Raw genomic sequence first — 72,089 nt, 5'->3', positions numbered from 1 at the left:
GTTGGACGTAATGATCCAAAATACATTATAATATACTCAGTAGATAGCGTTGGTCATATCTTCCATTACACACTACTAATGCAAACTGAACGAAGAAAACAAAACGAAAATAAAAGAAAAAGAAAGAAAAAAGAGAAAATTGAAGAGTGCTATTTTATTGCTAAATATCTATCAGATATAACCTATATTAAAAGTTTAAACTGTATGGTAATGGAAAGCTACAATGTTGGAAAGGAAAAGTTCATGTTTCTCATAGACGTAGCATCTTTCAAATTTAAACGTGAATAAAACACATTGAGTTATAGGATGGGAACAAATATTGTGTTGAACTAGTAAAATAAAATTTTCTTTTCAAATAACCAGAGAGGTACCATTTTCTAGTCTTTTCCGCAGAGTTATCTGTTCCGAACATCCAGCATTGATTTCATCTCTTCCGAATATAAGGTAATTTGCACAGAGAGAAAGAACACGCTAAGAGCTCATACGCATCATCGTGTCAGTCGTATGATGTTGGTTGAGTTATAGACCACCACTGGATCGAGGAATTTAAATCCGTAGTGAAGCGGTAATTCCACTGAGATTCGGTAACCCAGAGGACAAAAAAGAGATTTTACTTATTTCCTTGCATTTAAACAGTATTTCTGTCAGAGATGACTAGGACCGTTGATGTTATCCCCAGAGCACGAAAAACCCGACGTCGAAGTTAACAGTTAATTAGATTCCCCGGACCAGGTATATCGGGCTTCTGCTCCGTTTTAACTTTGGAATATGAACTGCATGTATGTGTGAGAGGGAGAGAAGTTAAAGATGCAAAGACAGATAGGGAAACGTCAAGGAAGAGAGAGAGGGATGGGACGAATATAAATCTGAAGCATACTTACAACTGCAGTGTATGATATAGAACGCGCACACTATTTACTCGAACTATCGCCAGTGATGCCTTGTAAGTTCTCCATCAGAAGATGAATCTCTGTTTGCAGCCATTATTGTATGCGAAAAATCATACTACCTGATGGGCTATCGAACCAAGATTTTTCATTTGGAAGTCTGACACGTTACCACTACTCCACCAATTGCTTTAGCCAAACTTTGCTTAACAAACGGTGTAGTGTTTCTTTCTGAGAACGATAACACGAAAAGTGCATACTGCAGATCAATGATGTCTTTAGAATGTTTTGGTAATTCCTTTTCTCTTTCCCATCCAACATTCGTAAATCGTCATCTCTGACAGAAATACTGTTTAAACGCAAGGAAATAAGTAAAATCTCTTTTTTATTCTCTGGGTTACCGAATTTCAGTCGTATTACCGGTTCACTACGGATTTAAATTCCTCGATCCAGTGGTGGTTTATAACCTAACCAACATCATACGACTGACATGATTATGCGTATGAGCTCTTAGCGTGTTCTTTCTCTCTGTACAAATTACGTTATATTCGGAAGAGATGAAATCAATGCTGGATGTTCGGAACAGATAACTCTGCAGTAAAGACTAGAAAATGGTAACTCTCTGGTTGTTTGAAAACAAAATTTTATTTTACTAGTTCGACACAATATTTGTTCCCATCCTATAATTCAATGTGTTTTTTTCACGTTTAAATTTGAAAGATGCTACATCTATGAGAAACATGAACTTTTCCTTTCCAACATTTGTAGCTTTCCATTACTATACAGTTTGGACTTTTACTATAGGTTATATCTGATAGATATTTAGCAATAAAATAGCACTCTTCAATTTTCTCTTTTTCTTTCTTTCTCCTTTCTTTTCGTTTCGTTTTCTTCGTTCAGTTTGCATTAGTAGTCTGTAATGGAAGATATAACCAACGCTATCTACTGAGTATATTAGAATGTATTTTGGATCTTTACGTCCAACGAACACTACCGAATTTGCAATCGAGTTTAGTAGATTTTGAGTTTAACGTCCCGTTCAGCAGCGAGGCTATATGAGACGTGGACGTACTGATTAACGTGGAATACGAACCACATGATCTCCCGCCGGGAATCGAACCCGGGTCTCCCACGCCATAGGCGCGTATGCTAACCGAAATTTGCAATCGAACTACGCGGAAACAGAGCACCTGTGTTAAACCTTTGACATTATGCTAGATGTGTCTCGGAGATCTACAGTTCTACTTAAAATTGAGTGTGCTATCCATTATGAAAGTAACATAATAAATATTTAAAGTATCGTCTATATATTCGAATAGTTCTGAAAAAACTATGTAAAAACAAAAGTTATTTCTATATTACTGTTGTATTTCTGGGAAAAGTACTTTATAATTTTATGTTATTTTCTTACTACATTTGAATTCCATAGTTTTATCTGTTCTCCCGTTACTTTTTCTTGTTCTCCTCTCCTTTCTTCTTCTCTCTCTCTCTCTCTTTCTCTCTTTCTGCTCATTTATGAAACCTTGTGTAATTGACATTCATTGGTTTCAATTTTTCATTGTGGGTGTTTCAGTTTCTCCCTACATCAACCTATGAATGTTGTTTTGTCTCGGTTTTGTTATTTCTTTTTATCTATACTAATGCATGTATAGTTTGAAATAAGAATTGCGTTCATGTTGTTAGCTAATTTTAGTATGGATGAGAAGAAAGGAGGTGAGAGAGGGGTCTCTTTACCTGACACGACTATGTGATAAGAAGATGAATATTTGGTGGCCTAACTGCACCGCGTTACCTGTCGCAATTTTTGATGCGGAGTTTACCATTTGAAAGGCTGCTGTATTGTGATAAAACAATTCCAGAAGCATGACCATACGATAAATGGGGATGATGCTGATGCCGCTTTACTGAATGTCTGTAATTTACTTTTAAAAATCGGACACTCTGTACAACAGAGCATACTCTGTCTCAAACAGATGATGTGTCACAAACCAGTTCACATTCTCGTTTGTAGGAATATTAAGGTATAAGTTAGTCTAAAATCATAACCTTTTATATTTAATAATATTTTGTGATATGCAATATGGCGGAATTCAAGATCGGTTCGAAGGTGACCCCATTCCAAATCAATGGAATAATGCCAATTGTAACATTTTTTGCCTCCATCCACGGACGTCGTTATTATTGTTCTGTCCCAAACCTTTTGACTAACCCTGTATACAGCTCCACATGTGTCTTCTCACTGCAAAATTAAACTAATTGTCTTCACAGAATATTTTTCATACTATACTTTGATCCAGGGCTAGAAATCGAATTTTAGAACTAAGGGGAAAATTAATAACATATAAAGTTTGATTGGGCTATGTAACGAGAATACAAACTCCGAAAGACGGGAGTGCAACCTTACTTTAACGGAGAAGGTCTTAAGCAATAGCATTTGTTGCAGAACAATCAACAACCAAACAAAACTTATATCACCATTCAAATTTCCTATTTGTTACTAATAACTACAGATATCTCTCCTTCTTTTGCACAAAACCTTCTACTTACCAAAGGAAAATATACAATTATGCATGCCTGATTTTCACTCATGCTTTGATCTCAGGCTTTTAGTCGTGGAAACGGGCCCTTTTGGCGCGGAGCATTTTTCACTCGGGACTATTTTACGCGTGGCACTTTCGACTCGAACCATATTGGCGCGAGGCCGTTTTGACTCCGGACCTTTTGACCAGAGCACTTTTGAAACAGCACCCTTTTGACGCGGGCTCATTTGTCGCCGACTCCTTACCCGGGGCCGTTTTGACTTGGACCCATTTGACTCGGCCCCTTTGGTAACCGAGCCCTTTTGGCAAGAGTCCTTAAGACGCGGGACCGTTTCTGACTAGGGCAGTTTTGTCATGGGGCCCTCTCAATCGGGGCCCTTTGACTCGGGCATTTCGGTCCTCGCAATTCTGGCATATATTCACCAGCTGAAATGCGTTGGGCAGGGGGAATTATGAGTAAATAGATGATCAACGGTCCAGGGCGCAGTAAAATTACTTATGCAACTGGTCATATATCTTTCTTTCTCCTGATATCCACTCTTGATCTCTGGCTTTTTAGCCGGGGAATTGTATTTACCGGGCCTTTCTTCGATGGGCCTTTTTGACCCGGGGCATTTTGTAGCGCGGCCCTTTCGACTCGGATCTTTTGACACGTGACCGTCTTCAGCCGTGCCCTTTTGATGCGGTGTCCTTTTTCACCCGGGTATTTTCAGATAGGGCCCTTTTGTCTCGGGCCCTTTTGTCGCGACGACCTTTTGACTTTGGCACTTTTGATAGCGGGGTCTTTTTGACTTGGACCCTTTTGTCGCCGGTCCCATTCGACCGGGGTCCATTTTACTTGCGCATTTCTGTTTTCGCCTTTTTGTACGTGTCCCTCTGACAGAACTATATATATATCAACTCTGCGTAGGCCAGGGCAGGGGGCAGGTATGATTAAATAGATGATCAATGATCTGGGCGCAGTAAAATTAGTTACACCACTGGTCATATCTCTTTCTTTATCCTGATTTCCACTCCTGATCGCAGGCTTTTTCGCCGTGAAATCATATTTGCCGGGCCCTTTTGACGCGGAGACTTTTGAGTCGGGCCTTTTTAACGGAGGCCTGTTTGACTCGGGCTTTCTTTTGCGCTGCCCTTTCGCCTGCAACCATTTTGACACGGGACCGTTTTGACCCGTGTCCTTTTTGAGGTGATGTCCCTTTTGGCTCGGACATTTTTGATAGGGCCTTTTTGTGGTGACGTCCTTTTGATTCTGGCCCTTTTGACAGGGAGGCTGTTTTGATTCGAATCCTTTTGTCGCAGGGCTCTTTCGACCGGGAACATTTCGATTCGGGCATTTCTGTTCTTGTCCTTTGTCCGTGCCCTTCTGACATAGAAATATATATATATATATATATATATATATATATATATATATATATATATATATATATATGTATATATATATATATATACCAGCTGAACTGCTGGAAGGCAGGGGGAAGGTAAATAGATGATGAACGATCAGGGCACCATAAAATTAGTTACGCCACTGGTCATATGTATCTTTCTCCTGATTTTCACTCCTGATCTAAGCTTTTTAACGGTGGAATTGTACTTGCCTACCCCTTTGACGCGGGGCTTTTTTCAGTTGGCTCCTTTTGACGCGGGCCTTTTTGAATCGAGGTCTTTTGTTGCGGGGTCATTTTGACGCGGGACCGTCTTGACCTGTGCCCTTTTGCGCGAGGTCCTTTTTGACCCGGCTGTTTTGACGTAAGGCCCTTTTGACTCGGCCTCTTTACTCGCAGGGATCTTTCGACGCGTGTCCTTTTGAGGCTGTGTCCACTTTGTCCGTTTTTTTACATAGGGCCCTTTTTTCTCGGACTCTTCCCGCGATGATCTTTTCACCCGGGCCCTTTTGACGAGGGAACATTTTCACGCTGTGCATTTTCGACTCGGGCATTTTTGTCGTGGGGCCACTTTTGACCTTGATCTTTTGACGCGGGGCCTCTTAAAACCGAGCCCCGTTTTGGCTCGGACCTTTCTATCCCGCCCTTTTTCGGCCTCTTCTGGAAAGGAACCATAGTATATAACGTAGCAGTTGAAAGGTGTGGGACAGGTGGCGGGTATGAGTGATGGATTATCCAGGGCGCAGTAATATTAGTTACGCCACTCTTCATATCTCCTCCCTTCTCTTCCCTCTACATTATATCTGGAGACGTATGTTCTGACTAATAGGTTACAGTAGCGATTTTAAAAAGTAAGAGGATATAGGCTATCAATGATAAACTATCATTTTTAATATATATATTTCAGTAAATCGAAAAACTCTATATCGGTGTTTTGCGCCCTCCCGCCCCCGTCCGAAAAAATCCTGCGGGCGTTAGTAATTATCATGTTGGTTAATTACTGTAATATATTGTGGTATCCATGGAATATGTACTTCTGTGTTTTATTTAAGAATAAGAACCTTATTTACATTTATTACGACCCTTGCTTGACGACGGCGAAACATACTTACGTTCAGCATATTCAGTTTCCATTCTGAAATAAGGACAGTGAGACAAATGAAATAATTCACGCATACATTTAGGACTTAGAAAAGTGTCCTGCGAACATGTCGTGTTAAATTCCTGAAGAGTGAAAAGCGCTAGTAGCAGTTGTCAGCAGTTATTAACTTAACATATAAGAGAATAAAATGAAAAACTGAGAATACGAATCTTTTCAAAGATTATATTGTACTGATGCTTCAAATCTGTGCCTTTACTTCCTATATCTACGTTATTTCGCTAGTCAAAATGAAAACTGTTCAAAATTAATCACAATTTCTTATGCAACCATCCCTTCCTTGGAGTTCTGCGCGGTCACATACCCGTCACGGCGATATAAAGGCACTTTTGGCGACGAGGATACATATTTATGCGCAAATTTTGACAAAATGGTAGGACATGTGTGTTCTGGCAGTTACCCAACCTAATTTGTTTATAACATTTAAAAATTTATAATATCAGTAGTTTTAGAAAATCCACTAACATGTAAATTTATACTGTTTAGCGATTTAAAGTTATATGGACTTACTATAACATTTTTGAAACATATTTACTTTCATAGAACATATTGTAAATAAGTATCCATTTTGCGTACTCTCGAAATATAATAGAATATTAATAAAATAACATAGAATCGTTCAGAATATACATTCCAAAGGCTCCCATGGGGAAAAAGTAATAATATACTGTGATATAAAAACGAATTCAACTTTGAAATCATAATATAGTAATAGAATGCAATTTTCTCTGTGATTGTGCATAAATTCCCAGAAAATAACCCATTTTTGGAAATCTTCCCGGGAATTTACCCATCAGTATACCAGAGTTAGTACAACAGCTTATATTTGTTGATAAAAATCGTAATTTCGCAGTTATCACAAGCAATATTTGTGTGTCTAGAGGTAGAAGAGACGGGACCATGGAAATTACTATTGTCACGTTTAGAAATGAAACCTGTGTTCAACACTGACTATGTATAAATCAAAGATGTTTTAAATAAAAAAAACGAAATGGTTACACCTTACCAAAAGTAAAATTAATACAATTACTGAAAAATGCATTTATTGAAAAACTCAGTGGTAGCAAGTGCACCCCCTTAAATCAGCTTGAGAGCGTTCGAGTCCAAATTCAAGTAAAGTTGAAGCATGGGAGGCCCCGGTTCGATTCATGTGGGAGTCCATATGGTTCGGATTCGACGATAATTAGTGGGGCCACGTCTCATATAGCGTCACTGCTGAAAGGGACATTAAGCTCAAAATCAACTCAAGGAAAGTTAAAACAATGTGAAAGTTTTCAGCTGTTTTGGCGTATGCAATTTTATGTTAAATAAACTACATACACTATTTGATAATGAAGGCTTCGCCAGAAATACAATATCCAATAAAGCAAACTTTTCGAGGAGGGTTTGTCTGAAGATACATACACATATTGAAAATAGTTTTAAAATGTGCGTAATGCAGAAATACTATTTTATTGCGTGTGAACTTGAGGTTTCTAGAACAGTAAGTTCTGACCACATACTAACACCCTTGATCATCATAATATTGAAGCTCGGCAGCAGAACCAGGATATGATCAAGGGAGGGGCTGAACCACAGTTTCCTGCTTTATCCAGTGTAAAGAAAGTAGGATTGAAACCCATTTCATCAAGTGTATACCTGAGTGTCAAGGGTGGCTATAGCCCCTATGAGCTTCCACTTGGATCCTGTTGAAAACAATTCATATTTCGTAAATTCATTCGCGGCACGATCAAGCACTGAATCTATTGAAAACTTACTAATAATTATCGATTTTCTACACTCTTTTCTATTAAGGCTCATAGTATATTCTATCACGACACAAATTGTCACCCATGTAGTGTGTGCTAATGTAATTCATGATAAAAATGTTTTGTTTTAAAACAAAAGTAGACGGTTTAGGTAGAGTCTGCCGAGAAAACGACACAGAATTTATTAAATCGCCTTGCAACTCACTTTGCCACACACTTAGGTTACTCTCTTTACCATTTTTCATGCTATCTAAAGTATCGGCTAATTTTAAATAAACATTGCCGATTCGGGTTTTCTATCAAGAATTAATCTGTTGCAACTTAATTTGGATGTATAATCCCTACTTAATTGCATTTAAGAATTTGCTGTGTGCATTAAAATAACAAAAATATAGTAAAATCTCAATTTCAAATGTCATGTCTACCTTGAATCAAAATACCTGTTATGCAATTTCTTTCAATGTTGATAAGAGCCGAAAGTTGCAACTGATCTCAATTTTTCGCTTATATCATCTTTAATTTCCACTATTTGTTCATAACATTTTATATAAATATTGGTACCTAAGTTCTTTCTTTCATGAACACTTAAAGAAAATACCAATCAAAGTTATTCCGGAATAATGTAAGTTACAGTATATGCGACATTTATTTTGAACACTGTTGTGTATATACGAATTCAATTTCAGAAGCAACCCCATGCCGTAAAGGTGAGAGGACCACCGATGAGAAACTAGCGACACCTCGCCAAATATTGGCTACCCAGCAGCGACGATCAGCGGTGACCCCACTTCTGTTTTGAAAATTATACCACGAGTCTCCCACTAGCGGCAGATACGCGGCGAAACACCAATCAACCGAAAAAATATTACATCCAAAATATGTTAAACTGCCTATACCCGTGATTTGTTTACATTAAGATAAGTTTTAAGAAACATTATGTAACAGGGGAACATGTATTATCTCCTCTCTCTTTTACCTCTATTCTTAATTTTCTGTGTGTTTGAAATAAGGCATAGTTACTGGCGAACATGTACTGCCATTATTTAAAAGAAATGTTAAATTTTAATATTTTAAGACGTAGAAATGAAGTAGAAGTGATTCGAAACCGTGCCTTCTTACTCGTAAATCGAAACACTACGTAGTGTGAAACGAAGCCAATATGAAATAAGAACCACAAAGAATTTACAGTCTCTGTTTCTGTGTGTGGGTATAATAAAGTATCTAATTGAAAAGAACGTAACAATTAAGCGTTCTTTCCAGCTCGACTGCATTACACATACCTAGCTAATTTCTGCAATATTTCTGGGCATTTGTTAATCTATATCAGTAAGGAGAATGGTTTGTATTACGAAAAGGTACCATAAACATTGCAGAATGGATTAGGTAAGGCTAGAACTGCCAACAGTACGAAATAAACATTCAGAAAGTAATAAGTTACTTCCTTACCAATACGCTAAGAAGAATACGATAGCTAGAGAGTGATTTTGAAGGTGTTGGTGTGACGCGTAGAAAACATATGCTTAATGCTTGTCTATGTACAGCAAGCAAGAAGTGACATTACAATAGGAGAGTTATATATCTCTCTGGAGATCTATAATCTGCGATACTTGTTTCCACGAACAATTCAGCTTGCCACAAGTAAAGACTTTAGTCCAAAAACCCAAGTCCAAGAAGTGAAAGTGTAAAGGGGGTAGCTTCACAAGGAACCCTCTTCATCGGATTTTCTTCAAACTTGGCACACATATACTAGACTGAAAATATATCGACAGGTATTTTTTCGTTTCTTTCGGAAAAATGGGTTAAGTGGGGCAACGGGCCCCTTTACAAAAAAGGGTTCCCTATATTAAAAGGGTCACATTAAAGAAACGAAACTCTGCTGATGCAAAGACGACTTCAAAGTTGGAAATACGTGCTTTGTCGATCTTGCGAGAGAAGAGTTGTAAGGTCTATAGCTCCTTTCGAAATGACAAAGGACTCCCCACAATTCTTACGCAAATTGGATTTCGGTGAAATTGTTTGAAACTGTGATATATTGTAGATATTGTGTTTCTGACAGAAGAATTCAACAACGGGCACAGCCACAGTCAACTGACTGTTTGGCCACTACAGGGGCATTTTTAAGACGACGGAAGATAACTGCATTGTGGATTTCGGTAAAATTGACTAAAACCGTGATGTGTTGTAGATATTGTAATCCTGAGAAAATGAATTAATAGGCACAAACATCTATTACGACATTTATCTGATCATCTGGCCACTACAGGCCAATTTTGTTTTTGAAAACAGCAGAAGATAGTGATATTCTGGATGTCGCTGAAAATCACAAAAAGCTGTTATATGTTGTAGATATGAACCTGAGAAAAAGTCTCAATAGACACAACCACCAATCATTGACCGTTTGGAAACTACAGGGTATGTTTCTTTAGAAACAGAAGGTAACGGTATTCTGGATTTCGGTGAATTTGCTTGAAACCGTGATATGCTGTAGATATTGTGATCCTGAGAAAAGGTCTTAATGGACACAACCATTAACCACAGATCTTTGGTCACTACAAGTCCACTTTTCCTAAAGCAGCCGAGCAGAAGATAGTAATGTTCTGGATTTCGGTCAAAATGACAGAAATCATGATATGTTGTAGATATTGGTATCTTGAGAAAAAGTCTCAATGGACACAACCACAAATCACTATTTGTTTGGTCACTACAAGCCCACTACCTTGAAAACAGCCCAGTATAACGATGTTCTGGATTTCAGCAAGATTGAGTAAAATTGAGATATGTTGGCGATTTTCTCAGCATGAGAAAGAAACTTAATGGACACGACCATCGAATTACGACCGTTTGGCTACTACAGATGGAGATTTTTAAAAGAGACGGGTAAAACGATAAATTTGATTTCGGTGTAAATTAATAAAACTGTGATATGTTTTAGATATCGTGATAATGAAAGAAACTATCTTGAGTTTCCACGGCTTTCCTTTATCCCGTATGATAAACATATTATTTTTGTCTATGCTTAAATGATGTTAGCCGCTTTGCTCCCCATCCCTTTTCCGGGTTGTAGGATATGATTTTTAGGGTTTCAGACAATTCTACCAAAATTCCAGAGTATCCTCACTTTCTGCAGTTTTAAAAATGTAGACCCGTAGTAGTAAAATGATCACTGATTGGTGGTTGTGTGAATTGAGACTTCTTCTCAGGATCACAGTATCTACAACATATCACGGTTTCAAGTAGCGATGGGCAAAACCGTTTTTGATATAAACCGAAAACCTGTTTCTAGAAAAAAATGAAATCAGGAAAAACGACACTTCGGTTTTCTCTAAAAACTGGTTTCGGTTTCTTCCGAAAAACGACTCTGTTTTTCGCCGAAACCGGTATCAATTTTCTTCAAAATCGGTTGAGTTTTCACCAAAACTAGTTTCGGTGAAAACGTTTGAAAAAGAGAGTAAACTATTTCTGTAGAAACGGAATCGGAGTCCGGAGAACAAGGAAACACTATTCTGGTTAGAAATAGAACCAATTTTGAAAAAAAATAAATCTGAACTTATTTTGAAGCTGACTGAAACAAATACCGGTTTTGAAGAAAACTGTTTTTTCAAAATTTTCAAAATCCGGCTTCGTTTTTTCCTAAAATCCGGAAACCGAAAACCCGGATTGTGTGCCCAGTACTAGTTTCACGCAATTGCATCGAAATCCAGAACACGATTACCTTCTGTTCTTTGTTTTCTTTTTTTTTAGGAAAAAAGTTACGCTGTAGTGGACAACGGTCATTGGTTTGTGGCTGCGCCTGTTGAGACTTTTTTTTCAGGATTATAATATATATAACGTATTAGGATTAAAATCAAGGACACAGTTGCCTTCTGATCTTTTTTGACAAAAAAGTGGTCTAGCAGTTTGCAAACGGTCAGTGATTAATAGCTGTGACCATTGCGACCTTTCCTCGGGATCACAAAATCTACAACATACCACTGTTTCATTCATTTTCATCGACATTCAGAATATCACTATCTACGGCTGTTTTCAAAAAGTGCCCCTGTAGTGGCAAATGCTCAGTAGTTTGTGGTTGTGCCCTTTGAGATTATTTCTTAGGAACAAAATATCTATAATATATCACGGTTTCAAGCAATTCCACCGAAATCCAATTTGCGTAAGGATTGTGCAGAGTCCTTTGTCATTTCGAAGAGGCCCATTGCCCCTGCAACCATTTTATCGCAAAAACGATTAAACACGTATTTCCAAATTTGAAGTCATTTTTGCATCAGCAGAATTTCGATCTTTAATGTGACACTCCTAATCAAGAAGACCCTTTTTTGAAAAGGGGACTTTCACCCTGCTTAACCTATTTTGCGGAAGAAACAAAAAATACGTATCGATGTATTTTCGCTCTAGTATATATGTGCCAAGTTTGTAGAAAATCGGATGAATCCCCTTACACTTCCACTTCTTGGACTTAACGCGTTTTGCCCTAAAGTCTTCAATTGCAGATTGCAAACAAAGAAGATCTAAAACCAGAAAGGATCAGAATTAGTCGAGTTAATGGTAATTTATCCGATTCGAGTTGCAAGCCAATTCATTGTTTTTTATGTTAATTTCGGAGTCGAATCGAGTTTGATATTTAACTCGTCTGTACAGCTCGTTTTCACCGGTTTGACATCTGTGATCACCAGGTTATTTGGAGAACGAAAGCTAAAATAAATGTAAGAAGTAATGTGGAATAGTTTTAATGGTGTTCACAAGAGGGGACAATTCTTGCTTCTCAGATTGTTTCGATAACGAAAGCAGAAAAAATTTTATAAGACGACAGCCTCGTAAAAGCTTGTCTTGTGTTCATGAATATCAGTATTTACTTACTATCAAGGTAGAGACGGTCATGGTCAAATGTTTCACCGCAAGCCGAATTCCAACCCAGGCCGATAAGTTTCGAACTTGTTTGGCCGGCGCGCGATAAGTTTTAACCATTTTTGGCTCGAGCCGGAATACATGCTTCTTCGGAATTCAAACCAGGAACCTCGTGAATGACATTTTTGAATCCTAAACTTCTAGACCACTGAGTTCACCCGTGAACGAGTACACAAATACCGTACTTTTTAGTATTCGCAGAAGAAAAGCAGCCCATTTCTTATCTTTATACGCATTGTTATAGGGGATATGTGAAAGAAAATCAAATGAAATCTTTGAGTTTTACGTCCCAGGTTTATGCCGGTTAGGCTAAAGAAAATGATTATTATGACAAATGAATGAAAGGTTGGAATGAAGAAAATGGGTTGAAACTCGAAAACACCGAGGAAAACCAATCGCATGGTGTTTCTCCACCATAAAGTTAACTTGGCGTCAGCTGGGTCGAACCAAAGACTACTTGCTTCAAAGGTGAACGGTCTACCATTGAGCTACCGCGGCCCGATATATGAAATAGACAGACACGAAGTTAAAAGAACTGTTAGAAAGAAAAAAAACATTTCAATTTTCTTCTTGTTATAATAATAATAATAATAATTTTATTATTATTATTATTATTAATAATAATAATAATAATAATATTCTTATTCTTATGGTTATTGCGTCTCTTTTAGCCTAGCAAGCATAATCGCAGGGCGTAAAACTTAAAGAACTTAATTTATCATTATTAGTACACTGTTCGACAAAATTCAACTTCAAATTTTTTTCTGCATGAAAGCAGATGTTCTTTATAGTTTTCGAGGTGCTGATAACGAATCTGGTCTTAATTTTGGTCCTGCAAACTCAGATTTTGAAATAATGTCAGTTATAGTAGATTTTGGTTAAAATTTTAATGAAATCGCAGAAGGGTAGGTTTGAAGCCTCTCTACTCCTTTTCTAACTATCCCAGAATGACAAATGATACCTCGTTGGAAAGGGCATGGATCACACATTACGACGGTATGCATTTGTTACCCATCCCTCTCAACGTGTAGAAAAAGAAGAAGAAAATATTGAAAAAAACTGGCGAATAAATTGAATAAATTTATAGACGTTTGCCACACTGACAGTTGCGGTACGCAAACATAAGCTCAGTAACCCATATCCCATACAATCAGGTGTGTTATATTAAAAACTCAAACAGATATCTCAAGCACAAACGGAGTAAAATAGTGTGAAAGTAATTTAAAATGGAGAGAACATTTAATATTTGGACAAATTGAAAAAAAGTTTGCAACACATACACTTGCGTACTCACAGATAAGCTCAGTAACACACATCCAATACATTCATTATATTAAAAGAGTCATAGAGATTGCTGTTTACTGGGCGAGTAAAAAATGATTAACTCGAAGTAAACAAATAAATGTATGTATACACGACTCCAAAAGTGCATTACCACCTGCATTTCTCGTTTTCCTGCAATAGCAGGCAACCCAGAAAGCTCGGTGGTTGGGTTGGTTCCGAATTCGAAAGGCGTTGGACCAAATCTCAATTTTGTAACAAATATATCAGTGTGGCAAACTCCAAGAAAGAGAATAAAACAAATTGTTAAAAATGACAATTTTATAATGGTGACGGAGTTGGATGAGATGAAAAGTTACAAAATGATCTTACTTAAGCAGTTCAAATAAGATGAATGGCAAGAAACAGATATCAGAGGAAAGCATTTCTCTCCTCCCCACCCAAAAAAGAATCTCATAAAAAAAGAAAAAAAATTACATAATGTAAAGTTTTAATATAAAAACCCCACTCTAAATGGTGAAAGATAACACCCGAAAGGCAAGAACAACTGAATCAAAGTCAATGAAATTGTGCACAGATATTACAGACGTAAAAGAAGGGAATACGAGTTTCGTATTTTCTTGAAAAAAAAACAGTTGGGTGGGGCACGGACCAGTGCAAATCTTTGATCACGAAATATCAAAAGTGCTACTAACGGTATGTCAGAACTGCACAAAAGACATGAAGTATTGCAACGAAACTTTTTGTATAGACAATACGCAAAAAATAAAGGAATACGGGCTTTTTTAGTTTTCTGCGCAAAAACGGATTTAGGGGCAAAAGTTCCGACCCAAAATTTTGAAACTTGACGCCCGAAAGTTAAGAAGTGAACCGAAGAGAATGAAATTGTGCACAGATAATGTAGACATAAAATGAGGGAATACGGGTTTCGAATTTTAATGCAGAAAACGGTTGGGTGGGTCACGGACCCGTCCCAAACTTTGATCACGAAAAATCAAATGTGCTAGTAACAGTATGTCAGATGTGTGTAAAGGACATGAAGTATTGAAATTAAACTTCTTGTATCGATAATACACAAAAAATAAACGAATAGCAATTTTTCTATGTTCTGCGGAAAAACGGCATTAGGGGCCAAAGACTCCCAAAAAATAATTCGAAAATTGATGCCCGAAAGGCAAAAAAAGTGAACCGAATTGAATGAAATTCTGCACAGATATTGTAGGCATAAAATGAGGAAATACGGGTTTCGTATTTTCCTGGAAGAAAAGTTGGGTAGGGCACGGAACCCTCAGAGCCTTTCATCACGAAATATCAAAAGTTCTAGTAGCAGTATGTCAGATTTGTGTAAAGGAAATGACGAATTGAAACGAATCTTTATGTACGGGCAATACGTAGAAAATAAATGAATAAGGGTTATTTTCTGCAGAGAAACGGTTTTAAGGGGCAAAAGCTCTGACCCAAAATTATGAAAGTTGACGCCGGAAAGGCAAACAGAAGTGAACCGAAGTGAATGAAATTATCCATGGATATTGTAGACATAATATGAGGGAATATAGGTTCGGTATTTTGCTGGAAAAAAGGGTTGGGTGCCGCACGGACCCCCCCCTAACCTTTGATCACGAAATATGAAAAGTGGTAGTAACAGTATGTCAGATGTGTGTAAAGAACATGAAGAAGTGCAACACAACTTTGTGTATGGACAATACCCAAAAATTAAACGAATACGGGTTTTTTAAATTCTGCGTGAAAACGGTTTTAAGGGGCAGAAGCTTCCACCCTAAATTTTGAAAGTTCACGCCCGAAAAGCAAAAAGAATTCAACCGAAGTTAATAAAATTTGCACACATTTTGTAGACATAAAATATGGGAATACGGGTTTCGTATTTTCCTGGACAAAACGTTTGGGTTGGGCACCAACCCCTCCAAACCTTTGACCGCAAAAAATGAAAAGTGTTGGTAACAGTATGTCAGATGTGTGTAAAGTACATGAAGAATTGCACCGAAACATTTTGTATGGATAATGCGCAAAAATAAAGGAATACGGGTTCTTTTATGTTCTGCGAAAAACGGTATTAGGGACAAAAGCTCCGACCCAAAATTTGCAAATTTGACTCCCGAAAGACAAAAGGAAGTGAACCGAAGTGAGTGCAAATGTGCACAGATATTGCAGACGTAAAATGCGGGAATACGGTTTCCTATTTTCCAGGAAAAAGGGTTGGATGGGGCACGAACCCCTCCAAACCTTTGATCATGAAATATCAAAAGTGCTAGTAACAGTATGTCAGATGTGTGCACACGACATTAAAAATTGCAACAAAACTTCGTGTATTAACAATACGCAAAAATAAAGGAATACGTTTTTTTGTTCTGCGGAAAAAACGGTTTCCGAGGCAAAAGCCCCCACCGAAGTGAATGAAGTTGTGCACAGATATTGCAGAATAAAATGATGATACGAGGTTCGTAGTTTCCTGGAAAAACGGTAGTGTGGGGCACGGACCCTTCCAAACCTTTGATGACGAAAAATCAAAAGTGGTAGTAACAGTATGTCAGATGTGTGTGAAGGACATGAAGAATTGGGACATAACTTTGTGTCTGGACAATACGCAGAAAGTAAATGAATACGTGCTTTTTATGTTCTGCGGGAGAACGATTTTAGCGGGCAGAAGTTCTCAAACAAAATTTTGAAAGTGGACTTCCGAAAGGCGAAAAGAAGTGAACCAAAGTGAATGAAATTGTACGCAGATATTGTAGACATAAAATGAGGGAATATGGGTTTCGTATTTTCCTGGAGAAAACGGTTGATTAGGGCACTGACCCCTCAAAACCTATGATCAGGAAATTTCAAAACTGCTACTAACAGTATGTCAGATGCGTATAAAGGACATGAAGAATTTCGACGAAGCTTTGTGTATGAACAATAGGCAAAAATAAACGAATACTTTTTTTTAATTTTCAAGGGAAAAATGGTTTTTGGGTCACAAGCCCTCGTTCAAAATTTTGGAATTTGGCCCCAAAAGGCAAGAAGAAGTGGACCGAAGTGAATGATATGTGCACTAATATTGTAGAGGTAAGATGAGGGAATACGTGTTGCGTATTTTCCTGAAAGGAAAAAAAAAACTATTGAGTGAACCGAGTCTTTGAGTGGCGGTATCAGTGGACCGAACCGAATGAAATTGTATGTAGATATTGGATATGTAAAATATGGCCTTCCGTGTTTCACAAGTGTCATGTCTCCATCCGATTTCTTCAAATTTGGCAGTTCAAGTAACAGCAAGCGCAAACAGTGTAGCGTATTTTATAGTATTTCAGGAGGCAGCTTTAACCGTTGAAATGTTTTTCCGCATAAACATAAACACATGTCGATTTATTTCCATATTGCTGTTGATCTGTCAAATTTGAAGCAAACCGGATAGAGACACTTGAGAAACACGAGAGGACTTATTTTACATATGGTCTATATAATATGTGCCCACAAGTTTGATTTGCTTGGGTAAACTTCTTCCTGCTCTATTATGGTAATATTTCCCATTTATTGCGGATGGGGCTTAGGCCCCAACACGGCTCTTCCGCAAAAATTAAAACACGTTTCATATATTGTTTTAAAAATAGCCTTTACGAAGTTTCGTTGCAATTCTCCATATTCTTTAGGAACTTCTGACATATGCTTATTTGCACTTTTGATATTCCGTAATCAACAGTTTATAAAATCCGTGCCTCACTCAACCGCTTTTTGTTTGGAAAATACGAAACCCAATTTTCTTATTTTACATCTACACTATATGCACACAATTTCATTCAATTCGGTGCACTTCTTCTCGAATTTTGGGCGTTAAATTTCAATTTTTTGTGGGGGTATTTGCCCCCTAAAACCGTTTTTCCGCAGAAAATAAAAGAAAAGCCGGAATCATTTTTTTTTGCGTATTGTCCCTACACAATGTGTTGTTCCAATTCTTCATGTCTTTCAAGCACTTCTGACATATTCTTATTAGCAGTTTTGATATTTCGCAATCAAAGTTCTGGAGGTGTCTGTGTCCAATCTAAACGGTTTTCTTTTTCTCCGGAAAATAAGAAAAACGTATTCCCTCATTTTATGTCTGCAATATATGTACCCAATTTCATTCACTTCGATTCACTTCCTCTTGCCTTACGGGCCTTAACTTCTGTTTTGGAAGGGTCCGTTCCCCACCTAACCGTTTTCTTCAGGAAAATACGAAACACGTGTTCCCTCGTTTTATGTCTGCAATATGTGTGTAAAATTTCGTTTACTTCGGTTTACTTTGTTTTGCCTTTCCGGCGTCAACTTTCAAAATTATGGGTGGGGGCTTTTGTCCCTTAAAACCATTTTTTCCGCAGAAAATAAGAAACCCGTATTCGTTTATTTCATGTGTACTATCTACCTTTCAAATTTTATCGAAAACGGAGTGCAATTCGGAAGTGTTACTTGTTAGTAATAATATTTCTTTAAATTTTACGAACAAATAGACGGAATTAAAGCGAAAAATTGGGATCAATTGGAACTTTCGGCTCCTACCAACATTGAAACAAATGACAGTACAAGCATTTGGATGCAAGGTTACATGAAATTTGAAACTTAGATTTAACTATATTTCTGTTATGATTTTAATGCACACTGCAATGATCTTAAATGCTAATTAAGTCAGGATTTTACATCCAAATTAAGTTGCAACATAATAATTCTTGTTAGAAAACCAGAATCGGCAATGCGAATTTAAGATTAGCCGATACTTCAGATAGCTTGGGAAAAAGGTTAAAGAGTGTAACCTAAGTGTGTGCCCAAGTGGGTTGCGAGGCGATTTAATATATTGCATTCTTCTACTTGGCAACATCCACCTTAACCGTTTCATTTTAGTTGAAAACAAAACATTTTTATCATGAGTTACATCTAAGGATGCGCACGATACGAATCGAGACAGGATTTTCCTGACAAAATTCAAGTCGAGACACGGCTCTTCCAATAGAGAAATATACATTTTTCGAGTCGAGACATCAGTTTTACAACACATTTTCGAGACGAGACAGACACAAATCTTGTCTCGTGCGCATCCCTAGTTACATTAGCACACACCACATGAGTGACAATTTATATTATGATAGAATATACTAAGAGATTTAATAGAAAAAGTGTAAACACTCGATAATTATTGCGTAGTAAGATTTCAATAGATTCAGGGTTGGTCGTGCCGTGTGTGAAGTTATGAAATTTGAATTGGTTTCAACAGGCGTGGATCCAAGGGGAATTTAAAAGGGTTACAATCCCCCATGACACTTAGGTATACACTGGATAAAATGGGTTTCAATGCTACTGTATTTACACTGGGTAAAGTTGGAAATTACGGTTTAGTTCATCCCTTGATCATATCCTGGTTCTGCGATGCTAATGTCTGGTCAGAACTTGCTGTACTAGAAGCCTCAGGTTCATACGCAATAAAATAGTATTTCTGCATTATGCACCTTTTTAAACTATTTTCAATATCTGTATGTATCTTCAGACAAACCCTATTCGAAAAGTTTGCTTTATTGGATATTGTATTTCTGACGATGCTTCCATTATCAAACACTGTATGTAGTTTTAGTTAACATAGAATTGAATACTCCAAAACAGTTGAAAACTTTCTAATTGTTTTAACCCTTCTTGAGTTGATTTTGAGCTTAACGTCCCTTTCAGCAGCGAAGCTATATGATACGTGAACCTACTAATTAACGTCGAATTCGAATCACATGAACTCCCAACGGGAATTGAACCTGGGTCTTCCATGAGTTAACTTTACTTGAATTTGCACTCGAATGCTCTGAAGTGGATCTAAGAGGGTGCACTTGCTAACCATGAATTTTTCAATGAATGTATTTTTTAGTAATTATATTAATTTTACTTTTCAAAAGGTGTAAGCATTTCGCTTTTTTTAAAAAAAAAAACTTGAATGATACGTAGTCAGTGTTGAACACAGGTTTCATTTTTATACTTGACAATAGTAATTTGCATAGCCCCCTCTCTTCTACCTCTAGACACAGAAATATTGCTTTTAATAACTGCCAAATTACGATTTTTATCAATAAAGAGTAGCTGTCCTACTAGGGTGGTCTTTATTTATATGGGGAAAAATAAATTTAGGAATTTCCTTGGACGAGCCCTCTAAAATGGTTTCATATGGGACTAAATTAAGCAAAAAGAAAAACTAGATCCATTGAATAATTTTAAATGGTGCCTCAAGCGACCTAAAGTTTTGAATCCGATTACAATACGTAGCATATGGAGAAAATCTGGAAGAATCCTTTGTAATTTAGAAACGGTTTAAGGAAATGGGAAGATATCTTGAATAATGGAACTAGAAAAACAGACCAATGTAATCCTGTATAGTATTGTTATGACGGCCATCTTGAATTCAGGTAAAAAGTTTTAGACAGGAAGAGGGTCACAGGACATGTCGTTTTGAGGTAGCGTTTTACCAGAAGCACAAATCTGGCATTAGTTTCAAGATACCTATAATCATGTAAGAGTCATTACACATGAAAAACGAAATGCTTCTTATTGTAGTTATAGGCAACATATTTGTAAGAATTTTGAATTTTTTTTACATAAAGTGAAATAAACTGCTAGAAAAACCTAAATCTTTGTTTCGCCATGAACTAAAAATAAGTTTTCATCATGATGACTCATAGTCCGTTATGAGGAAAGAGAAAAATTATAACTTGGAAGAAGTTTTTAATCTAATTTGCTACACAGTTCACTTCGGACACATCTAAGAAAAGATTATCTGTGGACCTTTACTATTCGCAAACGAAACTATTTCTGTTCCTCATTTTTCGTAAGAACGTTGTTGTAATCTTCTATTAGTTTCCTTCTCTTTCTGCTCCATCGTTTGTTACGTGAATCATAACTCCCACAGAAATGGACAAATCTCCCAAACGCAGGAACGATCAAAATCCCCACAGCCAAAACTCCAACACTCAAGAAATGTCAAAACGCCCACACAATCGGTCATAACTCCCATAGAAATGGACAAAACAGCCACACATAGCAACGGTCATAATTAGCACATAAATGAACAAAACTTCCACACAAATGGTCAAATCTCCCACATGCAGAAATTGTTACAACTGCCACACAAATGGACAAAACCCCCACACAATCGGACAATTCCCCCTCACTCTGAAATGATCGTGATTGCACGTCTTTGTTGCGGCTCTTTATGACGCCAACTTTAGTATTTCTTTCGTTAGAAAACAATGCAAGAAGAATAGTTGCAACATCAGTTTAAGTGGAATAAAAATGTTATTAAAAGTACAAGGGCAAGACATGCAACCAGGATCTTTTCATAGTGTGGAAGATTTTTTCGATTGTGTGGGTTTTTTTGTCCATTTCTGTGGCAGTTGTGAAAATTTCTGCATGTGGGAGTTTTGTCCATTTGTGTGGGGGTTCTGACCGTTGGAGGTTATGACCGACTACCAGTGTGAGGGTTTTGGCTGTGGGAGTTATGACCGTTCGTGCATTTGGGAGATTTGTCCGTTTGTGTGGGAGTTATGACCGATTGTGTGGGCGTTTTGGCATTTCTTGAGTGTTGGAGTTTTGGCTTTGGGAGTTTTGACCTGTTCCCAAAACTTTAGCTTAGGTTACATTAGCAAACGATTGGATTAGGTTACATTGAATGGCATTACCGTACTTCTTATCTTGAGTACCGTTCTGTATATTACGAATTTCTAAAGTTCTTTGGTTTATATTTTGAGAATTTCTGCCAGCTATGAAGTTATCAATTTCGAGGAAAATTAGATATACTGTTTGCCTGATTAAATGCTGTACGATTACCATTTCTGTTTTTTCTGGAATTGGGTTCGGTTCTAGTATCGGAATAATTGAATCTATCATTACTTCTTACATTAGGACTACACTCTTCACGCACATTGATATTTCGGATTGGAATACGATTGGCTTGGATTCGGTTATTACTAGTTTGGTTTCGAGCTAGTATTATTTTGCACCATTGATTGATTTTCAAAATTTTGCACTATTATAATTAAATGATTGAAATTAATGCATTGTACATAAATCAGTAGTTGCTGCAACCTAAAAGATAACAATATTCGTATTGATGCTATAATTCGAGATGGCTTTTGGTATAGATTAACTAACTTCGACTCATTATATACGGAAATTACAAAATCAGTAAGATTCTTATCAATTCTTGGATCATGACGTCTGTTTCGAACCAAAGTGTAAGCAGTCGAACTTACATCATCATCATCAATTCCTGGAAGAAAGTTAGTGCAACTTATTTTAGACCACTCGTTCTGAGAAACGCTTAAATAGAGGAACGTCCTGTCCAGCTGCAAACCAAACACAATACTTATCAAATACAAATTTTAAAACTAATTCATAAATGTGGTGTCTACAAGGAAGGTATAGAAAATTTTTTTGGAGCTTCTGCTTTAGCAGAATGCAAGAACCGTTGACCTCGTCCCTTCTATCTTTGAGACAAAAGAAACTCTCTATCTTTTTTGATATCAATTATACCTATAGCATTAGTGTGTGCTATATCAAATAAATCAGGCAAGATATTTGAGAAGACTACTTCTTTTTGCCTTTGCACTTCACTCGACGTTTCATTGTTCTTCTGTAATGCTCACCATTTCTCATACAATATAATAAGTTTGTCAACACTGCGTTGGGCATCCTTTACCGAGATCTTTGCCTTTTGCCAAAATACCTCAGTTTCTTTAACAGCTAATCGTGCACTTTTCTTCACTGTCAGATTTACCGTTCTCAAGTTGTAGAAAAAGACACTCAACACTTGCTTGTTTGATGGTAATTTACTTCCCAAAATCTGCTCATTGGCACTAACAATTATATAAATTCATTTTCGACATATAATATGGTTGTATCCGCAGCTTGCATTTTTCCATTAAAACTAACTAGAAGATTGAAATATTCAAATGTTAACCCTGACATTTGAATTAAAATAATATTTGGAGGGGGGGGTTAAACAAGAGTTTCATTTCCGAAATCATTTCATAGGTAATAATTCTTACACGATTAAAGCAATCTTAAAATAGTGCCAGATTTGTGTTTCTGGTAAAACGCTACCTCAAAACGATATATCACATGACCCTCTTCCAATTTAAAAATTTTGATCTGAATCCAAGATGGCGGACTTCAAGATAGCCGCCATGCCAATACTATACAATATTAGGTGTGTCTCTTTTTCTAGTCCCATTATCTAGGGAATTTTCGCATTCCCTTAAAGGTTTCTAAATTACAAGAATTTATTTCAGATTTTCCCCATGTGCTATGTATAGTAATCGGATTCAAAACTTTAGGTCGCTTGAGGCACCATTTAATATTATTCACTGGAGCTAACTTTTCTCCTGGCTTAATGTAGTCCCACATGAAACCATTTTAAGGAGCTCGTCCAAAGAAATTCGGAAATCAAAAATTAAGGACCATCCTACGTCCTACTAACTCTGCTATCGATTTCCTGCTAAGCAGGGATAAAGTGAATCTGAAAGGGTAGGGGGACGGTAGGTAGCGGCATGACGTCACGCCGTCCTCCATGCCTATCTTTGCGCATTTAATTTCTTAGGAACTGGGGGACGCCATACCCATTTTTTGGAGATGGGTGACGGCGTCCCCCCGCGTTCCCAAGCACTTTTACCCCTGCTGCTAAGTACTAATTTCTGTGAGGACTAACAAAAAAATAGTATGTGATACTACTACTACTACTACTACTACTACTAATAATAATAATAATAATAATAATAATAATAATAATAATAATAAAGGATCTGAATGACAAATATATTTTTCAACTTTCTATCCTGTGGGCTTCCGTGAATCTGGATATATTGTTTTTATAAGGAATAAAGAGGATTCAAACAACAACCTTCTGTATAATAAAAAAAAGTCTTATCAGATGTTTTAAGGAGACCTAAGCAAAGGACTTTGTGTCTGCTTTTTTTAAACACAATGTTACAAGGCACAGAGCCACGCCTGCGGGCATTTTGCTTGGAAGGCAGCTTCAGTACTAAAATCAAGACTTTCATTCTGTCGTTGGCACGTGTCGAATCAGCTTGTTTGCTGTGCGATGTTTTGCCTTCGGGCGATCGACTGGATAGATACAAGAGTCAAGAAAGAAAGAAATGAAACGATATGCTTATTTCATAGAGATATGCTTCCTTCTTGGCATTAAGTTTTTGAAAACCAAAACTGTTCTGAATATCCATTTTGTTATTTCCATAATAAGAATAAAGGTAAATGTTAATTCTCATATATAGTAGAGGTAAAACTGAGGGGGAACGTCGGAGGACGTCGCCCCTTCACTTCCAGAAAATATGGGTCTAGGTCAAAACCCCCACAGCCAAAACCCCCACACTCAAGAAATGTCAAAACGGCCACACGATCGGTCATAACTCACACACAAATGGACAAATCCCCCACACAAATGGACAAAACTCCCACATGCAGAAATTGTCACAATTGCCACACAAATGAACAAAACCCCCACACAATTGGACAAATCCCCCACACTCTGAAAATATCGTGATTGCACGTCTTTGTTGCGGCTCTTTACGACGCCAACTTTAGTGTTTCTCTCATTCGAAAACACTGCAAGAAGAATAGTTGAACATCAGTTTAAGTGGAATAAAAAATGTTATTAAAAAGTACAAGGGCAAGATATACAACCAGGATCATTTCAGAGTGTGGGAGATTTGACCGATTGTGTGGGGGTTTTGTCCATTTGTGTGGCAGTTGTGACAATTTCTACATGTGGGAGTTTTGTCCATTTGTGTGGAGGTTTTGTCCATTTATGTGGGGATTGTGACCGTTGCTATGTGTGGTTGTTTTGTCCATTTGTGTGGGAGTTATGACCGTTGGATGTTATGACCGATTACCAGTGTGGGGGTTTTGGCTGTGGGGGTTATGACCGATCGTGTATTGGGGAGATTTGTCCATTTGTGTGGGGGTTATGACCGATCGTGTGGGCGTTTTGACATTTCTTGAGTGTAAGGTTTTTGGGTGTGGGGGTTATGACTGTTCGTGTGTTTGGGAGATTTGTCCATTTGTGTGGGGGTTATGACCGTTTGTGTGGGCGTTTTGACATTTCTTGAGTGTGGGTGTTTTGGCTGTGGGGGTTTTGACCGGTTCCCGAAAATATATGTGGCATCCTTCCACTTTCTAAAAATTTACAATGGCAAAGATAGGCACGGGGAGCGGCGACGTGAGTCATGCCTCCCCCTACTTTTCAGATCCACTTTTACCCCTGGTATATAGAAAGAAAGAAAGAAAAAATATATTTCACTCAAATAACAAAATAAGATATTATACTTAACTTCGCCTTGGCCTTGTGTGTTTCAAAATTGTTCAGAATGTTTTCCTAACTCCAATAGAAAAATGATGGAATAAAAAGAATTGTTAATTCCAACCAAAAAAGAAGAAAATATAATTTCACTTATTAAACAAAAAGAACAAGATAAAATATTTCAGTCTGTCTTTGCAATTCCAAATGCTTAGAATTAATTTTTTCCCTTCTGTTCGTGAATACTTCAAACTAATATTAGTCTTGAACAAAACAGTCTTCAATAAACATAAAAATCTTATAATTGTAAACCTAATAGTATGTCCACGAACCATTATTATCTATCACCGCATTCATTCGAGGAGGCATGAAATCAATTAGTGACGAAGGAAGACAGGAATGGAAAAGGAACTAGGTGAACTGGGACCTGTATGTTAGGTGCCATACCGGCATTTGCCTGGTATGAATGAGGAAAACCGAAGAAAATCCTCACTCCGAATGACTGGACTGAAAAAGCTGTTACACCTTTACGACCAACTGTCCCCATACACATAATGAATGAAACCTCTTATTTTTCAGCGTTTTCAATCAACAGTCTTCTTGGAGCGTTTTACATGAGATCTGATTCTTGATTATTTGATGGAAGATGAAGATGTCTGGATCATTGTCCATCTGAAAATATTTTTTTTCGTTTCGTGTGGCCAGCATAATATTCAACTTCAAAGTCTTTCTTATTCCTGTTACCTAAGGGTCTCTTTCCTGTTACCTAAGGGTTTTGTTTTACTACTTCCTTCAAGACGAAGGACGATTATTTCTTAATCTCTTAATCTCATTTATAAAGAATTTGTGATCCAAACTTCCCCCTTAACAAAGATAAATAATGAGACCTGTTAAGTTAAACGCGTGAAACAATATTGGTGAAAATTTCACGAGCAGCAATTACGCAATAGATGATTAGGATATTTAAAACACAACTTATACGATAGTAGAGATGCTACAACTATAAGATCTTTTGATTGCAATGTATGACGAGTAAACGACGTGCTATAATACTGAAAACTGATACACATGTTATTTACTGATGTGTGTGTTATTGTGCGCACAAAGTAATGTTGCTGAGGAAAAGACACAAGACGACATCGTCCAATAGAAATCATTAAACCTTTTTGAAAACGAAATTGAATTTCCATGATACTTCTCGAGACGAGAGAGACCCCTTCGTGAAAAACAGTAGCAGAAATCACGAAGTTTACGTCGTTGTTGATAATCGTACCTGTATGTATACGTTTCGAATATAAATAACCCTCACAACTATACTGATGTAATCGCAGTTTTCATTCTTGATATCTGAGCATTTGAGATTAAGAAATAAACGCTAATACCTTGTTCTGATAGATAATATGTTTAACCCTGTAGCTGTAAGAGGTTCTAAAAACAAAGATAGTTAAAGAAAAATGTACTGTTTCTTGGTGTAACTGGATAACATTTACTATTGTCTGGGTTTAACAAACGGTTCTGCGAACTGAAAATATTTTAACAAACGGTTCTAGCGATCCGGCTGAATAGCGCCACTGGACCGTGGGGAATTTCCTCATAATAGTTAGATTGCTTATTTTCGGCACGGGAGACCCGGCATCGATTCCTGGTGGGAGATTATGTGGTTCAGATTCCACGTTAAGATATAGGTCCACGTCTTCAATTGCCTCGCTCTGAATAGAATAGTAAACTCCAAATCAATCCACCACCCAACCAATCGACGTCGGAACCGGGAGCGCCTTTCCGTCAAAATGAGAGTATGGTGGGTCAATGATAGAGCACTCACTTTTGGTTTCAAGGTCATAGGCTCGATTCCAGCCTATACTATGCAAGTTTATGTTGAACAGCTTTGTGTCAATTTGTTTCTAAGAGTTCTTTATTGCCTTCCACTTCATTCCTCAGTTCCTTTCATAAATTATTTAGTTCACTTATCATCTGTTTCCTTTAGCCTCCAGGATATAGTTGTGCGATGTTAAAATTCCCACTTCATTTCAAAGTATTAGACCAATAATGCAATCTTGAATTTCCGAAATCACTTTTCATTGTTCACATTTCAATTAACTGTGTGTAGATCATGAGTATTTAGATATCTAAATTAATTATAATAGGTAATCTGGCACTTGTAAACTACTATGAATGAATTATTTGTTTTGTTTTCCTTCTCTGTCTAAAAGCACTAAACTTAGTATCGAAAAGAACATTGCTTTTCAGCAGAAACTGGATTTGTTTGGAAGAGCTGCTTACAGACCTCACGTGAAAGCAGCAAGTCTCTCGGAGAAGTTAACTCACGTGAACAGGGTTGGGAATATTTTCCCCTCTTGCCCGCCTGACTTATTTCTTTCGTGACTGTACGTTGTAATCCCTTCCCCTCTTTTGCACACTGTGTGAAATTTAACTTGTATACTGTAGTGAGTTACAGAAATGATAGTGCTATTTTTAATAAATGACATCAAATAAGATTGACGATTGTCACAATATATTCAAGATAACAAATATTCATTTAACAGTCGTCGTACGTAGTTGTCTGCACTGAAATTCCCATAATGTGCTTTCTTCTTTACTAATATGAGCTCCGAGCTTCGTGACTAAGTGGTTAGCATACGCGCCTTTGGCGTGAGAGACCCCGGCGAGAGCTCAAGTTGTTCGGATTTCACGATTAATCAGTAAGTCCCATCTCATATAGCCTCGCTGCTAAAAGGACGTTAAACTCAAAATCACATCAACTAATATGAGCTACTTGGCAATGGTACTGGGTTATTTCATAACTTCTTCGAGAAGATCTTTGTAGGAATGAAGAATCATCAAGTAGTTAATATATGTTGGGACATGGTACTCCGAAGATAAGATTTAATTCTTGATAGAATCGAAAATAATCTTTCTGGTGTCACTGAAGTCGTAGGAACAGTAAGGTAAAGCATCGTTAGCTTATTAAATTCCGAAAACAAATAATGAGTTATCTTTTTTGGTTGAGATTTGAATGAGACAACCAGATCTTGAACACCTTCAATGATGTTCAAAGAATCATTTTTGCTTCGGAGAAGCGAGGAAAGTGCTAATAACAGTATGCCAGAAGAAATTGAAGAGCATGAAACATTGGAACGACACATTCTTTAGGGACAATACGAAAAAAATAAACGAATACGGAAAATCGTATTCGTTAATTTTCTGCGGAAAAACGGTTTTAGGGGCCAAAACCCCCATCCAAAATTTTGAGTGTTGAGGTCCGAAAGGCCAGAGGAAGTGAACCGATGTGAATAAAATTGTGCGCAGATATTGTAGACATAAAATGAGGTAACACGGTTGGATTTTGATATTTGCAATTGTAACAATTGAAATGGCACTTATTACTTGGCTTTTGAGATATAGGCTGTGAGATTTTAGAGTAGCTAACTACTGACAAAATTGGTTTATTACAAATATAACTTCTTTAGTCAGTAGAAAGGATGGCGTTGATCACGAATCAAAGTTAATGACGATGTATTTTAGTGGGTCAGAGTTGGTCACAATGGTTCAGAGTTGTTTATAGTTGGTGGTGGTTCAGAGTGGGTTATGTTGGGTGAATGGGTTACGTTGGGTGGTGAGTCATTGTGGGTGACGGTGGGTCGTGGGTCACGATATGTGGTGGGCCAGTATGTTGTGGATCAAGGTTTCATTGACCCACGCCATCTATGATTAACATTGTACTAAAGAGGAGAAGCTCCGAAGGTGCTCGTCGGCGATTTTCTCAAATTTTGCACATAGATAGTAACCCACCAGAAAGAAATAAATCTCGAAACGGTTCACAGTACCATCTCACAGAACTCAACATAGAGGGATTTGTTTGATTGGCTAAATGAAGACCTCAAAAATTTATTCTTCTACAAGCGAGATTTTCTTCATCCTTTCCGTGGCGAAGTCAGAAAAATACGCGGCTAGTAAACTTAAGGTTCAAGGTTCGCGCCCAACTCGGGGTACTTGCTTTATTTTCTATTGTTCTTACTAGGGATGGTCACAAAGTTCCGGTTCCGGCGGAACCGGATCCGCGAGGAACCGCTTCTCGCAGATACGTTTTTCAGAACCGATTCCAGACCTGGATCCGAAAACCCGGTTCCAGAACCGGATCCGTTCAGACCCGAAAATCGGTTAGACCCGGAACCGGTTCTGGCCATCCCTATTTTTACACTCACCTGAATATAAACGAATCAGGTATATAAACGATTTAACATATTTTGGGGTAGTAATTTTGTGGTTCGTTGGCGTTTCGTCGAGTCTCTGCCGCTAGTGTTATAATTTACAAAACAAAAGTGGGGCACCACGGATCGTAGCTGCGGCATCACCAACTTTTGGCGAAAGGTCGTCAGTTGCGTATCGGTGGTCCACTGACGCTTACGGCATGTGGGCTTGTATCTGAAAACTAAGAGAATAAAAAAGCATCGTATCCATGAAGCCCGTTGGCACTCCTAAAAGTCTGAAACGATGAAACAGAGGTCAAAACTGGAAAACACGTATTTTATAATTTCAAAGGTAACCCGTATCGAGGTAAAAGGATTGCGCCAAGGTCCCCAGGAGGAGTGCAACTCAAAATTTGAAGATGGCAAGGGGAATCAAGTAGTATATCGTTTAGAAATATTGCCAAAATTTAAAGAGATGGTAATAGACACGAGTCTTTATGCTAAACTTGTGCAAAATAGCGAGCGTTCAAGATGGTAATAAATCCTTCATTAAAAACTCCGTAACCACCTCTAGAAATGTGAAACTGTGAAACCGATATCAGAAGAGGTAAACACTTGTCTTACCATTTGAAAAGTGTAATACACCAAGGTAAAACAAGAAGTGCCCCATTGTCGGTTTATTACATCTATAATATGAAATTCTACGTTCCATGGTTGTGTTTTTAGTCTAAAGAACAAGGTGATTGTGAATTATGAAATTAATGGTAGAATACAGAAATAGAAGGAACGTTGGTGCATTATACTTTTTGTTCTACGTTGGTGCATTATACTTTGCAATGATAAGACAAGTGTTTACATCTTCTGATATCGGTTTAAAAGTTTCACATTTCTGGAAGTGGCCACGGAATTTTCAATGAATTTCTTACCATGTTGAAGACTCGCTATTTTGCTCAAGTTTAGCATAGAGACTCGAGACTCTTAAAATATTCCTTCTTTTAGCAAAACTTTCAAATGATTTACTAAATTCCCCTTGCCATGTCCAAATTTTAAGTTGGACCCATCCTGGGACCATCCGGGGGGCCCTCTGGCATATGTTTTTACGTCGACACGGGGTTCCTTTGAAAATACTAAATACGTGTTTTCCAATTTTCATATCTGTTTCACCGTATGAGATTTTTAGGGGTGCCAACAAACCATGCCGTAAGCGTCGATGGATCACCGATGGACAACTAACGATCTCTCGTCAAAAATTGACGGCCCCGCAGCGCCGATCTGCGATTGCTCCACTTCAGTTTTGAAAATTATAACACCAGCGGCAGAGACACGACGGAACGCCAACGAACGACAAATCTACATCCCCAAAATACGTTAAATCTCCTATATTCTTGCTCTTATATTTATATTTATTCTATATTCCATCTCTTATATTTAGGTGAATCAGAAAAAAACACTAAAACAAATACCCCGGGATAGACGCGAACAATCAACGTTACGATTACTAGCCACGTGTAATTCTGACTTTCTCATGGAAACGATGATAAAAAGCGTGCTTGCGGTAGGATAAATCATTGCGGTCTTATTAGCCAAACAGACAAACCCCTATATCTTGAGTTCTAGGAGGGGTACCGTGAACTGTTTCAGATGTACTGCTTTCTGGTGGGGTACTATATATGTGCAAAATTTGAGCATAATTCGGTTCCTGTTCTCTTGAGTACAATTTTAACGAGAGATGGTGTGGGTCAATGAAAATTTGATCCACGACTCGCAATGATCCACCATCATCCATCACCCAAATAACCCATTGACCCACTCTGACCCACCACCAACGATGAACCACTCTGAACCATTGTGACCAACTCCGACCCACTAAACCCATCCTCATTAACTCTGAACCATGATCCATGCCCTCCACTCCTTTCACTAAAAAGGTTACACTTGTAATGAAACAAGACTGTGAAATTATCACTTATCGGAGTTTGAATTCCTACCGTCAATCGCTCAAGCATAGCTCTGTTACAACACCAGTGGATCTGACATTTACGATATACATTGGTAAAACATTTCTCATCTTCCGAATTAAGATGAATTTAAATTATCATATATAATTATTTCTTTGCTGGCTTACAGATACACTTCGGTAGAAAAAAGGATGAAATTTGAAAGTCTCAAATCAAGATCAAGTAGATCAACATAAAATATAAAACTAGTTTTCCATATAATTAAGCATGCCGTATTAATTTAAAAATGCTCTTGTAATTAAGCTTGGAATGCAAATTTTATGGACATTTTTCTCATAACTTCATGGCTTGATTGCCTTGTGCTCTGAACGCTCCATATACTAAAAACCAGCTTCAGCAATTATTATAATAGAAAGCAGTGGGTATAAAATGCGAAGAACTGTAGTTTTTATTTTTTAATTAGTTTCTCAACTAATATCAATCGTTTTCGATTATTTTTACAAACCAACCCACTACCGATTTTCCATATATAGAAAATGCCCCCCGCTCATAAAAGAAAATTTTTAAAAAATGCCAGGACAGGTTCAGTTTATTTTTAATGAAGAGTTATCCTGAATTTCAGCTAACATGAACGGCTTGTGAGATACTCAATTTTTCGCAAAAATTCGAACCCCTACTTCCCCCTAAGGATAAATATTATAATGAAAGTGATACGCGTATGATAACTTCCCAGTTGGGATTGGGGCCTGATTACGTACCAAACGTCATTTCATTTGACTTTGCAATTTGACCGTGATGATCACGCAGACATAGTTACTTTCAATATTTATATAATAATTCATATATTACAGGTGATTCAAAAATATGTTTTTCCAGTAGTTAGCTCCTCTAAAAGCCGACAGGATGCATCTCAAAATCGACCACCTATTGCTATTGCCTCTCTTACAATTGCAAGTATCAAAATCCAAGAGTACCTGAACATTTTCATTAGAAACAAGAAAAATGGAGATCTTGAAAGTAAAACGTAGACAAGCTCACCAATGTTCAGAAGATGCTGTCTACAATCTACTGAACAGAATGGGTCGGTGGGTCAGTGTGAGTCAGTCAGTGGCGTTTTACAGTAGGTCACGTCCTTTTGACCGACGATCCACTGACCCACTCACAAATCTTGACCCATTTCACCCACTTACCAACCGACCCATTGACCCAGTCCACCTTTGATTTTAACATGTCTTATTTCATTTAAAAGATGAAACATACATCCACATAATTTTTTCATCGATTGCGAAGGTTAGCTTAATATAATAGTTGAAATGGTCATTTCTTCTCACGGTGAGAAATTGATACGATTAAAAAAAACATCTTGAAGTGGGTACAAACTACCTTCCAAAGTTATTAGAATCGCTTTCTCAACCCCGAAAACTATGAATTCCACAAATATGTCAGTATTTTTTTTTAGATTTTACTTTTAGCTCTTTCAGGCCATCATCCTGTGAAGTTGGGAAGGAATTTCGTTGTAAACTCCATTGTGAGCATCACTATCCACGTCAACGACGGAGAAAATTATGGATTAAACACTAAGATCAGTCGTTTAACATTAATTTTACATGTTACACCTCCCACTTCCAAAATTCCATACTACAACAATATTTTCTTCTTAGATTGAAAGTAATATGTCCCAAAATTTGGTAAAGTTTGTCCCAGACATTCCGCAGTTAGGTTGGAATATTCATTTATACCGAAAGATTAAAATACTTAGATCTGTGCGAGCAAAGGATTCTATGCTGCCCCTGTAAATTCAAAATCCAGCTGACATGTTCGTTCAGAAGTTTTGCTATTGATCTCTGGTATAACGAAACTATGGACTCTACACTAATAACAGTCGTTTTGAATCATTGGATATGTTACTCCCTTCGACTCTCCTTATTAGATGTGGTTCGGATTCCACGTTAATCAGTAGGTCCACGTCTCATATAGCCTCGCTGCTGAAAGGGACGCTAAACTAAAAATCAACTCAATCTCCTTATTAGATGTGCTAGGGAACCTTACACCTACTGGAAGATGAACTTAAAGGTAATCAGAATTGTTCCCAATGAACTTAGGGACCCCGAAAGATATAGATTCGACACTAACATTGGTCATTTTCAATTACTTCTACATGTCATTTTTCACACACTCCTTCAGGGTGCTAATGGGAGCAAAACTTACATGACATCTGGATTGTAACTCTTTATCTAAGCGACCCCCAAAATTTTGGATTTGACACTAATATCGGTCTTTTTTATAATTTTGATGTCAGCCTCTTTCATTCCTCCTAGGAGAGCAAACGGATGCTGCCACCACTAGGACTAAATTTGGTCTTAAAAGGCATTAAAATTTCTACCAATTATTTTAGCCACCAGTGCTGCATTTAGAACCTCTGCGTCCCTACTTTTGCTCTCGCCGCGCCCGATTACTACATATTTCTCCGACCCTTGATCCCTAACTTCAGAATAAAACAATTAGTGCTTAATTAGTGAATTCATTACAGTTAAATACCACTCACTAAATTCTACAGCTAAAACTACGTAACAAAAAATAACAAGTGGGAAATATGTTCTGAATTATTTTTAGATTCCTTACGCTTTCATTAAACCTATTAGAATAGTAAAAGAAGATTGTTTATGAAATAGTATATTTCCTCTTGATTTTTTAACTTTCTCATACGAAAAAATGAAAATATTTAATTTTTAAACATTTCGCTCTTCAAAGATGTTGCTCTCTAGGCACGAGCCTAGTTGGATTAATGGGAAATGCGGCACAGTTAGCGGCGCTGAAAAATTAGGATTCGAATGTAATATCGGTTGATTTCGATATTTTTATGTCGCTACGTACTGACTCTGGGTGCTAATGGGAGCTTAATTGGACTTGGATTGAAAGTAGAACTATTTACCTAAGTGACCACGAACTATGGATTCGATACTAATATCGATTCTTTTCTAACATTTTTGATATGTGTCCGACAGTACTCTTTTCCATATTGTAAGAAGTATGGTTAAAATTGCTCTAGACATATCAAAATTATGTTGACACATACATCCACATTTATATATATATATACCGAGTGAGCGAGCGAAGGAGCAAGAGAGAGAAAGAGTGAGAGAGCGGGGGGGCGACCCAGGGCATCACCACTTCAACAATGTAAAAGTATATATCAGGAATTGAATTGAACATCCGTGTAAAGACTCTCTGCTGTGGCATGCTTCATAAGGACAATTCCAGTCTGCTCACGTGACCTTTGGTGCTCGTGAATTTCTTGCGAACGTTCCGACTTTGGACTCTCTGTTTTTACCATCTTTTAATGTTTCCGATAATTTTTTAAGAACCTAAATGTCATGCTATAATATGAATGTTGAGAAGTAACCTATATATGACAAATAGCTGCAAACAAATACACTATATAACCTATTTCTTGCTATGATATTATTTTCTTAATTTGTATTTTACATTCTCATATATAATACCGACCTACTGTGAACACTTATATGAGATGTTATATATTTACCATAATAATTACTATGTTCAGCAATGATTATGTTATATATATACAACTGATGTATTTTAATGTAATTATTTTATATAATTTTTCATGCATTGCAGAAAATATAATTTCAAAAAAAGCAAGACCCAGATGTGAATCGAACTCATAACCTTAAATCTGGAATCCAACATCTTGCCACTTTTTTTAAAAAGAAACTTCCTGAGTTATTTTCTAAACTTCCTGAGTTATTTTCTACTTTCACCACTTTTCATGACTACTAGACTCGACAGGGACACGAACACAGATACAGCGAGGACAGTTACAATTCCACCCTTGGTCTGCAAACGGATTCGAACCCCCAATGGGTTTCACCTAACGATTGTCAGCCTAACGCCTCAGACCGCTCGGCTACAGCCACCGGCATCCACTGAGCCAACGCACGCACTCTTTGCTTCTAGCGATGTATTCGGCTCTCTAGATAATTATGACATTCATATCAGAGTGCCGCGAACCCAGGCCCAAAGACGGCCCAGCCCGCCCGCCCCGGGTGGACCTGTATTCTGTGCCAAGCTCGACCCGGCCTGGCCCAATGGAAAATGATATATGTGTCTCGTCATAAGATTGATGTCCTCTTGTCCTTCTTGAATGGAAAAATCGTTTGAAATGTTACCCAAGGTTTACTTTCTATATTCCTATTCTATCTGTCTATTTGTTATCTGTACTTGCTCTGTCCAGCCATGTTTATTATACAATAATACAACTCATGGACGTAAAAGTCTTGTACTACACTCATTAGTGGGTTACGAGTAACAGAGAAGATATGTAAAACTGCTACACTGTATATGATACTAATACTACAACTGCTACTGCTAATACTACTATTACTATTACGATTACGAATGAAAGTGCTAATTCCACTATGGCTGTCACTCCTACAAATATTACTACTACCAATACTACTACTACTACTCATTACTATACCAATACGACAGCGAATACCACTACAGCTATTACTAGTAATACGAAAACAAAACAATGAAAATGAAATCTTCGAGTTTTACGTCCCACACTTATGCCGGCTATGCAAAAGAAGACGGTGATGATGAGAAATAAATGAAATGGTGGCATTAATAAAGTAGGAGGAAACGGGAAAACGTCGAGAAAACCCCCACACACGGTGTTTATCCACCACAAAGTTCACTTGGCGCGAGATGGGATCGAACCAGGGACCCCATGCACAAGAGTGAACGCTCAACCACTGATCCACCGTTCCAGGAACACCTAATAGACCCTGGCGTCTTGGTGATTTATCATTATATTTTGTTATATTTGTAGTATCAAACTATAAACAATACAGGAACATGTAACACCATTTGCTATTTGCCTTGCTAATTGAACATTACTAGAAATTGCCCTGATCTTATGAACACGTCAGTTCACGGTTTCGGCCTTCGTGGGCTAATGGTAGCTTACCAAATTTATTTAGTAGGTCAAGTACTTGACTTCATCATACGTTCTTTAGGTAACTACGGCTCAGGCCGTATGGATGATGACGGGATGAAATGGTGGAATGAAAACAGTGGGAGGAAACGGGACCACCCCGAAAACTCCCACGTACACGGTGTTTGTCCACCACAAGGCTCACATAGCATGAGCAGGGATTGATCCGACGACCTCTAGCACCAGATGTGAGTGCTTTGTCTACTGAGCAACCGTTGTCCCTCGTAGATCAAGGATCGCTTCACATTCTATGCAGACCGGCCATAATAAATAGCGTTTCTCTGTTTTTTCTCTCTACTTAGAAGGTAAATTCTGTACCACCAGACATGTCAAATCTGACGCGAAATCGTAGCAGTTATAGTAGTATCTAGCTGTGGTCGTAGTACTAATAATAGAAGAAGTAGTAGTAGTAGAAGTAGTAATATTAATAATATTACAGTACTTTGCGGTCTTGAATAAAGAGTCAGTTTTCCAAATACATTACGATTAACATAAAATGGCAGTAAGACCGTAGAATCACGGCAAAGGCAGGGGTAGTGGAGGACATTTAAGAAAAAAATGACATTAATTTCCAATCCGCCTTTCAGTGCCCGGGCCGAGCCAGGCCGGCGGGGCTCGGCCCGGAAATACATGCGCCCGGTTCGGCCCTATAGCATTTGTGTCCGGCCCGGAATGTGCCGGTCCGGTTAGCCCCGGGTCCAGTTTGATATTACTTGAAACGGGCAGGGCCGGGTTGGGTCGGCCCGGGCACATTCTGGGCCGAACCGTGCACGCCCGGCCCGTGCAGAGCTCTGGTTAATATCCACTGCAAACACTGTTTTTGTTCTATTTTGACTTTAAATTAGTACTCAGGCGAGAATTATGTTCTATGTCTTAATTTTCAGCATTCTTTCCCATATGGAAAGATTTGTTTACGTATCTAAAGTTTTATTACGTATGGAGAGCTAAATAAAAAAAAAAACATGTGCTGACATTAATACAGTTTCGAAATATTGTATCATTAAGTATTTCAATCAATGTTGCTTATTATATTTACAATTAGTAACAAGTCTTAATATATTAAAAAAAAGGAAAACACATCTGCAAAGTTATTCCCGATTGCAAAGGTTGGCTTCGAGGTTCGAATCTGGTTTAGTTTTTTCCGAACATACCCGAAGTTGGATTTAGAAAATTTTTGCCTCAAAACAGCAATAAAGAACGCCTTCGACCTTTGAGAGAAGATGTACCTTTCGGGAGTCAACTTTCAAAATTTTGGGGTGGGTTGTTTTGCCCCCCTAAAACTGTCTTTCCGCAGAGAATAAAAAAAACGTATTCCTTTAGTTTTTGCGTATTGTCCATACAAAAAGTTTCGTAGCAATTGTTCATGTCCTTTACATACATCTGACTTACTGTTACTAGCATGTGGCGGCGTAGTGAAAGTTTGATATCATCGTCTCCAGTAAAATCATATAATTTATATTCATATATTCGCATATAATGTAGCGTGAATACAATTAGTCAGTGTTTTAATCAAGAAGAAACACACAGAACATATAATCTTTGTAATTATAATCAGTTTAATAGAATTACTGTGCAAAATGGCTAACAACACTCGTTATAACAGCAGAAACAATGGACTGAAGTCACCGGCTGCAGCTTCAAGTAGGTCAGAAATTATGAAGGATATATGTGATGAAGTGAAACGTACTGTGCAGACACCTGAAGTCATGAAGCTAATCGTTGATTCAATAATTGAATCTGTAACGCATGTTGTGATAGAACGTTTGGAAGAAACGCTAAATTTCAATATTGAAGTAATTGACGACTTACGGAAAGAGTTGGTACAAAGAGACAAGAAAATAAGTGATCTGCAGGAAAATATAGATGAGTTAGAACAATATCAGCGTAGAAACAGCTTAAGGATCTTCGGTGTACCTGAGAAGATAAATGAAAACACAGACAACCTTGCACTGGAAATCTTTGAAAAGAAACTGGGCGTAAATTTAAGTACAAGGGACATTTGCCGTTCTCATAGAGTAGGACAGAAGAAGCCTGGTAGTACACGGCCAATTATTGTTAAATTTGTTAGTTATCGCTCACGGGCTGAAGTGTTTAATCAGAAACGGAAGCTAAAGAACTCTGGAATTGTAATAAGAGAAGATTTATGTAGTTCACGATTGCAGCTACTGCAAAAGGCACTTAAGAAGTTTGACCCCAAGAATGTGTATACAAGGGACGGAAAAATTGTTGTCATCATCAATGGCAAAAAGAACTACGTTACGAACGCTTCTCAATTACAGGAGCTGTAACGTTTGCACTCTACAGTGTGTGAATGATGACCTTGTGTGTAGTGCAAAAAAGTGTAACTTGCAGGTAGTGCAAAAGTGTATTTATGTTACAGTTATCTGTTCTGTTCTATGTTATAAATATATTTTATACTTTAAAGGACAACTATGGTAAGTCGAAATCAATTTTGCTCTTTTGTTATCTGTGTACCGTGAGTTGACAAATTTATAATATATTAGTGGATATAGAAGTTGAACTTGTACAAGGGTACTTGTACCAATGTTGTAAGTTAGTTACTCATCACGTTACAAATCTCAACTGGACACGATGAAGTTAACAACTTAACAACACGATGAAAATGCTAAATTTTAAGCACTGTTTTATTAAGTGTGCGTTAAGTGACAAATACAAAAACGCCTATGTTAGAACTGCATTTATAAGGCAATTTTTTCCCATACTGTTATTTCTTCTTTACTGTAAGTTTAGTCATCTATGTTCTATGGTATTTTATTTTATGTTTATCGGTAGAAAAGGCAATCATCATGTCATGTATGTCAGTGTAGCGTTTCAGTTTCGTCAGGGCTCAATTACTGCTTTAATGGTGTTTTTTACATACATTTTAATTATAATCTTTGTATTTGAACATGGGTAGTACAAACATAAACAATGTGGGGTTTCAGATCCTTACTCAATCTGCTGCTTCGTCAAATTTTAAGATTATGCATGCAAATGTCCGTTCTCTTTTTCCTAAAATTGACGAAGTACGGCTACTCGCTGTCTCCACAAAATGTTCCATTTTAATTATATCGGAAACATGGTTGGACGATTCTATAAGTACAAGGCAAATTGAGATTCCAGGATATTCAGTCATTCGCAGTGACAAAGGGAGGGGTGGAGGCATGCTGATTTACTACTTAAAACATATTAAAGTGAAAGTTGTTGACTTTCAATCTAACGATGTTTATCAAGATATAGAAATTTTAAATCTTGTTGTTAATGTGAACCACTTGTCAATTGGTATTACTGCTGTATATAGATCTCCCAGCATACCATATAGGGAATTGTCAGCGATCGAAGATGCCGTATTGGAACTATATCCACAAGTCGACCAAATATTCGTTGTTGGTGATTTCAATTGCGATCAACTCTGTCCAGATAAACAAGAAACTATTTACTTGAAATCTATTATTAACATATTAGGTTTCACACAGTTAATAAATGAACCCACGAGAGTCACTGAAACTACCGAATCTTTGCTAGATTTAATTATTACTGACAATCCGGAACAGGTACACTCATTTGGAGTTAGTCCACCCATTGGAACATCAGACCACAGCGTAATTCACGTCACTCTCAAGCTTCATACAATATCCAAAACTCCCAGTAGAGTAATTCAGTGTCGTACTTACGCTTCATTTAATACCGAATCGTTTTATCATGATGCACAAAATTACAACTGGGATGATATTATTCAAATGGAAACAATAGATAATAAAGTTGAATTTTTACAAAACTCTATACTTGACATTTTTGATAACCATGCACCGCTCAAAACGAAAAGGCTATCTAAGAACACTCTTCCCTTTATTTCAAGTAACACAAAACTTTTAATGAAGTTGCGTGACCGTGCTTACAGAAAATATAAAAGAACGAAGAATCAGTTGCATTGGGAGGATTACAGACGTTTGCGTAACTTCACAACTACTGTTGTGCGACAAGAAAAGACTGCGTATTTTTCTGATCGCATGAGATCTACTAATGATGTACGTAACATTTGGAAAACTTTGCGTGATCTTGGTGTAGGTAAAAGCGATTCATGCTTGATTCTTCCAGATGATATAAATGACATTGAAGCTATAAATTCACATTTCACAAGTGTCTATAAAATGTCTGAGACAAGCACTGAAGTACTTGATCAACAAACGCATTGGCTTTCATCGCATAAACTAAATAGCAATATTGAAACGTTTAAGTTTCACACTGTAAACGAAACAGAAGTTAAAACTGCAATACACAGTATTAAATCCAACACATGTGCATTTGATGGAATAACAGGAAAAATGCTTCGACTGTCTGTTCCGTTTATTTTAACTCCACTTACTCACATAGTAAATTATTCATTAACTCAAGGTTGTTTTCCAGAACTGTGGAAGCGAGCGAAGGTGGTTCCACTGCCCAAGAAGACAGTTGTACAGTCGCTTGATGAGCTTCGTCCCATCAGTATACTTCCAATTATCTCCAAAGTACTAGAAAAGGTAGCATTTCAGCAATTAACATCTTTTATCAATAAAAATGAAGTATTGCCTGTTACTCAATCCGGCTTCCGTAAAGAACATAGCACAACCACAGCCCTTTTAGAAATTACAGATTCAATTTTGAATTCAATAGAAAATTCAATGGTAACAGTTTTGGTCTTGTTGGATCTTTCGAAGGCTTTTGATCTAGTAAATCATGAACTCCTACTGGCCAAAATGAAATATTACAACTTCTCGGAATCAGTTATTAAATGGTTCCACAGCTATCTCTCTTGTAGACAGCAACAAGTAATACTAAGAGGAGAAAAGACTCAGGTATCTACCCCATCCCTGATAAAGGCAGGAGTTCCGCAAGGTTCAATATTAGGTCCCCTATTATTTTCACTCTTTTCAGCAGATCTTTCTACAGTCATAAAACATTCATCAGTTCACTTCTATGCGGATGATACCCAGATCTTCATCAGTAGCACACCTGAAAATATTATGGACACAATAGAGTTACTTAATACGGATCTTTCAGCTGTTAGCAACTGGTGTCTTAAGAATGGTCTTTTACTTAATCCATTAAAATGTGTTTTCACTGTATTAGGAACATCACATCAGTTGAGCAAAATCAACCCTGATGACCTAAAAGTAACTGTAGTGAATTCCAGTATTCCATTTTCTCCCTTTGTTAAAGATCTAGGCTTAATAATAGACCAAGGGCTTAGCTGGAATAAACACATTTCTGAACAGTGTATTAAAGCTAAGCGCATCTTACGACAGCTTTATAAACTGAAAGGCTATTTATCGCAAGAAACAAGACTATATCTTGTTAACACTCTGATTTTGCCTCTGTTCGATTACTGCGATTCAATATATGGTAGTTCTCTCTCCACTCAAAATACTAGAGCAATTCAGAAAATACAGAATTACTCTATACGCTTCTCTCTCAATTACAGGAAGTCTCAGCATATTCTGCCGGTACTTAATGAAAACAATATCCTAACCATGTCCCGAAGACGATATCTCCGATACTGTTGTTTACTATACAAAATAAATTCACATAAAGCACCACCTTACTTGCATCATAAATTAACATGTAGATCAGAAATTCACCGTTACAATACCCGAGGAAGCAATAAGCTGAATATGCCACGGCATTCTTTAAAAATAACGGAGAAGGCATTTTCAATCTCGGCAGTAAGAATCTGGAACTCCCTACCAAAGTCAATCACTGACAAACCGTATAATCTATTTAAATCATCACTCCAAACATTATTATTTAGAGATCAGAGACAAAGCATTGGCACACATGACAGGTTTACTACAGTTTGAAATTGGACTAGCAGTATGAGTATAGTTTTTTTTTATTTACATTTACTGAGTGTTTTATTTATCATTAGTATTATTGAATGTATCATGTTATGTTGTTATTTGTATCTTGTATCTTATTTGTGTCTTTATTTTTTTTCTTTCTTTTCTTTGTAATGATGACAAGGGTTAGGTGGCAGAGCAGCCTCCGGCTGAACCTCGCCCGCTGAAATAAAGAGAAATTCAGCATGTTTGATATTTCATGATCAAAGATATAGAGGGGTGCGTGCCCCATCAAACCGTTTTTCCAGGAAAATACGAAACCCGTATTCCCTCTATGTCTACAATATCTGTGCAAAATTTCATTGAATTCAATTCAGTTCTTCTTGCCTTTCGGGCGTGAAATTTCAAAATTTTGGGTGGGTACTTTTGACCCCTAAAACGTTTTCCCGCAGAACATAAAAAAAACACTTATTCCTTTATTTTTTGCGTATTGTCGATACAGAAAGTTATGTTGCAATTCTTCATGTCGTTTTCAGACATCTTACATAGTGTTACTATCTCTTTTGATATCTTGTGATAAAAAGTTTGGAGAGGTCGGCGCCCCACGCAACCGTTTTCCCCAGGAAAATACGAAACCCGTATTCCATTATTTTATCTGTACAATATATGTGCGCAATTAGATCACTTCGGCTCACTTCTTGCCTTTCGGGCATCAACTTTCAAAAGTTTGGGGTTGCTTCTTTTGCCCCCTAAAGCTATCTTTCCGCAGAAAATTAAAAAAAAAACACTTATTCCTTTATTTTTAGCGTATTGTCCATACAGACAGTTTCTTTGGAATTCTTCGTGGCCTTTTCATACATCTGACATACTGTTACTGCCACGTTTGATATTTCGCGATCAAACATTTGGAGGGGTCCGTGCCCAACCCAACTGTTTTCTCCATGGAAAATACGAAACCCGTATTCCCTCATTTTACTTCTACAATATCTGTGCACAATTTCATTCACTTGAGTTCACTTCTCTTTGCTTTTCGGGCGTCAACTTTCAAAATTTTGAGTGGGGGCTTTTACACCCTAAAACTATTTTTACGCAGAAAATAAAAAATCAGTATTCGTATATTTTTGCATATTATCCATACAATAAGTTTCGTTGCAATGATTCATGTTCTTTACACACATGTGACATACTGTTACTAGAACTTCTGATATTTCGTGATCAAATGCTTGGAGGAGCCGGTGCCCCACCCAACCCTTTTCTCCAGGAAAATACGAAACCATCCATCCATCATTTTAAGCCTACAACAACTGTGCAATATTTCATTCACTTCGGTTCACTTCTTCTTACCTTTCTTGCGTCAAATTTAAAATATTGGTGTGGGTTCTTTTGCCCCACAAAACTGTCTTTCCGCAGAAAATAAAAGATCGTATTCCTTTATTTTTTGCGTACTGTTCATAAAAAAAGTTTCGTTGCAATTCTTCATGTCCTTTACACTCATCAGACATTTTTACTAGTACTTTTGATATTTCGTGATCAATTGTTTGGAGGGGTCTTTGGCCCACCCAACCGTATTTTAAAAGGAAAACAAGAAACCTGTATTCCCTCATTTTTTGTCTATAATATCTGTGCGAAATTTCATTCACTTCGGTTCACTTCGGTTCACTTCTTCTTAACCTCCGGGCGTCATATGTCAAAATTTTTCGTGGGGACGTTTGACCCCTAAAACTGTTTTTCAGCAGAAAATAAAAACTCGTATTCCTTTATTTTTTGCGTGTTGTCCATAGAAAAAGTTTCGTTACAATTCTTTATGTCCTTTACACAGTTCTGACATAGTGTTACTAGCACTTTTGATATCTCGTGGTCAAAGGTTTGGAGGGGTCCGTGCCCCACCCTACCGTTTTTTCTAGGAAAATACGAAGCCTGTATTCCCTCATTTTATGTGTGAAATATCTGTGCAAAATTTTATCCACTTCCGTTCAGTTTTTATTGCCTTTCGGGTGTCAACTTTCAAAATTTTTATGAGGCTTTTATATTAAACATTTACTTTATGTAACTTTTCCTTTTTTATGAAATTGTTTTTTGGGGGGAAGGAGAGAAATGATTTTTTCTGATATCTGTCTTTTGCCATTCATCTCTTTTGAACTGCTTAAGTAAGATCGTTTTGTAACTTTTGATGTCATATAACTCCGTCACGATAATAAAATTGTCATTCTTAACAATTTGTTTTATTTCCTTATTTGCAGTTTGCCACACTGATATATTTGTTACAAAATTGAGATTTGGTCCAACACCTTTCGAATTCGGAACCAACCCAACTCCCGAGCTTTTTGGGTTGCCTGCTATTGCAGGAAAACGAGAGTTGCAGGTGGTAATGCACATTTGGAGTCGTGTATACAATATGAATATTCGCATTGTGATACAGAAACATATATGTGACCAAAGAACACTACATATGGTTCACCTAGTACATTGTTTTCTGTTTGGCCTTCTTCGTGTGGGCCTCTTCAGTGTCCCTAACCAATCCCCAACAATAGTCCGCAAGCATATTCGGTTTCCATCCACTTTGGTAACGTCTTTCATTTGCTGCTATCGTTTGGTGAAACTTTTCGCCATGCTCATCACTTATGTCGCATAGTCATTTAGACTTCGGTGGAAAGAAGTCAAGATGACTGTGTAGAAAGTGAATTTTCAGCGACATGTTATATGCATACTTTCCCTAAATATTCAAAAAGTTGTCCACGAGTGTTTTTGTAGTTCTCATCCTTTGTCTTGCCTAAGAAACCGGAACACAAACTCTTGAATGATACCCAAAACTGCAGCTCAAGAGGACTAAGCGCTCCATCAAAGTTTTGGTCCCGCATTAGATCTCTTATCTCTGTGTCTGCAAACACACCAGTCTTCACTTTTTTTACCGCTGAAATTCGGAAATTTAGTGTCAAATACTAAGATCCAGCTCTACACTTGTCCATTCTAACCACAAAATATTTCATAGGCCAAGTTTTATACGGAGTGGAGAGAGATATATGCCTTCAGATTTAACTAGAGAGGGGTTGCAACATTCTTAACTCCTACTTGCATTGTACTGCGTCGTGGTCATTCTTCACTGTGGTAGTGAATATCTCGGGCTCGAGAGTCCCATTCGCATAAGAAACAGCAATGTTTCGTGTATCCATTCTGTAGTCTTGTAAGTATGTTATAACTTTGAAATCGGCAACAATGTGCCACTTAAGAACATTGTACTGAACTTTTTCTAATATAAGTTTCATTATGTCATACTTTTATGTCATAAGCAATTGGTACAGTTGGGAGGATATTGCCATTATGTATTAAAACTGCCTTAACTGGTCTTTCAGGAGTCTATAAAAAAGACTCCTCTCCCGTGCCTCATGTGTCATACCAAGACCATCAAACAAACCATTGACATCAGAACAAAAACAAAGTGTATCTTCCTGTTGAAAAAAACTCTGAATGGTGCATGTGGTTTCCTGTATGAACAAACAGTGGCACCTCCGTCAAGTAAATTCCATTGTTTAAGTCTGGACCCAAGAATTTCAGTCTGGCACTAGGTTACTTTCAAACCTCGAATAAGGTCATTTAAATCACTTTGGGTTAAAAAATGTGGGTCGTTTATCTCTTCAAATTCAAAATCTGACTCTGAGCTCTCCGATTCTGAAAAAGCTACGTTTGTTTTCTCCTCTTCCAGATACCATGTTGCTGGAGGTACAGGAATTGTAACATTATCACCGTGTTTGACAGGTTTTATTTCAATCGAAATATTGTCAGTTTTTTTCTCCATCCATTTCATGCCTTGAATGTATACAGCACAGAAGTAGCAGTCACTTGCGTGGTTGGCGGCTCACGCCATATCATCGGAACACCAAATGACATTTTACCTTGAGGTTTGTTATTCAACCACGACCCGAAATGCCAAGCACACATATTGAACTAAGTACCCACTGATTATCTTCATCAATTTTGCTGTCGAAGTCGATGTATATAGTTCGTAAGCCTTCTTCACCAAAAGTATTACTTTTCCCCTCTTAGTCTTAACTATGTATTCTTCACAGACATAACAAGAATTATCTGAGTGGGTAACAGAATCTCGAGGCATTGTGACAGTCACAAAAAAACTTACACGGGAGGAAGACGTGTACAAACTCCCTGCCCCACACTCAAACCTTCAGACAACTGAGCAAAAGTAGAGTAGTTACTGGGAGGGAAAAAAATACAATGTCGCCAGGCTTCAATAGGCCACTTTCTTCTCACAAAGTTTAATATTGGATGTAATTCAAGAAATTCTGACCATGTTTCTTTTTGCCATAAAAAAGCTATTTTTTTTCAAAATAATCGTTAACTATTTACATACATGGTAACATCATTTGGCAAAATTTTCTAAACTTCTGTTCAGGTAACATCTCAGAATATTTTAGCTGAATGTATTAGGTGTTCGTTACTGAGCTTATGTGTGAGTATCGCAAGTGTAAGTGTTGCAAACTTTTTTTCAATTTCTCTAAATATTAAAGTTTCCCTCCTTTTTAAAATTTGTTTCACACTGTTTTACTCCCCTTCTGTTTGAGATATCTCTTTGAGTTTTTAATATAAAATATTTGAATGTATGTAATATGGATTACTGAGCTTATGTTTGCGTACCGCAACTGTTAGTGTTGCCAACTTCTCTAAAATTCTTCAAAAAACCAATTTTTCGCAGTTTTTAAATATTTTTCTTCTTCTTCTTCATATACACATTGATCGCGATGGGTAATAAATTCTTGCCTTTGTAATGTGTGACCCATGCCCTTTCCAACGAGGTATCATTTGCTATTCTGGGGTAGTTAGGAAAGGAATAGAGAGGCTTCAAACCTACAGTTCTGTGATTTCCATAAAATTTTAATCAAAATCTATTATAATTGATATTATTTCAAAATCTGAGGGTGCAGGATCAAAATTAAGATCAGATTCTTTTTAAACAGCTCGAAAACTATAAGGAACATTTTGTTTCATGAAAGAAAATTTTTCACTGTCGACCAGTGTTATAACAATTGAGTTTGCAACTATTATTCCCTCTCTTTATCTTGTATGCGAGAACCCTCAATTCTTCTACGCCACTTGTGTCCCTTATTATGTGTTTGTCTCTCTTTCTGCTTCATCAGGATGTTTGTTTTGGTGCTGTTATTCTTTTATATTAAGCCTTTACATATTGTAGCTTTTTTCTGTTTTTGCTAGTTCTTTTGGGGGAAAGGAGAGAAACTGCTTTCATATGGTGTCTACTTCTTAGCACTCATCTCATTTAAACTACTTAAGTACACTTATTTTGTAACTTTTTATGTCATACTTTGCCGTCACGATAAGAAAACAGTTATTCTTAACAATTTATATTATTCTCTTATTTACAGTTTCCACAGTGATATATTTGTAGTGAAATTCAGGTTTGGTCCAACGCCTTTTCATTTCTGAAACTAGCCAACGATCAAGTTGTTTATGTTGCCTATTATTGCAGGAAAGGGAGAATTGCAAGTGGCAATGCACTTTTGGAGTTGTCCATACTTGATATTGTATTAAAATCTTAATTGAAATCGGGAAAGTTTAGGTTTCCATACTGCTAGTTAAGCCTCGGGAAATTACACGACAACGAACAGGTGAGTGGTAGATTTTCTAAGCTTATGAATTCTGAAATGAATCAGCCAGTGTACGATAGCTCAAATGAAGTTGGGTCCTTTTGGGTCACTGAATTTTATGATTATGTACGGTTATTTTAAATGTCAGTCCTACATGTTAATTTACAGAATTCAAGACTAAAACAAAATCACTAGGAATTTTGAAAGCAGTCACAATAATTCTACGAAATGGTTAAATTGATGTTCATTTAGTGGTAAATTAGAATATAGTGATGTTATTTTGATTTTGAAAAGACGTTTGAAATGTGTTAGAATCTTCATAGTAGTACTGCGTAAATATATTTGGTTATAAGACGATTGACGGTCAAATTGATTGCTAAGATATCATGAAAATGTAAAAACGAACAGAAAGAAAGAATGTCTGATTAGTACTAGAGGTGGTATTTAGCAAAAGACGGATTTAAAAAAAAAACATGAATAGGAACAACAGCAACTACATTGAACAGCTGAATTTGATTGTAAAATATGATTAGAAAGTTTCAAACTATTCGCTAAACTTAACTACGTGTGCTAAAACATCCGATAGAATTGAAAATTACTTCTGCAGTCCCGTAGCAGACAAAATGTTTAATGAAATAATCCATGAGATCCCCAGTAAGCCCTTTGTTGCAATGTTACCTCACAAAATATTATTCATGGGGTCATTCCATGTCAAATTATCTAATTGTATAATATGACCGTGCTTTAATGTCTCAGATTCTCTTTACTTTTTTTTTCATTCATTAATACCAATGTCATTATGCTAAACTATTTTCTTCCGATTTTTTTGGATGAGAAATGGGCCGGGAAGAATTTTTTGAAAAATGTGAATTTTGCTTCAATTAAACTTCCCGGCACTCAGCATCATGGAACTAAAATAACCATAACTTCCTTATCTTTTAAGTTATTTAGCTCATGCAGATGTCAAACGAAAGCTTCAATTTTCTCTTTCAGTAGTTCTGAGTAACCTTGCAAAATGTTAGACGGTCATACATCAATGGACATACAAAACATTTTTTTTTTACAAATTGTGCCGTTGCTCAAAAGTTACAACTATGATACTTTTGAAACTTTTTTGTACATTAATCTTAAAGTTATGGTATATTAAAAAAATAAAGAGGGTGTTTTTATATTTTTCTAATTATTATTTTTATGTACGGAAATATAAAGCTTTAAGTTTTGTTACAAATTGTGACATTGCTCGTAAGTTACAACTATGAAACTTTTAAAACTTTCTTTATAGAATCATCTTAGCACATAAGTAGATGGGGGGCACTTGACCCCCGGTAGCTGAAAAATCGCCTTTTTTCATGGTCTCCTGAGAGCAAGGACTCAATTTTCCACTGTCTCACGATACGCTATGACCCACGCCCCGTCAGCTCACGATCTTTAACGACCTCCATGTTAGGGGTGTATTCATTCCCTTTTATGAACACTTTTAAGGGGGTGTACTCGTTCCCTTTTATGAGCACATTTTAAGGGGTGAACTCGTTCCCTTTTATGATCATTTTTCCAACCCCTATCTTAATTACGAACACATAGAAGAGCAGATAACACATAAGAGTACGTAACACACAGCAGAGGAGATAACACATAAGAGTACGTAACATAACAAGGGTGTACTCGTTTTCTTTTACGAGCATATTTTTCAACCCCTATTTTAACATAGGAGATAACACATAAGATTACGAACACATAGCAAAGCAGATAACACACAAGACTACGTAACACTCAGCAGAGCAGATAACACACAAGAGTACGTAACATAACAAGGGTGTACTCGTTCTCTTTTATGAGCACATTTTAAGGGGTGAACTCGTTCCCTTTTATGATCACTTTTTCAACCCCTATTTGAACATAGCAGAAATTACACTGAGACTATGAACACACAGCAGAGCAGATAATACATAGCACAGCTAATAAAAGAGTATGGCTCATTTTTCAACCCTTATTTTACAATAACACATATTACATAAGAATACGAGCACATTCTCCAACCCTTATTTAAACATAGCAGAGAATACATGGAGACTACGAACATAGCACAGATTACATAGCAGAGCTAATAAAAGAGTATGGCTTATTTTTAACCCCTATTGTAATATAGCAAACACCTATGTAACATAGCAGACAATGAATAACAACATAATAGAGGGGTGTACTAGTTCAACCCCTATTTATACATAGCAGAGGTAATAAAAGAGTATGGCATATTTTCCAACCCCTATTCTAACATAGCAGAAATTACACTGAGACTACGAATACTCAGCAGAGCGGAGAATACATAAGATTCGTTCGACCCCTATTTGAACATAGCACAGCTAATAAAAGAGTATGGCTCATTTTTGAATTCTTATTTTACCATAACAGAAATCACACAGAGAGTACGAAACATAGCGAAGATTAAACATAGTCCATTTTAGGGGGTGTACTCGTTTCAACCCTTATTTTAACATAGCAGATAATACATAAGACTACGTACTTTTTCCACCCCTTATTTACCATAGCAGAGACTACGAACACATAGTAGAGCGGATAATCTTTAATACTTTTCCACCCCTATTTTTACCATAGCAAACGGGGTGCATTCGTTACAACATAGCAAAGAATTATTTTTTACCTGGGTCTTATAGTTTATGTGGGATACGCCCTTTCTATGACAATTTTAACCGATTTGGATGAAACTCGGCATATGGGGGTTTTCGACCATGCTGATCACGAATATTATATTTATTTTTACCTGGGTCCTATAGTTTATGTGGCATACGCCATTTCTATGACAATTTTAACCGATTTGGGTGAAACTCGGCATATGGGGGTTTTCGGACATGCTGAGTACGAATATCATACTTATTCTTAACTGGGTCCTATAGTTTATGGGGGATACGCCCTTTCTATGACAATTTTAACCGATTTGGATGGAACTCGGAATATCGGGGTTTACGGACATGCTGATCACGAATATTATATTTGTTTTTAGCTGGGTCTTATAGTTTATGTGGGATATGCCCTTCCTATGACAATTTTATCCAATTTGAATGAAACTCGGCATATGGGGGTTTTCGGACATGCTCATTACGAATATTATACTTATTTTTATCTGGTCCTATAGTTTATGTGGCATACGCCCTTTGTATGACAATTTTAACCGATTTGGATGAAACTCGGCATATGGGGGTTCTTGGACATGCTGATCACGAATGTTATATTTATTTTTACCTGTGTGTTATAGTTTATGTGGGATACGCCCTTTGAATGACAATTTTAACCGATTTGGATAAAACTCGGCATATGGGGGTTTTCGACCATGCTGATCACGAATAACATATTTATTTTTACCTGGGTCTTATAGTTTGTGTGATACGCCCTTTGTATGACACTTAAAACCCAATCATTCGTAAACGATGCAACATATTGAGGTGGTGTTTCCACATTTAGCAATTGGTCATCAACTACTACAAGTTCCCAAAATAATGACCATCAAGGTCAAAGGTCAAAATACTTAAAACCTATTAACTGGGAAACGGATCCACATATTGAGGTCGTGTTTCCACATTTAGTAATTGGTCATCAGGTACTACAAGTTCCAAAATAAGGACCATCGAGGTCAAAGGTCAACATACTTATAACCTAACAACTCAAAAACGGAGCCACATATTGAGATGCTGTTTCCACATTTAGTAATCGGCCACCAACTACTACAAGTTCCAAAAATAATGACCATCGAGGTCAAAGGTCAAAGTACTTAAAACCTAATAACTCGAAAACGGATCCACATATTAAGGTGCTGTTTCCCCATTTAGTAATTGGTCATCAACTACTGCAAGTTCCAAAAATACTGACCATGAGCTCAAAGGTCAAAATACTTAAAACCTAATAACTCGGAAACGAAGCAACGTATTGAGGTGATGTTTTCAAATCTAGTAATAGGTCATCAACTAGTACATGTTAAAAGAAGTATTGACCATCGAGGTCAAAAATCAATCTCTTAAATGGAGCAACGTATTGAGGTACTGTTTTCAAATCTAGTAATAGGTCATCAACTACTACAAGTTTCAAAAAATAATGGTCATCGAGGTCAAAGGTCAATCTCATAAATGAAACCACATATTGAGATAACGTTTCCTCTTTTAGTAAATTTGTGTGATCTACTCAATTTTGTACAAAGCAGAAAAAAGTGAAGAAGGAATAAATTTAAGTGGCTTATTTACTTTTGTATTAATGAGAAAGAAATCAAAGGAGCACAATTTTAACTAGCGCAGAATTTCTGTACCGTTTTGGGCTATTCAAATGGATTAACAAGAAAGAAAGCAAAGATATGCCGTATTAACTAGCTATATATTATTTAAGCAAAACGAAGGGCTAAACTTGAGAAAGCGAACATGGACCATTTTACTCAAATTTGGATGAAGTATTTATCTTTGTATGAACCAGAAAAAATGAAGAAGATCCCTTTTAACTAGTTCAATATTTCTGTATAATTTTGTACTACCCAAATAAACGAAATTTTATTTTTTTACCAATCACAAGAAAATCAAAGAAGGGTCATTTTATACCTTTTTTGTGCTATTCAAATAATAGAGGGAACAAATTTCAGTGGTCTATTTTATTTTTGTACCAATCAAAAGAAAAGTAAAGATATACCATTTTAACTATTTAAACAAACGAAAAGATAAATTTGAATGACCTATTCAATTTTGTACCAACGAGAAATGCCATTTTGTACTACTCAAATAAACAAAAAACCGAAGAAGGATCATTTTAACTGACTAAGACTTTTATACTATTTTGTATAATTTTTATTTTCTTTTGTACCAACTAGAAAAGAGAAGAAGAGCCACTTCTACTATCGCATTAGGTACTGTTTAAACAAACAAAAATTGACCATTATGTAACTTTTGAACTACTAAAATGCTCTATATTTGTATGAATCAGAAAAAAACGAAGAAGGTTTATTTTAACAAGTTCATAATTTCGATGTTCTACTTTTTATACCAACGAGAAAAAAAATGAACTAGCTGAATATACGAAAGAATACATTCAAGTGACCTATTCAATTTTGTACTACTCAAATAAACAATGGAGTATTTAGTTTTATACCACCGAGAAAAAAGAAATTGCACCATTTTGGAGTATTCAAATAAACAAAGGAATTATAAATTGTGTCAACTCTAAAATCAATTAAACGGAGTAATGCATTTTAGTGAGCTATTTAATTTGAAAAACCGAAGTTGAGTATTTTATACCATTTTGTATTATTTCAACAAACAAAAGAATAAGCAAAAAAGGATCATTTTATATCATTTCAAACTAGTCTAGTAAACGAAGTCATAAATATGAGTGAGCTATTTAATTTTGTAGCTGAGTATTTTCACGAAAGAACAAAATTGTACTAATCAGAAAAAGCGAAGAAGACCCATTTTAAGTAACTGAGAATTTCCGTACCTTTTTGTACTATTTAAACAAACGATGAGATAAATTTGAGTGTCCTGTTTTTGTACTAACCAGAAAAATTGAAGAAGGTACCTTTATACTAGCCCAATGAACGAAAGAACAAATTTGAGTGTTCTACTTTTTATACCAAACAAAGAAGAACCATTTTGTACTACTCAAATAAACGAAAGAAAAAAGTGAAAAAAGACCAATTTAACTAGCTCAGAAAATATATACGTTTTGTTTAGGTGTTCTACTTTTTGTACCAGCGTGAAATGCCTTTTTAACCAGCTCAGTAGTATTCAAATAAGCAAAAAAACCGAAGAAGGATCATTTTAACTAGCTCAGAATTTCTGTACTTTTGTGCCATTCAAACAAATGAAAAAACTAAATTTGGATGGAGTATTATTTTTTGTGCCAAGCAGAAAAAGGAAAGAATTTGTACTGACCACAAAAGGCGAAGAAGGATCATTTTATACCTTTATGTGCTATTTAAATAAACGAAGGAATAAATTTGAGTGATCTCTTCAATTTTATACCAATCAGAAGAAAAGCAAAGAAGGGCCATTTTAACTAGCTGAGTATTTTTGTGCTACACAAATCAACAAATGAATAAATTTGAGTGACCTATTCAATTTGGTATCAACAAGAAATACCATTTTAAATAACTCAGCATCTTATACCTTTTTGTGCTATTTAAATAAACGAAGAAAGCGAAGGAGGTCCAATTTAGCTAACTCAGAATTTTATACCATTTTGTACTAATCAAATAAACGAAGGAATAAATTTTGTGACCTATTCAGTTTTGAAAACAAGTAGGAAAAGAAAAGAATTAACATTTTGTACTAATCAAATAAACCAAGGAATAAATTTAGATGGCCTATTTAGTTTTGTACCAACCACGAAAAAAAGAAGCGAAGAAGTTCCATTTTAACTAACTCAAAGAAACGAAAGAATAAATTTTGAGTGGCTTAAGAAAAGAAGGTCAATTTGTACCTTTTGTGCTATTAAAACTGAATGACCTATTCAATTTTATACCAAGTAGAAAAAAATTTGTTTGCAATTAAAAAAACGGAGAAGGTCTACTTTCTGTAGCAACCAGAGAAAACCAAAGAAATACCATATTCTGCTACTCAAACAAACGACGGAATAAGCTCAGAATTTCTATAACTTCTTGTGTTATTCAAATAAACGATGGAATAAATTTGTGTGACCTATTCACTTTTATAGCAAGCCCCTTTTAGTTTTATACCAACCATGAAGGTCCATTATAACAAGCTCGGTATTTTTATACCATTTTGTATTACTCTATTTAATTTTTGTAACAATCAGAAGAAAACAGCTCAGAATTTTATACCTTTGTGGTGTTACATTTTGTATATTTTTGTGTCATCCAGAGAACAATTTAAATTGACTCTCATTGACAATTCAGTTGCCAGAGTCAAATGTTTGTACAATACTACAAATTGATCCAGTTAACAGTTCAAGTTCTTCTATTCTTACACAATCAAATGCATATGCTACAGTGCGCTCAGTGTTCATTTACAGAATTAAATAATTGTTTATCTTTCTCTAAAAACATTTCTACTATTTTGTTAATATAATAATCACACTATGTAAAGTATTCATATACCAGATTAAATTTTTTCTCCAAAGTATAAGTGTTCTTAATATTACAACTTTTAAAATGCTTCTTTATATAAAGTTTATAGATTTTTTCTCTCATTTCACGTTTAATTAAGATCGTCGACACCTTTTGCAATAATTCGTAATCATGCTGCAGCAAACAGTTGTGATCTTATTCATTTTCATTATGTTTAGAACATGTTTAGAACATAATAATAGTGAATTTGGTGTATACTCATTAAATAATTGTATAACACATGTATCACTAATAGTTTCACTAGTACAGTCGCACTCATTAGCTTCCAGTTCAAAACAGGTAATATTTGAAACGCTGTCATCATCACTTTCCGGGAGTATTTCATCATTATATCTTTTATAGCGTCTAAAATAATACATTTCTTCTATTTCTTGTGTTGGATATATGATTCTCACTTTATCATGTAATTCATCTGGCAAATTGGGGTCAGACGGCTGGACTAACAGTATAGGTTTTTCGTTTTCACGCTGAATTTCTTTTTCTCTAGGTGAAACATAAGCAATTTCCATGCTAGTCATTTTTCTACTCTTCAGCAAAAACAAATCAAGTGTGATACATCTATTTATATACCTAGAATAAAAGCATTCTATGCATTCTCCGTGTTTAATAATATGTTTCAAAACAATACAACATATTGATGTATGTTCTATTATTTCCAGATATACTCCATAAACTTATATTCCATTATAATAAAACGCATAAATGCAAAAATATATATTTGTGTTTTTGGACTTAGACGAGGAAAGAAAGTTCTAAAAATAATTGAATCGTTGAGCAATAGGCAGTACCTTAGCAATACAAATGTTAGGTAACGCATTCGCAACGTTGCTTAAATATCTGCTTTTCTTACTTTGATATGATCTCTTCTTCTGCTGTGATTCAAATTGACCAAGCATGCTGTCACGATTGTCGTCCTTCATCAGTTTTCTTTAGTACGCTAATTGCTATGGAGTCTGCTCTACAGAATTAAGTTAAAATTCAATGTATAACGCAACTCTGGTTGGTTAAATCTTACGTTCAAATATGTAGTTAATGACCGGAAAAATTGAGACTTCAGCGTAACACCACAAAGGTATAAAATTCTGAGCTGTTTTCTTCTGATTGTTACAAAAAATAAATAGAGTAATACAAAATGGTATAAAAATACCGAGCTTGTTATAATGGACCTTCATGGTTGGTATAAAACTAAAAGGGGCTTGCTATAAAAGTGAATAGGTCACACAAATTTATTCCATCGTTTATTTGAATAACACAAGAAGTTATAGAAATTCTGAGCTTATTCCGTCGTTTGTTTGAGTAGCAGAATATGGTATTTCTTTGGTTTTCTCTGGTTGCTACAGAAAGTAGACCTTCTCCGTTTTTTTAATTGCAAACAAATTTTTTTCTACTTGGTATAAAATTGAATAGGTCATTCAGTTTTAATAGCACAAAAGGTACAAATTGACCTTCTTTGCTTAAGCCACTCAAAATTTATTCTTTCGTTTCTTTGAGTTAGTTAAAATGGAACTTCTTCGCTTCTTTTTTTCGTGGTTGGTACAAAACTAAATAGGCCATCTAAATTTATTCCTTGGTTTATTTGATTAGTACAAAATGTTAATTCTTTTCTTTTCCTGCTTGTTTTCAAAACTGAATAGGTCACAAAATTTATTCCTTCGTTTATTTGATTAGTACAAAATGGTATAAAATTCTGAGTTAGCTAAATTGGACCTCTTTCGCTTTCTTCGTTTATTTAAATAGCACAAAAAGGTATAAGATGCTGAGTTATTTAAAATGGTATTTCTTGTTGATACCAAATTGAATAGGTCACTCAAATTTATTCATTTGTTGATTTGTGTAGCACAAAAATACTCAGCTAGTTAAAATGGCCCTTCTTTGCTTTTCTTCTGATTGGTATAAAATTGAAGGGATCACTCAAATTTATTCCTTCGTTTATTTAAATAGCACATAAAGGTATAAAATGATCCTTCTTCGCCTTTTGTGGTCAGTACAAATTCTTTCCTTTTTCTGCTTGGCACAAAAAATAATACTCCATCCAAATTAAGTTTTTTTCATTTGTTTGAATGGCACAAAAGTACAGAAATTCTGAGCTAGTTAAAATGATCCTTCTTCGGTTTTTTTTTTTTTTTTTGCTTATTTGAATACTACTGAGCTGGTTAAAAAGGCATTTCACGCTGGTACAAATAGTAGGACACCTAAACAAAACGTATATATATTCTGAGCTAGTTAAATTGGTCTTTTTTCACTTTTTTTTCGTTTATTTGAGTAGTACAAAATGGTTCTTCTTTGTTTGGTATAAAAAGTAGAACACTCAAATTTGTTCTTTCGTTCATTGGGCTAGTATAAAGGTACCTTCTTCGATTTTTCTGGTTAGTACAAAAAACAGGCCACTCAAATTTATCTCATCGTTTGTTTAAATAGTACAAAAAGGTACGGAAATTCTCAGTTACTTAAAATGGGTCTTCTTCGCTTTTTCTGATTAGTACAATTTTGTTCTTTCGTGAAAATACTCAGCTACAAAATTAAATAGCTCACTCATATTTATGACTTCGTTTACTAGACTAGTTTAAAATGATATAAAATGATCCTTTTTTTGCTTATTCTTTTGTTTGTTGAAATAATACAAAATGGTATAACATACTCAACTTCGGTTTTTCAAATTAAATAGCTCACTAAAATGCATTACTTCGTTTAATTGATTTTAGAGTTGACACAAATTATAATTCCTTTGTTTATTTGAATACTCCAAAATGGTGCAATTTCTTTTTTCTCGGTGGTATAAAACTAAATACTCCATTGTTTATTTGAGTAGTACAAAATTGAATAGGTCACTTAAATTTATTCTTTCGTATATTCAGCTAGTTCATTTTTTTTCTCGTTGGTATAAAAAGTAGAACATCGAAATTATGAACTTGTTAAAATGAACCTTTTTCGTTTTTTTCTGATTCATACAAAAATAGAACATTTTAGTAGTTCAAAAGTTACATAATGGTCAATTTTCGTTTGTTTTAACAGTACCTAATGAGATAGTAGAAGTGGCTCTTCTTCTCTTTTCTAATTGGTACAAAAGAAAATAATCCTCCTAATCTTCACTTCTTTTTTTGTGGTTGGTATTCCTTCGTTTATTGGAGTAGTACAAAATGGTATAAAAGTCTGAGTTAGTTAAAATGATCCTTCTTCGGTTTTTTGTTTATTTGAGTAGTACAAAATGGTATTTCTCGTTGGTACAAAATTGAATAGGTCATTCAAATTTATCTTTTCGTTTGTTTAAATAGTTAAACTGGTATATCTTTGCTTTTCTTTTGATTGGTACAAATATAAAATAGACCACTGAAATTTGTTCCTTCTATTATTTGAATAGCACAAAAAAGGTATAAAATGACCCTTCTTTGATTTTCTTGTGATTGGTACAAAAATAAAATTTCGTTTATTTGGGTAGTACAAAATTATACAGAAATATTGAACTAGTTAAAAGGGATCTTCTTCATTTTTTCTGGTTCATACAAAGATAAATACTTCATCCAAATTTGAGTAAAATGGTCCATGTTCGCTTCTCAAGTTTAGCCCTTCGTTTTGCTTAAATAATATATAGCTAGTTAATACGGCATATCTTTGCTTTCTTTCTTGTTAATCCATTTGAATAGCCCAAAACGGTACAGAAATTCTGCGCTAGTTAAAATTGTGCTCCTTTGATTTCTTTCTCATTAATACAAAAGTAAATAAGCCACTTAAATTTATTCCTTCTTCACTTTTTTCTGCTTTGTACAAAATTGAATAGATCACACAAATTTACTAAATGAGGAAACGTTATCTCAATATGTGGTTTCATTTACGAGATTGACCTTTGACCTCGATGACCATTATTTTTTGAAACTTGTAGTAGTTGATGACCTATTACTAGATTTGAAAACAGCACCTCAATACGTTGCTCCATTTAAGAGATTGATTTTTGACCTCGATGGTCAGTACTTCTTTTAACATGTACTAGTTGATGACCTATTACTAGATTTGGAAACAGCGCCTCAATACGTTGCTTCGTTTCCGAGTTATTAGGTTTTAAGTATTTTGACCTTTGACCTCGATGGTCAGTATTTTTGGAACTTGCAGTAGTTGATGACCAACCCAAGCTGCACACCGACGTCGAAAAGACGTGGTTTTTTTGGTGTAAAACACCGTAAAATACACCGAACATGACGTGATTTACACGTCTTTTCCCACGTGGAAATGTCCGGGAATATGACGTGATTTTTATGACGTCTTTTACACGTCATAGAAATGACGTGTAAATCACGTCTTTTTTACGTGATTTCCACGTGTAAATCACGTCTTTTTCACACCCTTCATGTGAATTGGAAGGGGTTCGTTCTCGAAATGAGGCGGCGAGAAGCAAAGGGGTGTAAGCGATATTTGCAATAAAGTATGGATGTCTCAAAAATGGATTCTGCACAGCTAAATATACAAACTGGATGGTGAAGCTCGTCGCAGTCCAATAGAAAGTCTACCCATGAATGCTCTACGCCGAACTTCATTATGCAGTTTGTATATTTTGCAATGCAGAATCCATTTTAGAGACATACATACTCTATTGAAAATGTCACTTACACCCCTTTGCTTCTCGCTACCTCAAATGTCATGGAAGTCTGACAGGATTGTTCAGTTCCAAATGTCAAAACCATTAGAAATTGATGTGCATCCGCAGTTTTGATATTCGCCTACCTCGATTATTCGCCACACTTTTGAGGCTATTTACCAGCCCCTATTCAACCGTTTTGCACCAAAATTAGGGGTTAGGCTACTAGGGCTACCTAGTTCTGGCCCTGTAAATTTTGAAATAGATCGGTTGAATAGTGGTTGAAACAAATAACCCTGAAACTGTGTCGAATAATCGAGATCCTACTATACATAGATTGAGATTCCTAATGTCAACACTGGATACACATCAATTTATGATTATTTGGACATATGAAACTGAATAATAATAATAATAATAATAATAATAATAATAATAATATCTACTCTAAAACACACAGCTTACAACACATTTTTTTTAAAAAAATGATAAAAAAGAAAAAAAATCATACTTTTTCTATTTTCTTAACTGCGTTTTTTTTCTTGACAGTTCTGAACTGATCTCTGGCCGCAACACTTTTCCTGGGTAAAAAAAAAAGTCTACGAATAACAACTGGACAACGATTATTATAAGTAAAAACAATAATGAAAATAAATTTATCCTTGTGGCTGCTGCTTGATTTTTCACCATTGTGTTGTAATTTGCATAATAATTTACAAGCTCCTATACCAGATAAGTAAGACCACTGGGTTATTGTAATAAATAACAGATCAGGATAGACCCTAAGAACCCTAGATCTTGCCACAGCGAAATACATCACCACCCTCTCTCGGAAGCACACATTGGGGAACGTCAAAGTATTGTGGTCTATTTGATTGGTCTGTACCAAGAATTTGGAAATTTCGCTTCTCCGAATGTTCGTATTATCTATGGATTGGGGATTTCCATATCCAATTAACCACCTCTAGTGTTGATTTATATTTTTTTAGTATTTGGATACTAGCCTATTGAAGAGTATATATTCGCCTTAATGTGTGGTATATTTATCTACACATTAAGAAACGAATATACAATAGCTGTCGAGGAATAATTATATACCTAATGCAACAGGAAAGAAACGGCAGAGCTTGCTCCACGAAAGGATAAATTTAAAGCCATACATTAAAAAGAAAACCGAGACGCATTGAATCGACTTGAAGAACATAAAAAAAAGCCCTCGAATGTAAGACTCACCCTTGGCGGGAAAAAAAAGCCCTACATAACTTTTAAGAATGAGAAAAGACGAATAAACATGGTAAAAACAAAGAATGAAATGGAAAAATAAAGGAACATTGTACTTACAGTCCTAAGAAAATGAAATCTTTGAGTTTTACGTCCCACGCTTATACCGGTTAGGCTAAAGGAGACGGTGATAATGAGAAATGAATGAAATGGTGGAATGAAGAAAGTGGGAGGAAACGGGAGAACCCCGAGAAAACCCACGCACACGGTGTTTGTCCACTATGTGGACAAAGTTCACTTGGCGGGGGCTGGGATCGAACCCGGAACCCCAAGCACCAGAGGTGAACGCTCTACCACTGAGCCACCGCGGCCCTTAGTACTAAGAAGAATCCACTCATTTCGTCACTGGAATTTATTCATGTGTATTTACTAGTACCTTCTTCTTAATGAAATTACGGTACAACACGTGCTTCCATAAATTTTATAGTTATCCATTATTACGCTAGTATGCGCACACATACACACAAACACAACCACCCACATCCAACACACACTCACATACACAAGAACAATGGGTTTTATTGACAGTGCAAAATTTAGGACTAAACTTTTATAACTCCACTTAAAGACACATTTATTTTGGAGGTGAAAAATCGAAAAAGAAAGTACATCTTAAAATTAATTAACCTCTGAGGGATGAAAGCGAAAACACATAACCATTAATTTGAATTCTACATTTATTAGTTATATGTACAATGTGCACGTTTTGTCGTATAAAATAATGTTCATGCTATTTGTAATGCAACAAGAAACACTGATTGTCTTTATTATTTGTAATACAAACAAGAAATATGTAGACAATGCAAATCTGTTGGTTATAATCTAAAACTTACAGAGATCTTTTAATAATATAAAATAAAAAGAATCAAATTTTTCTATAAATTTCGTATGAAGGAAAACACCTTTCATAGTTATTGAAAGTACAGAAATGCAGCATCATATCAAAAAAGCCTCACGTGCTTAAGTAGGTTAAAAATGGGGACTGCGGTAAGTATCCCACTTATTATCCCATCTATTATACCAGTAGCAGTTTCTTCCATCTTTTAGTTTTCGAAAGAGATGCCTTTACATTGATTTCCAACAAAGCAAGGAGGAACAGGTCAACATGTTTCAAGCATGCCGAATCCTTTTCATCCTCAAACAACAAGGCAGATGGAAGTGAATATCTTTCTACTAACATTTTGAAGATTTGTGGCATTTGTTCATTTGAAGATCTTTATTTTTACTCACGAATGATAAGTGTCTTTAAGGCTAGTTTGCACAACGTGAACTTTGCTCTTTTTTCCGCGGGAGTTAAATTCCATCGCCAGCTCTTTGGAAACCAAGCATCAGAGAAAGGTCCCTTTTCCTCCCAACGATGACAGATAGGAACACTGAAACAGAAAAAAAAAATCATGAACAATCATAGTGCAATTTTTCAGGTGGGGAGAAAATTTTAAAAAATAATTACAATACGTCATGTGTAACTACAATCAATACGCAATAAAACGATTAGTTACTGCACTCGCTTGCATGAAGTCCCACTTTTAACGGCCTTCCAAACAGCGAAATTAAACTACCATTAATTTTAGTTATTCTGTAATAGCTTAACTTTTGATTTTATTGCAGCTGTTAACTCTGATTGTTCAGGAGGATCAAACAAGTTGGGGGATATAAGACTTTGTATATACAGATACATGACAAATAATTCTGAAACACTCATATAAGGCTACATTACGTATGTGCTCACAATATAAAATGCCACTCCAAGACCAACTTTAGGATGTGAGCTAAAAGTGACGATCAAGTATATTGATACGATATTGATACCAACAAAATGGTGTATAACTTATGTATTCCGAAAAGTAAAAAAAAAAATGTGAGCAAACGCCCCCTCACTTGTTACTGGAGTATTTTTAAAAAATAAGACTTCTAGAACCAGAATTCTGTCACAAGCAGTAGGGTGAAAATCGTCACATTATTTGTTCTGAGCAGGGTTAGAAGTTGCGGCAGTTATTATTATTATTATTATTATTATTATTATTATTATTAATAATAATAATAATAATAATAATAATAATAATAATAAAACTTTGGTGAAAATTATATTTTACCCCTCTGTTGAGAAAAATATTTTCGGGAGGAGTACTTTTATCCATTCAAAAAAAAAAAAAAAGCGCGAACACTATAACATGTGATACATTCCATTTTAAAGCTTTGCTTATATATAAATACTCAAGTCAAATAAAATAATTGCTGAAGGAATAAAAATTAATAAACAGGGAAACCTTTAAAAATCTAAAATAATAAATAAATAAATAAATAAATAGAGAGTATCTGAAGAAGACAAGGGTAGTTGCTGAAACAGTTACATTTAAATAAAATTGGCGCAGCTGTGGCTCGGTGATAGAGCGTTCACCTCTGGTGATTGGGGCCAATGATTCGATCCCAGCTCACTTCAAGCGGCTTTTCTTGGAGTTCTCCAATTGTTTCCCACATTCTTCATTCCACCATTTAATTCACTTCTCATCATCACCGACTCCCTTAGCCTCAGTGCCTGATCGTGGAACGTTAAATTGAATATTTCATTTATATAAAAGTATTGCCTTGTTCAACAATTATTTTATTTTAGTTAAGTACTAATAAAATATTACTACTTTCTTTCTTTTCTTCTTACTCGGCATTTTATTACATGGGTATTATAAAATAACATGTCAAAAACTCACCTGTCGCAACTTTGGTATGTATGTCATCCTCCACAGTGATATTTCTAGAGCAGCTCGACGAGCAGAAAGGGGTCAGGTGGTCTGCTGTTGATCAATTCATCATTTGCAGGAGCATTGGCCACGCGCTCTGGAAAGTGGGAGTACATACAAGGCTTATTTTGGCAAATAACATGTATTTACACCTAGGCTTATTACAACGACTAAATACATTTAACATGAAATGAAGGAGTTTAATTTTATGTAAACAGTAAAGTGGGTTTTTACTACATTTTGTATCACAAAAAAAAAAAAAAAAAACAGAGCTTATAGAAAGAAAAATGAGTTGGCAGGAAAATATCAGCCATAAATTTCACATGCTTTCTGTTCTGGATATTTTCAGCGTAAAGGAAGGTGTGAAGAAGAGTCTGAAATCGTCCCAACCTCGATGCAGGAATGGCCACTTCTTAAATGGAAAGATACGCAAAATAAATATTGACAAACTTGTGGACAGATAGATTTTATGGAGTATTGTCTGCCCGTTGTTAACAAGAAGCAGGGATCGGAAAATCTTTGAGTTTTACGTCCCACGATTATGCCGATTAGGCTAAAGGAGACGGTGATGATGAGTAATGGATGAAATGGTGGAATGAAGAAAGTGGGAAGGAACGGGAGAACCCCGAGAAAACCCACGCACACGGTGTTTGTCCACCACAAAGTTCACTTGGCGGGGGCTGGGATCGAACCCGGGACCCCAAGCACCAGAGGTGAACGCTCTACTACTGAGCCACCGCGGCCCCATAAGAAGCAGGGATCGGTTTTGAGAACGGAGTGAGAGCGTAAAATATCGCATCTTGAACACAAAAAACACAAATGACTACCTGCGTTTTCGAACGCGGACATTTTCTGACCAAAAACACCAAGGCAAGTAATTTCTTGCTATGTATTGCTTCATTTAAATTCTGCAACGTGAAAAAGAAAGTTTTTATCTTACATTTATAATACAAGCTTGAATAAATCAAGAGCTCCAATTCTGGGGTAGGTTTTATTTTTTTAAAAAAAAATAAAAAATATCCTACTCTGGGAGGGGCAGACGTCACCTCTGGATCCGCCCCTGTTGTGTACACACCTTCCTTTTGGTGGCAGCAGATATGTAAGCTCCGAAGCAATGAGGTATGTTTTTTTTTCTTACTGATGGGGCTGCAGTGCCTCAGTGGTAGAGCGTTCACTTCTAGTGCGTGGGGTCCCTGGTTTGATCCCAGCTCGTGCCAAGTGGGCTTTGTGGTGGACAAACACCATGTGCCTGAGTTTTCTCGACACTCTCCCGTTTCCGCCCACTTCCTTCATACCACCATTTTTCACATTTCATTATCACCATCTTCCTTAGGCTCGGTGCCTTTCCTGGGGCGTGAAACTAAATATTTAATTTCATTTCTTTTTAATGATGAGGAATTGGTGTTCCACCTGAAAGCAGGTTTTTGACCCAAAGAGACTTCCGTTGTTAATGTGCGCATAAACATTAGGAGGATATTCCCTATGTCAAGAGCTCTCTTAAACACATCTGACTGGAACCAGCACCAGCCCCCAACCACGGTCCCTTAATAAGACATTTGGTTTCCTTTGAATCGTTTCACTATTAGCAGTGGAAATCATAATAATATAGTCATGTAGAGGATACTTAATTGAGCTGGAATATATTTTTTTGAACTTCAGTGGCAACATTGATAAGTATCCATCATCACATGCTGGCACTGGAGTAAGTACTGTAATCTAAAATGCGAGGGAGCTGTCTACTCAATTAATGAACAAAATATTCGAACAGTCAAAAACCCGTTACATTATTATGATTTCCACACCGAATTCTGTAGCACAGTTACGGTAGCCAAGTGTCTTGTGAGGGTGTGTAGGTGCAGCAGGGCGACTTTTGCAGTTTGAGAGTGCTCTTAACTCAAGGTGACCAGACGTCCCGTTTTGGCCGGGACAGTCCCTTATTTTCAACCGTTGTCCCGTTTCTTTCAGATTTTCAAACGGGACGCCTAAATGTCCCGTTTTTAAGCAAACATGACCCAGGTGTCCCGTAATTATTATTCAAAATATAAATAGCCGATGCTAATTCTACACTCTTCCGTACCAACACTTACTGGGAAGGTTCACCCGTGCCTAGAACTTCTGAATATTCAAATGAGAATTGAGTGTTCTGTGGTTCAAGTGGAAATTGAGTGGGAATTCTGAGTGTTGAAGTAGTTAAAAGTATTGTTGGGTAATACTTAAGTTAGAAACGCTGTGTTATCATTCTTACTTTGTATTTTGTAAATTGAAAACACTGCTGAGTCCCAAAATGCAATGTGGAAGTCACCCCACCCCCTGTCGCCGATTCGTATGCGTCCCGTTTCTGAAAGTAAAAGTTCTGGTCACCTTGTCTCAACTGGGGTAATATCCTCCCACTGATTATGCACATATACAATGGGGGCACTACTTTAGCAAACGGGTCTACCAAATATTCATCTATTTTGTGGATTTTTTCACTAGATTTAAGACAGTAGTGCTACAAAAGGTTAAACAAAACATAACTGAGTGAGCGAAGGGATTAGAACTTCCATAGGGCTCGTTGTTTCTAACTTTGAAGTCATACACGATTGGCATTGTAACAATTGCCGAGGGTCATTTCCCAAAGAGGTTCACTCGAGCAGTCGGTTCTACCTAACAGAAAATTCATAGGTAACATACGATGTGAAACATATTTTTGTGAAGGAATAAAAGTGTGAATGTCAGTAATTAATGTCAGTACACAGCATATTGAAATTAATTTTGGGCATTATTCGAGCAGACGGTTCTACCAAATTTTGACATATTTCTTACAGTTTCATATCAGGTTAGAACAATGCATTTCTTTTAGCAGAGTATGAACTAAATCAGAAGCTCCATTAGTGCTTGCAGATTGACTTCAGGCCTCAGTACAAATACAGCGTGGACGTAAAGCGTAACAATTTCAGTGAATAAAACACGAACCAATTTATTTCAGCTCCCCACTAAAAAGCAGGGGTAGGAGCACAGCAACAGGGTCCGAACGGCAGCGACGGGATGCGTCCGTAGGGAGCAGGCGCGTCAGCGACGGGGAATATACGTCTAAACGAGAATAGTGGAAGACCACACTTACATATGCAATACTTTCACTGATCACTTAAAATTCATTGCAATATGCTGTACACTGACAGTAATTACTTATATTCACACTCTCATTCCTTCACGAAAAATGTTTCTTATAATATTTTACCTATAAATTTTATATTTGGTAGAACCGTCTGCTCGAGTGAAGCCGCATTTTGAGTGATAGTGAAATCATTGTAAGCGTAAGTGTGCTTTTCCATTATCCTTCTTTACGCGCATAGTCCCCGTCGCTGACGTGCCTGTTCCCTACGAACGCACCCCCTCGTTGCCGCTCGGGCCCTCTTGCTGTGCTCCTGCACTGATTCCAATAGAATGGATTTGTGCTTTTTAGTGGGCACCTAGCAAAAGTTATTTCGTGTTTTATGCACTGTACTTAATATGCTACGCGTCGGGAAGGTTCTAGAACACAAGTACCCCCCCATATAGGTTAACAGCTAGATTGGTTCTTTTCTGTACCAAAGTTTAACATTTAATTCACATAGTATTGTTGAGCGAGCGTCAGCGAGTGAAGGCGGGTTAGAGCCCCGCACGGCACGTTGTTTTCTGTCTTTGTTACAATTAAGTGGGAAGGGGTACCTGTGTTCTAGAACCTTGCCCCATGCGTCTACTCTATATTTACACTAACCCCCGTGAAGTCAATCTGCAAGTAGTAATGGAGCTCCTCATTTAGTGCATATTCTGCTATAGGAAATACAATGCTCTAATCTAACCTGAAAATGTAAGAAATGTATTAAAATTTAGTAGAACCGTCTGTTCCAGTAATGCCTCCAAAAGCATACACTTACGGTCATCTCGTTGTTTGCTTGTATTTATCAGTCTTTCGCCTTGGCAAATAGTACCACAATGCGTGCAGCTTTTATTATACGGATTCATAGTATAAGTAGTAGTAGTAGGAACGGGTTAGAAGCCCCGCGGAGGTTGGTTGGTCCTGTTCTCGACATGAAATAGGCCAATTAAAGATATGTCCAATTTTTTCGTATATTTTACAATCTACAGATCTGTATAATAAAACTGCACCACAGAATGACATACTTTCCCATGCATACTCACTCCCATATACGGTTTATTGAGAATAAAAACACATACATTATCATTTTACTACCTTCACTATTAACATTTTATATAGTATTCTACCTAAAATATTTAATTTGATACAGGCGTCTGCAAATGTTAACCTAATGTAGGTATCCTCGTTCTTTCTACGGTATTTTAATACACTGTAATAAGAAACCGTAGAATACTCAATCTGCTGAATTTTACACAGAATGCACCTAGATAGGAATAGGATAGGAATTATACTTACTTGTCTTAAAGCTGACCTTTATCACAGGTGACTTTAACAAAACACATTATTTATATTCACAAACAATACCATCAAAACACGATTCCGCAAATGGCTCACGACTCCCAGCATGCACTGCTCAAACTGCAGTTACAGTACGGGGAACGTCCGCGCTTTTTTGCACCTAAAAAAGACGTCTATTTTTGGTGATGTCCGACACGTGATTCTTTGTACCATTCTGGCACGTGATAAACACGTACAATTTAGGTCATGTTTGACACGTCATTTTTGTTACCATTTTGGTACGTGATAAAGACGTTCCAAATTTTCAAAAGACATCATTTTGAATTCGAACCCCAAAAAAAGACGTGTTTATGACGTGACTGTGCTACTTGGGAATTACTAAATGTGGAAACAGCACCATAATATGTGGATCCATTTTCGAGTTATTAGGTTTTAAGTACTTTGACCTTTGACCTCGATGGTCATTATTTTTGGAACTTGTAGTAGTTGGTGGCCGATTACTAAATGTGGAAACAGCATCTCAATATGTGGCTCCGTTTCTGAGTTATTAGGTTTTAAGTATGTTGACCTTTGACCTCGATGGTCATTATTTTGGAACTTGTAGTACCTGATGACCAATTACTAAATGTGGAAACACCACCTCAATATGTGGATCCGTTTCCGAGTTAATAGGTTTTAAATATTTTGACCTTTGACATTGATGGTCATTATTTTTGAAACTTGTAGTAGTTGATGACCAATTGCTAAATGTGGAAACACCACCTCAATATGTAGCTTCGTTTACGAGTGATTGGGTTTTAAGTGTCATACAAAGGGCGTATCACACAAACTATAAGACCCAGATAAAAATAAATATGTTATTCGTGATCAGCATGGTCGAAAACCCCCATATGCCGAGTTTCATCCAAATCGGTTAAAATTGTCATACAAAGGGCATATCCCACATAAACTATAACACACAGGTAAAAATAAATATAACATTCGTGATCAGCATGTCCAAGAACCCCCATATGCCGAGTTTCATCCAAATCGGTTAAAATTGTCATACAAAGGGCGTATGCCACATAAGCTATAGGACCAGATAAAAATAAGTATAATATTCGTAATGAGCATGTCCGAAAACACCCATATGCCGAGTTTCATTCAAATTGGATAAAATTGTCATAGGAAGGGCGTATCCCACATAAACTATAAGACCCAGCTAAAAACAAATATAATATTCGTGATCAGCATGTTCGAAAACCCCTATATTCCGAGTTTCATCCAAATCGGTTAAAATTGTCATAGAAAGGGCGTATGCCACATGAACTATAGGACCCAGGTAAAAATAAATATAATATTCGTGATCAACATGGTCGAAAACCCCCATATGCCGAGTTTCACCCAAATCGGTTAAAATTGTCATAGAAAGAGCGTATGAAACATAAACTATAAGACCCAGGTAAAAAATAATTCTTTGCTATGTTGGAACGAATACACCCCGTTTGCTATGTAATCTGCTATGTCCGTAGCCTCTGTGGGAAATAAGTGTTAAAAGGGGAACAAGTACATCCCTAAAATGGAGATCGTAAAAGACCGTGGGTCGCCCGTTCAAGGTGCTCATAAAAGAGAATGAATACACCATAAACGAATACATCTCTACTATGTTCAATTAGGGGTGAAATGAATTTGCTATGTTCAAATAAGGGTGGAAAATGAATACACCCCTTAAAATGACCGTGGGTGGACGTGAGTGGACGGTTCAGTAATCTTTGTTATAATGTGCTCATTGTCTATGTTAAAATAGGGGTTGGAACGAGTACACCCCTGCTATGTTACGTAGTCTTATGTATTATCTGCCATGGTAAAAATATGGGTGGAAAAGTGTTAAAGATTATCTGCTCTACTATGTGTTCGTAGTCTCTGCTATGGTAAATAAGGGGTGGAAAAAGTACGTAGTCTTATGTATTATCTGCTATGTTAAAATAAGGGTTGAAACGAGTACACCCCTAAAATGGACTATGTTTAATCTTCGCTATGTTTCGTACTCTCTGTGTGATTTCTGTTATGGTAAAATAAGAATTCAAAAATGAGCCATACTCTTTTATTAGCTGTGCTATGTTCAAATAGGGGTGGAACGAATCTTATGTATTCTCCGCTCTGCTGAGTATTCGTAGTCTCAGTGTAATTTCTGCTATGTTAGAATAGGGGTTGGAAAATATGCCATACTCTTTTATTACCTCTGCTATGTATAAATAGGGGTTGAACTAGTACACCCCTCTATTATGTTGTTATTCATTGTCTGCTATGTTACATAGGTGTTTGCTATATTACAATAAGGGTTAAAATATAAGCCATACTCTTTTATTAGCTCTGCTATGTAATCTGTGCTATGTTCGTAGTCTCCATGTATTCTCTGCTATGTTTAAATAAGGGTTGGAGAATGTGCTCGTATTCTTATGTAATATGTGTTATGGTAAAATAAGGGTTGAAAAATGAGCCATACTCTTTTATTAGCTGTGCTATGTATTATCTGCTCTGCTGTGTGTTCATAGTCTCAGTGTAATTTCTGCTATGTTCAAATAGGGGTTCAAAAAGTGACCATAAAAGGGAACGAGTTCACCCCTTAAAATGTGCTCATAAAAGAGAACGAGTACACCCTTGTTATGTTACGTACTCTTATGTGTTATCTGCTCTGCTGAGTGTTACGTAGTCTTGTGTGTTATCTGCTTTGCTATGTGTTCGTAATCTTATGTGTTATCTCCTATGTTAAAATAGGGGTTGAAAAATATGCTCGTAAAAGAAAACGAGTACACCCTTGTTATGCTACGTACTCTTATGTGTTATCTCCTCTGCTGTGTGGTACGTACTCTTATGTGTTATCTGCTCTTCTATGTGTTCGTAATTAAGATAGGGGTTGGAAAAATGATCATAAAAGGGAACGAGTTCACCCCTTAAAATGTGCTCATAAAAGGGAACGAGTACACCCCCTTAAAAGTGTTCATAAAAGGGAACGAACACACCCCTAACATGGAGGTCGTAAAAGATCGTGAGCTGACGGGGCGTGGGACATAGCGTATCGTGAGACAGTGGAAAATTGAGTCCTTGCTCTCAGGAGACCATGAAAAAAAAGCGATTTTTCAGCTACCGGGGGTCAAGTGCCGCCCATCTACTCACATACATGATATGGATAATAAGCAAAAAGGGTGCTTCCTGTATTTTTTTTTTTTTTTGTAATTGTTTCTTTATTTTTGGTATCTTACATGTATGGAAATATACAGCTTTAAATTTTGATACAAATTGTGTCATTTTCATTAAGTTACAACTATGAAACTTTTGAAACTTTTTAAGTAGAATTATCTTACAAGGGACATCAGCCTATTGTCCGTCTCTGATTTCAATGAAATTTCTCTAGCTGATAGAGGACATATATGTATTATTTGTGGTGACAGAAATTTTTACCATTGTGCATGTTTCCTATTTTTTACAATTTTTAAGTGTTGTGATGTTCTTAGAGATTACTGCAGAAGTCCCTTACTAACCTTTGTAAACGTAGCGTTAATGAAAGAATAGCCATGTAGATACATATAAGGCCTACGGGGAAGTTGTATGCTAAGTATGACCTTAACCACAGCCATCTTGAAATCCGCCATTTTGAATTAAGGTCAAGTTATTTAAATAGGAATATGGTAATATGGGCTAGAATTTAATCAGGAAGACAATGGTGAAGCTACTTTTGAGATACACCTATTGGGGGAAAAGTTACAGGCATTTAATTGTTCACTTACTACGTGCGAAAGTACCTTACCTCCGCTTCTAACCCACGTATTAACGATAATAAGTGGATAAACTCTTCGGTAATACATATTATGCCTAGAGGGAAGTGATACGGTAAGGGTATCCTTGATGGCAGCCATCTTGAAATCCGCCATTTTGAATTAAAGTGAAGTTTGAAAAATGAAAACCATAGAATGTGACACCTCATTTTAATAGCAAATTTTCCAAAAAAGCCAATGGTATGCTTTTTTGTTCTATAATTAACTAGTGTGAATTTATTACTGTTTCTAAGTGCACCAAACGTCCATTATTCGATCTTTCAAATTGGCAACACTCCTAATTTCCTCATAAACCGTTTGGCCGATCTCAACCAAACTTAAGACGCTGATAGA

At 36.5% G+C, this 72,089-nt stretch overlaps 2 protein-coding genes and 1 long non-coding RNA gene across 3 annotated transcripts; 2 read left to right on the top strand and 1 right to left on the bottom strand.

Annotated features, from left to right (window-relative positions):
- The first annotated feature begins 37,952 nt into the window (after positions 1-37,952).
- On the top strand, positions 37,953-38,663 carry LOC145673968 (uncharacterized). The gene has a single exon (XM_081743789.1). It carries the CDS (start codon positions 37,953-37,955, stop codon positions 38,661-38,663), a length of 711 nt encoding a protein of 236 aa, XP_081599915.1.
- Positions 38,664-39,284: 621 nt separating this feature from the next.
- On the top strand, positions 39,285-47,593 carry LOC145673967 (uncharacterized). Its single transcript, XM_081743788.1, has 2 exons — positions 39,285-41,528; positions 47,582-47,593. Exons 1-2 carry the CDS (start codon positions 39,285-39,287, stop codon positions 47,591-47,593), a joined length of 2,256 nt encoding a protein of 751 aa, XP_081599914.1.
- Positions 47,594-61,491: 13,898 nt separating this feature from the next.
- LOC145673749 (uncharacterized) lies at positions 61,492-68,072 on the bottom strand. The gene is made up of 3 exons (XR_014128794.1): positions 67,939-68,072; positions 63,492-63,618; positions 61,492-62,159 (listed from the first exon to the last, which is right to left on the bottom strand). It is a non-coding gene; the product is annotated as an uncharacterized LOC145673749 (long non-coding RNA).
- Positions 68,073-72,089: the final 4,017 nt, after the last annotated feature.

Source organism: Thermobia domestica, chromosome 17 (genome assembly GCF_964235325.1).
Source record: "Thermobia domestica chromosome 17, izTheDome1.hap1.1, whole genome shotgun sequence".
In the NCBI taxonomy this organism is placed as follows: Eukaryota; Metazoa; Arthropoda; class Insecta; order Zygentoma; family Lepismatidae; genus Thermobia; species Thermobia domestica.
This window is presented reverse-complemented; position numbering and strand designations above follow the sequence as displayed.

Excerpts from the sequence above, each read along its gene's own strand:
- LOC145673968 (XM_081743789.1), top strand. The coding sequence starts at position 37,953 with ATGGCTAACAACACTCGTTATAACAGCAGAAACAATGGACTGAAGTCA.
- LOC145673967 (XM_081743788.1), top strand. The coding sequence starts at position 39,285 with ATGGGTAGTACAAACATAAACAATGTGGGGTTTCAGATCCTTACTCAA.